The sequence below is a fragment of the Littorina saxatilis genome, linkage group LG16 (assembly GCF_037325665.1).
Source record: "Littorina saxatilis isolate snail1 linkage group LG16, US_GU_Lsax_2.0, whole genome shotgun sequence".
NCBI classification, from domain to species: domain Eukaryota; kingdom Metazoa; phylum Mollusca; class Gastropoda; order Littorinimorpha; family Littorinidae; genus Littorina; species Littorina saxatilis.
Window position 1 is genome coordinate 37,964,658 of NC_090260.1, and position 68,413 is coordinate 38,033,070.

The 68,413-nt window shown below is 41.7% G+C and overlaps 2 protein-coding genes and 1 long non-coding RNA gene across 3 annotated transcripts; all 3 read right to left on the bottom strand.

Annotated features, from left to right (window-relative positions):
• Positions 1-5,194: 5,194 nt before the first annotated feature.
• LOC138951005 (uncharacterized) lies at positions 5,195-17,000 on the bottom strand. Its single transcript, XM_070322702.1, has 6 exons — positions 16,919-17,000; positions 11,449-12,111; positions 9,607-9,770; positions 8,853-9,341; positions 8,230-8,600; positions 5,195-7,304 (listed from the first exon to the last, which is right to left on the bottom strand). The coding sequence occupies exons 2-6, from the start codon at positions 12,097-12,099 to the stop codon at positions 6,925-6,927; spliced, it is 2,055 nt and encodes a 684-aa protein (XP_070178803.1). The 5' UTR covers positions 12,100-12,111; positions 16,919-17,000; the 3' UTR covers positions 5,195-6,924.
• A 14,377-nt stretch (positions 17,001-31,377) lies between these two features.
• On the bottom strand, positions 31,378-35,370 carry LOC138951368 (uncharacterized). Its single transcript, XM_070322984.1, has 4 exons — positions 34,407-35,370; positions 33,357-34,055; positions 31,790-32,178; positions 31,378-31,414 (listed from the first exon to the last, which is right to left on the bottom strand). Exons 1-4 carry the CDS (start codon positions 34,815-34,817, stop codon positions 31,378-31,380), a joined length of 1,536 nt encoding a protein of 511 aa, XP_070179085.1. The 5' UTR covers positions 34,818-35,370.
• A 20,783-nt stretch (positions 35,371-56,153) lies between these two features.
• LOC138951006 (uncharacterized) lies at positions 56,154-59,729 on the bottom strand. Its single transcript, XR_011450926.1, has 3 exons — positions 59,388-59,729; positions 57,756-57,817; positions 56,154-56,675 (listed from the first exon to the last, which is right to left on the bottom strand). It is a non-coding gene; the product is annotated as an uncharacterized lncRNA (long non-coding RNA).
• Between the last annotated feature and the right edge of the window lie 8,684 nt (positions 59,730-68,413).

The following is a 68,413-nucleotide window of genomic DNA, read 5'->3' on the forward strand; positions in this document are numbered from 1 at the left end:
TTAAACCAGTTTGCAAGTCGTGTCCAGAAACAGTAATGGTATAGTTCTGAATGTGCTCAAACAACCACTGTTCCGATGGTAAGTCGCTTTAGGAAATAAACTCAACTGTCACTTTTCTTGTCAGAAAACATGAAGGTTTACAAAAGCTACAAAACCTACAAAAGGTCGCAGTCTCCCTTCTTGCATTAAATGATGGCACTTTGTAGACCAAAAGCCACTTTTCGTCATTTCAAGGAACGTAAAACATCAAAATCAAACACACAAACGCAATATTGTCCAGTGATAAACTCGTTGTTTTTCCTGTCAAGCCTGAAGTCTGGTAGATCAATGGAGAGCAACATGTTGTCACAAAATGAAAGTTAATTCCACAAGTCTGTCATTTGGATGTGTGTTTGACAAATCGGCTTCCACATTGCCAGAATCTAAAGCAAATACTGTTTGGAGATGACGATGTGATATCTACATGTTGGATCCATGAACCAAACAATTAGACACGAAAACCACCATCTACACAGTTGTTGTCAATGTGTCACGCCTAACGCATTGTAGATCACAGAACACCTACACTTTTCATCAAAAACCAAAAACAACTTATTCTACAGCTTAAAACCTTGCCATCGTGGTGTGTGTTTCAAGAGAGTGGCGTGATGTTTCCCAGAATCACACAGACTGTACGTGTGCCGAATGGGTACATTCACATAAGACTTTGGGTCTTCTGTCAAGTCCCTTTCGACGGCAAATTGCTAAAAGTTGCTACGAACGCACCACGTGACTCCCATTCTATGATGAGCGTATAGACAAGCCCTTAACTTTTTTCAAGTTGCACCTTGGCCTGCTCCACTCTGACAGCAGTAAGTTCTCGCCGCGCGACTGAGACGCGGTGTCATTAAACGCCGGGGGCGGGCCAGTGACATGCTGTCAAAGCGGAGTGGGTGGGACTAAAGCCAACGCGTTCACACTAATGCCCGTGGCATGTGCACTTACAATTGAGCCAACAGTCCCTTCAAACAAACAAGTCGCTAAGCCATTGATACCCGGGGTGCGTTGCCTCAGCTTCTTCTTCTTCAGCGTCCGGCGATAGCAAAACGTTTTGTAACGGACCTGTTGTTTGGGGTCAGCCAAACGTAACAACGTAATGGACGTAGAATCACATTTCTGAGTATGTCAGAAGTCATAACGTAACGCAACTGCTCGCATAGAAAGGACTATGCAATGACAGCTTGCAACAATCTGTAACATGCTAGAGAGGTGACTCGCCACTAGCCATAGCACTGACCTAGCTGCTCTTTCAGTCCCTGTCAGTCTCTCTCTCTCTCTCTCTCTCTCTCTCTCTCTCTCTCTCTCTCTCTCTCTCTCTCTCTCTCTCTCTCTCTCGCTCTGACATGTCATCAGGGTCTTGATGTATTTGTTGAATTTTATGCGTGACTATAATTTATAACTGTGCAGATACTATTGCTGTTATTTTAACCACTATTGTAAGGGGCTGTGGCCTTATACAATTAAAGATTTGTTCTTGTTCTTGTTCTTGTTCTCTCTCTCTCTCTCTCTCTCTCTCTCTCTCTCTCTCTCTCTCTCTCTCTCTCTCTCTCTCTTTCTGTCAGTCTAATCTGCCTGTCTCTCTCTCTATCTCAATTAATCAATCAAAATGTCTGTCTGGCTGGATGTCTGTCTGTCTGTCTGTCTGTTTCTCCCTCTCTCACCTTTGTGTGCGTGTATGTATCTCTCTATTCCTGACTAGACTCTATATCTCTCGTTCTTTTTCTCTGGCACAAACAGACTGACACACACACACACACACACACACACACACACACACACACACACACACACCTGCAGCATATACTACTGCTTGTTGTTTTTCTGTTGCAGCATGGTTCACGGCATCTATGTCCTGTCTGTGTGTGTGTGTGTGTGTGTGTGTGTGTGTGTGTGTGTGTGTGTGTGTGTGTGTGTGTGTGTGTGTGTGTGTGTGTGTGTAAATGTGTGTTTGTGTGTGTGTGTGTCAGCGGCATTCGTAAGAAACAACATCAAGTTTGTGGTTTTTCGCTTGTTTAAAAAAACCTCTACCTAACTGACGACGAGGAAGAGCGAAAAACTTCATATTTGTGTGATTTGTTTCTCCGTTTTGACTGAGCAAAAGTCCTTTTTCAAGTGTGGAAAACACGCACGCAAGCCTCTCAAAGACTTGGCAATGTGATGACCTCCCTTGCGTTTGACATTTTTTTTCAATTCAGTTATATTGCTGTGCTCAAGGGCATACATTATATTACCATGTCATTTCATTTTCATTTTCATTTTCATTACTTTATTGTCCCATCGTTTGAAATGAGAAAATGAGGGTATTTTATAATCATCTTTAGCGTTGAAAAGCATTGGTAAGAAGAATTGCACGTCTTTGATAGGATGATAGCGGTGGAAATGCTCTCTGTTCGTGTTCAACTAAAATCACGTGTAGCCAGTGTTGTTGTGAATATGAAATGGATATTGAGCAATTTCCTGCGAACTATGGCCTGATGGTCGACATAGGGCTGTATGAGACTGTCCAATCGCAACCCCCAAATTCCCCTACGTGTCTATTAGAATAGCAATGTAACCCTAGGACAGTTTGTTACTTTATGGATGGCAACGTTTGGTGACAACTTACACGACTTAAAAGAGAAGTCCAGGCCCCATTCAGATGGACCGTGCTTTTAATCTAATTTATTGAGCTTAATTTTGAGGTTGTTGACAGACCAGCTTTTTTGTCGGTCCGAGGGGGAGCATATCGTCTTTTGTTTCATATTGTATTGACCAAGGCCGATATGCCCCCCGAGGACCGACAAAAAAGCTGTTCTGTCAACAAACCACCAAACATCGTTTTTGTCATAATTTTGGTAGTGAGAAAATAAGTGCACAATCAACCCAGGGAGCCATGCTTTGAAACACGGGTTCCGTGCTGATAACCACACGAGTCCCGGTTTGATAACCACTGGCAATCAAAGATGGCGTGTGAAAGCAACTTTCTGTGTTTTTGAGTTCATTAAATGTTGGGATGAATATGTTAGGTTTCAGGATGCACAGTTCTGTAGGTTCATCTCGGTATTCCACCCCTCGGCTTTCTGTTGTAAATATTAAGCTGAGTGATCGAATGTGGCAGCTACGTTTTGTCAAAGGTCACAGAAGATTTGTGTCGTGCAGCGAAGGAAAGAATCGCGATCTTGTTTCCGACTCAGTACCTCTTTGTTTTTCATCAGACCTGTCATTCTGCTTGCTCGGCTTTGTTAGATGTTTGCATATCTTGTTGCTATTTTCTTTGCTTTTATTATTGTTTCTTATTTGTGCTTCGTTTATCGATACAACGTCTTGGACACGGGTCAAAATGTGTGTGTCAGGGGTCGTTTTACTTGAACTTGACGTTCGTGTTTCTCCGAACGTCTGTGTATAGAAACACAGATACACGCACTCCATGACTCTGTAAGAAGACAAAACATATCGCTAGGTTTCATTTGTTTTTGATGAATGTATGACCTTTCATGAAGTAGTTGGGTTTTTTTTTTTTACTTTTGCCAGTTTGCCAGTTCGTTTTTGGAACTTTGCAAAGCAGTGTCGTGTCGTCTGTTTAGGTCTGGGGAAACACCAATGAAAAGAGCCGAAGAATCCCCGAGCGTTTCTATTAGGTTTGCCGCTTTTGATTATCCATGTATAACCTGCTTCCTGCAACTATGGTAACCGGGGATTTATTGCCCAGGTGCTAGTGAATGAAAACTCGTGAAAATTATGACAATATTTTTTACCTAGTCCCAACTGTGGGTTGCAATTTAGATTCGAAGCTTAAAAAATATTAATTAACCTGCTAATGAATAAAGTCTGCCTCAAATCAAAATTGAAATTACAGACACAAAAGTAATTTTATTGTTTTCTTTATTATTTCCTAAATTCATACATGTAGTTATGTTATGCTCGTTCTGAATGTGCTTATAAATAAGGAACCATGTTCTGCAAATTATATTTATTGTTGTGGTGTTGGTATTTTAACCGAGACCACCCTGTCTCATTTGAAGGGTTTCCGACAACCCAGCTATGGACTTAATAGTCTCGGTGGAAACCAAAACCTCTTCAGAGTATTCAGTTTTAGTCAGGCTGACAACATGACTTAATGTGTTGATGTCAGTGCACTTCACTTTTTAAAGTTGTTGTTACAGATGTTCCCCACGCAATAAAATTGAACTTCCTTAAAGTTACTGAACTCCTCACATCCAGGGTGCACAGAGCCCTTGGGACTTTGAGCTATGCCTTAGGCATCCATCCATTTGTGAAAAAAACATTGTCCATCAGGCAAAGGCACGCAATAAAGTCAACGTTCTAGCTATTTTCATTGTATTAGATGTATAAATTGAGTAATTAAATGTACAATTAAACTTGGAGAGTACATGGAATAACCTAGTTTTTTGGGTAGTTATTGAAGTAACTTTTAAACATGAATGAATAAATTGTGAATACTAGTGGACATAGACTGCCGTTGCTATGGAAACTGGCAGAAACAGCCGCCATGTTGGATTTGTAGGAAACGGTTTTACATATTACATATGGTTGCATAACTGTAGTCTTATGACAAAAAATTCGTTTTATATTACCGTTGATATGATACATGTGTAGCCTTGTGCCAAATATTATGAATTTCTTATGTATGATGTTGCTGTAAAACCGTTTCCTACAAATCCAATATGGCGGCTGTATATGCAAGTTGAATTTTACTGCCTTACAATGCCTTAAGTGCATATAGTTTGTCCATAACTTTTTACCAGAAGTAAACATTTGACGTCATACTGTCCTCCTTTCTTTCCATGCCTTTGCGGAGATTTTGCATTCCTGACGACCAAGTATACGACGTACCGAATTATTATAATTACAGACACTCAAAACAGTCAAAACGAAACTAGTGTTCACCTCATCAGAGGGAACACATTAACCCTTGCCCTGAATAGACAAGTTTGCTTAGTGATCACACCTAACCATATTGCATTGGCACGGCATTCAGTTACAGCTTCATGTTTGTCAAAGGCCAAAGAAAGCAACTTTGGTCGAGAACCTGTAACAGTTGAACCAATAATTTGAAAACAAACAAACAAAGAGAAGAAAACACACACACACACACACACACACACACACACACACACACACACACACACACACACACACACACAGGTCACGCTCCTAGGTTACGAGTGTTTATTTCATACACTTCACATGTGGCAGGCTCTCACATAAAAGGCAAACACGATTGTTTCTATCAGTTTCTAATTGGCAGCAGGTTTAAAAACGAAGAAATAAAACTATAAAAAGCAAATTACAACATTAAATAGAATTAAAAAAACAAGCAGCAAAGTGAACATGAATACACATAGAGTCGGTACAACCTTTCTTGCAAGGTGACACAATAAGACTAACGGGACTGCTGGCAACTACCACCACAAATCAAGAGAAACGGGGTGTATGATGACTTACCACACTAGGAGAGAGAAACTGGTTACTGGCTATTAACAGCACAAAAGAAGAAAGATTACGTCTGCTGCAATGGAAATTATTACATAAAATAATTATATCCAACCAATATTTTATTAAACAAAATGGGATTACGAACATCGAATAAGTGTGAAGTTTGTAATGAATTAGACACCCTTGAACATTTCTTTTTTAGTTGCCAAGAGGTGATGAAGGGTTGGAAAATATGTACAGATTTTGTTTATAAGAAAATACATGTTGCCATCATTTTGAATGAAGAAAATGTATTTTTGGGTTATTTTAGGGAAAGTTTGAAAAATGTTTATATTTATTTTGTGAATTATTATTTAATTACCAAAATTAATGACCATTGGAACATTTATATATGGGAAAAAGTTAGATTTGGGTGTATTATTGGAAACTGAGCTGAACATTAGGAATAAATTTATGTTATGATTATTTTTATTTATTTATTTATTTAAACATATTAGTTTACTGATAAAGTTTGTTGATTTAAAAAATAAACACATTTGACTGAGAAAAGAAAAGACATATGAAGAAGGTTTGCTCCAAGCCACACACACACACACACACACACACACACACACACACACACACACACACACACACACACAAACAAAAACAAAAAAAGGCAAAAAATAATTGTAGTAGCAAACCTGCATGCAACTGAGGTTAAAAAAAATTTAACAAAAAAAAAACTTACCACACTAGACCCTGCACAAACAGGCAACACAGTAAGTCTTGTAAAATAACATTGCATACACACTGACATATTCCATTTCGCCCATCAGATGAACGAGCTATCGGGTTGTGGTGCAGGATTCTGAAAAAAACAATCACTCCCTCATGTATCAACAACCTTAGGGAGTAAGAGATTACCTGCTATTCAGACTGTGTCGTTAGACAGAGTTTTCGTTCATACGTAATGTGTGCAGTTTGCTTTTGGAGGGACAATTGCGAGTTTGACGCAATTCGTGTCATGCTCTGAAAGCGAGGTACAGTACTAGTATACAATCTTGCACACACTTGCTTTAGTAGCGGCGAAGAAAGAAAGCGTCAGACGTATACGTCTTGATTTTAACACTTGATAACTTTACTTGGCATATCTTACCATAATAGGGTAGGTTGCAGGAACTCACACACACTAAGACATACCACCAAAACAACAAATCGACGTCGTCAGACAGCTTTTCAGCAGAAGGCCAAAACTGATTATTTTGTTTATGAAATAGTGTATTTGTACCTGGTATAGATAGAACGATAAAATAATGTTAAGTCATGTATTGTACATCGTATTTTAAAGAATATTTCTCATGTTCTCAATGTTTATTCCAAATTTGGTAGCGCATTCCCCTTCATACCATGATCCTTGCTAGCATGCTGTGAGTTGTAGAAACAGTGAGTACCAGCCGCAGTTGCACGTCACGGTTTGACCCAAATGAGCAGGGACGTGCACCGTGACATCGCGCATAGACGACCCCAGTCCTCGTCGTCATACACTGGCTTGGAGGTCTGAACATAGACAACAATCTTCCTCTCCAAGCCCTGGACAAACCGGCTGCCAGCTGCAATGACGTGGTCAGGTCCTGCCATGGTAGCTACATATTTGACACCAAGAGCGTCGCCTGTTTCTAGAACTGTGACCGGTATGCCTCCATCTCTCAAACCTCGTACGAAGCCGCTGGCTGGGTTGGTCACGTTACCTGAAGCGTCATGCTCATCATCACGGAAGAAAGAGTCCCAGGAAAGTACGAAGACATCCCTGTAGCGCGGCGGTTGTGGCTTTCTTCCTTGACATCGACCTGTCATCAAAAACATACAACACATACATTCGTTATAATAGCATATTGATATGACGTCTTCTACAAACTGTTATGGAAATAATGGGAACACCACTCTGAAGGTAATACCTGGCAGAGATCACATGTACAATTTAATACAAAATGTGTTCGGTAGTTTCATGGAATTGCTGCACACACACACATGCGAAAATGGTACCTTATTTGCATAAACCAAAACTCTTTATGTAAATCTGAGCACATTTTTAGAATAAACATGACATGTCTATTAATTTGAATTAGCTAATTCTAAAGAATACAATACAATCATTGTAAAATGCCGGATATGACGCCTCCAAACAAAGTCTGGAGATATCGTCTGGAATATTTGTATGTAAAGTTTCATGAAGATCTGTCAAGTACTTTCATGGGAATCACTCAACACACACACATACATACACAGAAAAACAAACACAAACACAAACACACACACACACACACACACACACACACACTCACTCACACTCACACACCCACACACACACATACACACACACACACACGCACGCACGCACGCACACACACACACACACATGCACGCACGCACACGCACACACACACACGCACGCACGCACACACACACACACACACACACACACACACACACACACACACACACACGAATTATAAAGAATACAATACAATCATTCTAAAACGCCGGATATGACGCCTCCCAAACAAAGTCTGGGCATATCGTCTGAAAGATTTTGTATGTAAAATTTCATGAAGATCTGTCAAGCACATTAATGGGAATCACTCAACACACACACATACATACACAGACAAACAAACACAAACACACACACACACACACACACACACACACACACACACACACACACACACACACACACACACACACACACACACACACACACTGGAAGCTCACCAGTGTTTCCAACGTGCAAGGTATCAAGGATTCTTGCGACCTCGTTTCCGCATGCTTCACACTCATACGTTTCCTGTTGTGGATCATGTCCATCGCCGCGATGAGTCACTTCTCGCACAGGTGGACCATCAGCAGGCAGCGGAGTTGAGGATTCCTCATAACCCTGGACATTTTTTCTCTCTCCTAGAGCGCGGTGCTGAGCCACGTGACGAGTGACTGACGGTGGTGTCCTCAGGCCAGTTCTCAGCACAGCCTCGGTCAGCAATGGAGGTCTGAAGTTGTGGTAATTGGAGGCAGCCCAGAGGTGTAACCCTGGCCCCACACGCTGGCTGAGCTTGGTGCAAAACTCGGCAAAGTGAATTTCACTGTTACTGAAACAAAAGAAAGAGCTTTAGAAGCATAGAATAAAAATTCTGTTTGAGAATATTTGCACTGTATGTTAGTTCATCAGATACAACAATGGTTCGAATTTCTTGGCCAATGTTCATTTTTAGACAAATGAATAACTTTTGAATTTTGGCATTTGGATGAGGCATGTGTTAGCACATTGTAACGTATCAGAATAATTCCAGTGTAGACCTTGTATTTAACATGCATTCATGAAAACATATGATGTTACTCACTCGGTATAATCATCACAAGCTTCGTCCACGATGACAAAGACGTTATCTGGTACTGACTGACTGAGTTCTCTCAAAGCCTTGTTGAGCTCCATCGGCAGATCATACATGTGCAGGTGAATCAAGTGTTCATCTGCTTGTTCCGCCATCTCCCTCAGCTGATGAGCGATCATGTGTGACGCCGCCATGTTGCCCTCCCGTGTGCTCACGACATGCACAGGTTCTTTTTTGTTCTGAATCCAGTCTATTGCTTTCAGAATCAGAACGAGAGATTTTCCTGTACCGGGAGGACCGCAGACGAACACCAAAGGAGACAACTCGTTCTGCAACACGTCCAGCTGAGTAGGATGCAGTACAATGTCAGCTGGGGCGAATCTGTTCGCTGTCTCTGCGACCCCTTCCCCTGGCAGACGGAGATCAGAGCATTGGGCTTTTGCCAGGCCGGGCACTGCTGAACACGGCACAGTGACTGTGGTCGCGGGCCCTCCAAACCTGGAACGGTTGACAGATGGAACATGTCAGACAAGTGCAAGATTAAGAGTAAACCCTGCGATTAGACTGTATAGATAGCAACAGGGATTATCAAGATTTTCGGACAAGTCCTAGAAGTATCTCTCTCTTGTTTTTACCCAAAAGCATTAATTCCCTAAACATCTTCACGCATCTAATACAACATGACACAGTCGAGTTGCATCCACCCACCCATCCCCCCACCTCCGCCCTCCACACATACGCACACATACATAGACAAACGTACCGTGACACGAGGTCCACATAAGTATCATCCGTCATGGAAGGGTCTTGCCCGTCTCTTTCAGCACACTCTCGCCACCACTGGGCAGGGTTGCTCACATCATCTTGTGTAAGACACAGGGTGGTGGGGTCTGTGGTTGGACTGACCAGCAGACAGTCACGTAGATCCTGACAGAGGAGAAAACAAACACACTTATATAGCGCCATTTGTTATACAGCGCGTTTTTGCTGCAGTTGATTTTGTAACCTCCACTGAGAGAGGCACATCCAAAGTCTCCTCGTATCACTTGCTCACAATATTTGGCAAAGTACGGTTCCCCCTATACCCCCATCCCATCCCACCAGTATTGATCTGGACTGCTTTTAAAATATGTCATGGAGTCATTTCAAAGTGTGTTCACAAAAGAGAGATCATCCATGTTATAACTAGACCATATCTTCACACGTGTGTATGTCATGCAAATGACGTCAAGGGGGCAAGCTATCTGATTGTATAAATATGCGGAACTACTTTTGCAACAACGTGGCGACTTCCACGAATTGTTTAATAATATTTCCAAAACCGTGAACAGTTTCCTGAGCAAGGAACTGTACAACTACCGGTACTTCTTTGTAGAACCAGCATTTGACAAAACTTCATGACACCACAAGTGAGTCGCTGATGCAGTACGACTACTCTAATTGAAATGTGTGTTTACAAAAACCAGAACAAAAACACTCAGAAACACTTTGTATAATGTTTGTGTAAGTGCAGATACCTCTATAAGTGTTACGATTTATTTTGCTGACACATTTACCGTACAGCTCGTGGGTACTCGGACATTAGTTAGGTTGCCTGTTTCGTTGATCGCAACAGTAAGTTCCCCAACATAAATTCTGGTTCGTTGTATCAACATGAACTCTTGGGACTTCCAATTTATCTAGACTGTTACAATTGAAATGGTGCACGGTCTAAAAAAAGAAAAACAAATATTTCCTAACAAAAAAATATATTCGCAGTTTCCACTACAATTGTATTCCTTTGGGATGAGAAAATGTACGCACCTTCGAGTTCTACTTTCCCACCATCATTTTAGACGAGAGGTTTCTACATCTAACTTTACATAACGTATGCCATATCCGCATTTTTCCAACCCCACTAATACTAGATTCCCTGACCCCATATTTTGTCGATTTCTGTAACAGAGAAATAGAGTTATCTTTTCTTGTCTTGGTCCACGCTTGGTAAGGTATCTTCGTTTCTATTTTGTTAATGAACCCCGCTATGAGTGAAAAGTCGTGAAAATGATGACAAGGGTTTCAGGCGTATGTCTGAGTGGAAGAATGCTCTCATTCCTGGTTAAGCCTTGGTGGCTTGCTAATCTTTACAAGATAAACTAAACAGCAAGGACGTTGTATTTTAATTGATGGCACCTTGAATTGCTGGTTTGCTGCTCATATGCGGAGTCATCTCGGGGATCATTAAAGTCTATAATGCAAACGTCTGGTGGCTGAAAAACATGCACGCGGGGAGTAAATTAAAGGCCGCTGTAGGCTATCCTCGCGAACAGCAGTTCAATTTTGTTTGAAGAATTTCCCAAGGAGAGAACGTTTGCTCAAATGAGGAAACCAAATCTGTCCTTCGTTGGCAAAACGTTAGTGGCAGCTTAACACACATGTTAAAGACAGTCAGCACAACAATGAAATAGAACATTTCAAAACGCAGATACCGGGTTGTATCTACACCCTGCTCTACATTCAGGGAATGTTTGTTGAGAAATCGTACCTACTGGTCCTCTCTGTGGTAATAACACCATACACTATCGCACGCAAGTACACGGGACAACTGGTATTGATATTGACCAACCTGCTGCAGCTTGAGATTGGCACCTAGAGCTGTACGCAGTTGGTCCCTGGTGATGTTGGGCACCATCAGCGTTGTCCTGATCCTGGGCTTGTTCTGATCGTGTGACACAAGGTGTTGGAGCACGTCGCGTGCCTTCTGCATCTGCGTAACGGCTTCTTGCACTTTCTTTGCAATGGTTATCTGCTGATCCACCACTGACATGTTAGCCGTGGAAACGTTATCTCCAAATGCTTTGAGCTCACATGCTAAGATTCCGTACCTTCTGTGAATAATCAAAATGTCAAAATCTCCCTCGTGTTTCTTTTGTTGTTTTAAGATGGAGTCTTTCGGTTTGGGTGGTATAGGTTTGTGGGTACAAGACAGATTGTTCAGATACTCGTTGAACTGGAGCTGTGAAATGACAAACATGGCTTGCCCGCGGGACACCTGGTGTAAGCAGCTCAGCACCCGATTATTTGCAGCGTCATCACGAGCGTCACTTTCCTGGCTCAGAGGCTGTAGGACGTACACAGTGCGCCCTGCTACCTTCTCTTCATCGTGTTGTGTTCTGTTCATGTACACTGCAGGCACAAAGTAGGACTGTGTGGAGAGCTCCGGATACCACTGCTGAACGCGCTGTTTGCACATTGCCAGGTCGGGTTGCGCTGCCATGTTGACTGTTGGCTGCTGACAAATAAGAACCGTGGTTATTGTGCGTGTTTGTGTATGTGTACGTTTGTGTGTGTATGTGTGTGTGTGTGTGTGTGTGTGTGTGTGTGTGTGTGTGTGTGTGTGTGCATGGTTGTGTGTGGTTGTGCGTGTGTATGTGTGTGTAAGTGTGTGTGTGATTGTGTGGTTGTGTGTGTGTGTGTGTGTGTATGTGTGTACGTATGTGTGTGTGTGCGTGTGTGTGTGTGTGGATGTTTGTGTGTGTGTGTGTATGTGTGTACGTATGTGTGTGTGCGTGTGTGTGTGTGTGTGGATGTTTGTGTGTGTGTGTATGTGTGTCTGTGTCTGTATGTGTGCGAGTGTGTGTGTGAGAGAGAGAGAGAGAGAGAGAGAGAGAGAGAGAGAGAGAGAAAGAGAGAGTGAGAGAGAGAGATAGAGAGAGAGAGAAAGAGAGATTAAGAGACTGAGACATAGATAGGGACAGAAAAGAACAATAACAATGACAATTCTTAATTTTTGGAGGGTAACAAGAATAAGCATATTTATGCTTTTATGCATCTGGCCCTCGCCCTAAAGAGGGCCTAATCTACTTTAACTACAACTACCAAACAAACATAATTAATGGTAGAACATATAAGTTCATGTACAAGAAGCGCATTATATAGAAACATTGTAAATCATAAGGTTTGTTTGTTTGTTTGTTTGTTTGCTTAACGCCCAGCCGACCACGAAGGGCCATATCAGGGCGGTGCTGCTTTGACATATAACGTGCGCCACACACAAGACAGAAGTCGCAGCACAGGCTTCATGTCTCACCCAGTCACATTATTCTGACACCGGACCAACCAGTCCTAGCACTAACCCCATAATGCCAGACGCCAGGCGGAGCAGCCACTAGATTGCACATTTTAAAGTCTTAGGTATGACCCGGCCGGGGTTCGAACCCACGACCTCCCGATCACGGGGCGGACGCCTAATCATAAGGTAGTGTTCAAAACAGGGTGCAAAGCAATACAGAGTGATATAAACGCAAAGTAAGCATACTTTGCAACGTTAATTAGCTCAGCAAAACAATGATCGATGAGCCAAATCACAAATAAACATCAATTCAAATAATGAACAACAGCATCTGAAGGGAACATACCAATCAAGTTTGTAGTTTCATAAAGTCATTAAATAGAATATATATTTGGTTCTAAAATAATTCGTGTTGGTTGATTGCCACAGGGCGTTCGGAAGAGCGTTCTACACTACCCGTCATAAAACAGTACACAGATACATTTAGCTGTAGATCGTTGTGATGCGGCCAGTTATATAAAAACCAAGTATATTGCCAGAAAGGTCATTCATTCCCCTACCGTATGAAGTAAAGAGTTTTATTGTTCATAAACTAGTGTTTATGCCGTGTGCCAGAGACCTAGGACACCCCCCAAAATCAAATTCCCAAAAGCAAACTTGCAGACAGGTTTTAAAACCTGGCCGCATCACAAAGATCTACAGCTAAATGTATTTGTGTACTTTTGTATGACGGGTAGTGTAGAGGCTGTTACCTGAGTAAACAAGACTATACTTAAATAAGTATATCCTAGCAAGAGGAGTGTTCAATTTCACCGACGCCCAAAGTGGGCCACATGTCCGGAGCATGTGTATTGCACAGATCAGACCCACACCAATACCATTTGCGCTTTCAGTATGAGTCCTATATGGGTTGCCTAAATGGGCACATCTGAGCGTGCTGGCTGGGATATCAGGCTCAGACACACACAAAGAGTAAGCTTTCGTTTCATATAACAAACACGAAAACAACACTCATTGTCATCATTTTCACCAGTTTTCATTCACAAGCACCTTGGAAATAAATCTCATGTTCCCCATGCAATAAATCCCCGGTTACCATAGTTGCAGGAAGCAGGTTATATAGAGCTTAAACAATGACCACGGATTGATTACTGGAAAATAACCGAGTTGTCGTCATTGTTTAAGTTATTTACACAACGAACAACACGGGTCGAACATGCAGTAATGCAGACGACATTTTGTAGGCAATTTCATTTCAGCCTAATCACTCAGAGTGTCAAATGCGCGTCATTCTAATAGTCCCCTCGATTCTGACACAAACTTTACTTGTGAGGGTATTAAAAGTCGAACTCACGTTTAGCTAACGATCTACATGTATACATTTTAACATTGAAGAAATAAAGAAAACAACAAAGAATACACATAATCTGCTGGGGTGAAAAGTGCTGAGAGAAGATTATGAGTTGGCCGAAGCGGTGAGAGAGAGAGAGCGATCAAGACAGACAGTGATTCAAGGCGCACAACTCTAATACTCTTCATTGGCAACCGCTTAGATCAATCCCGACAACAAGATCCTGATTCAAAATCCTGAGCGACGAAATAAGAAGTAAACTAAAACAGTATGCTTACAGTTTTGTTCATGGTCAATGTCGCTCAGATCGGTGTTTTGAAAGTCTGGACATTGTTCATTAATAAACTTCCGAAGAAGGCGCACATCCGAATCGGTTTTTTTCATCGTGTTTTTGTTTTCGCTGTCCTTCAGCAGTTTGGTGACATCACTGTCAGATACTGCGCTGAATCGCCGTTTTTTTGGTGCCGGTGCAGCAGCCGGGTCATCAAAAATGTCCCTTGTCGATAACAGTTTAGCGTTCGTGGGATACCTACAGCTTTGCTTGGATTACCCTGTCATTTCATTCAAACTTTCTATTTTTCGTCGATTTTTAGTGGGTCCCTTCTGTTTTTTTGTCAGATCGATTTCGAAGGTATTGTTATTTGAGCAGCGGTCACGTGATCCCTGTAAATAAATCTGTAATCCAAAAGGTGATCCAGATAGTCAAGTGCACGGCCTTAACTGACATCATTATAAGGTTTGAATAAAATGAAACGGAGATTATTCCCTGAATTTGAGTGCAACATTTATCGCAAAATTTTGTGTGTGAAGTTTAGATAGTTAAATACAGTCTACACAAAGTTCAAATGGTGCTAATTGTATGTTGCAATTAACTGTACAAACTTACTCACTAAACATTTTGTTAAATATATTTCGTTTCGATTTCTTAAGGAAAAAAAAAAGTCGCGTAAGGCGAAATAACAACATTTAGTCAAGCTGTCAAACTCACAGAATGAAACTGAACGCACTGCTTTTTTCACCAAGACCACAGTCATACTCGTAGTTTCGTCAGTCCACCGCTCGTGGCAAAGGCAGTGAAATCGACAAGCCATGCAGAATAGTGCGGTAGTGGTCGCGCTGAGCAGGATAACACGCTGTTTTGTATGTCTATTCTTTTTAGCTTACTGAGTTTGTTTTTAATCCAAACATATCATATCTATATGTTTTTGGAATCAGTGACCAACAAGGAATAAGATGAAATTGTTTTTAAATCGATTTCGGAAAATTATTTTCAATCATAATTTTCATATTTTTAATTTTAAGAGCTTGTTTGTAATCCAAATATAACATATGTATATGTTTGTGGAATCAGAAAATGACGAAGAATAAGATGACATTAAATTTGGATCGTTCAATAAAACAAAACATTTTTAATTACAAGTTTCCGATTTTTAATGACCAAACTCATTCATTAGTTTTTAAGCCACCAAGCTAAAATGCATTACCAAAGTCCGTCCTTCGTCGAAGATTCTTTGGCGAAAGTTTCAACCAATTTGATTGAAAAATGAGGGTGTGACAGTGCCGCCTCAACTTTTACAAAAAGCCGGATATGACGTCATCAAAGGTATTTATCGAAAACATGAAAAAAGTTCCGGGATATCATTCCCAGGAACTCTCTTGTCAAATTTCATAAAGATCGGTCCAGTAGTTTAGTCTGAATCGCTCTACACACACACACAGACAGACAGACAGACAGACAGACAAACAGACACACAGACAGACACACACACACACACACACACACACACACACACACACACACACACACACACACACACACACACACATACACCACGACCCTCGTCTCGATTCCCCCTCTATGTTAAAACATTTAGTCAAAACTTGACTAAATGTAAAATGGATTATATATTTGCTTCCATGTAACTCTGCTTTTAAACCTCATTTTAAATCACGACTGACGAGTGGTTATAGGGAGGATCAGGCCGGTTTTGCTCGGTGTCTCTGCGATGTGTCTGTGTTCGCGCGCGCGCGCGCGTGTGTGTGTGTGTGTGTGTGTGTGTGTGTGTGTGTGTGTTTGTATGTGTGTGTGCGTGTGTGTGCGTGTGCGTGTGCGTGCGTGTGTGTGTGTGTGTGTGTGTGTGTGTGTGTGTCTCTGTGTGTGTGGTGTGTGTGTGTGTGTGTGTGTGTGTGTGTGTGTGTGTGTGTGTGCTTGTGTGAGAACTTTTTGAATCGAAAAACCTGCATCGAACCAAATGATAAAATCTATTGTTTCATTCGCGGTTGGCAGCTTGGCGTACGTGCATCTCGAATATTTGACCTCATCTCGTCTACAGGCTCGGACGATATATTCAACCCCCAAAATAACATTTTGTTGCATCTGTTATGGGTCCTACGTCCGTTAAAATCCCGTACCGACGCCGATGTGAAGTAAAGCACGGGTCTACCTTCGACACCTATTAAGCAGCAATTTCCTACGCTCTATCGCCGACATTCGGTTCTAGCTCTAAAAATAACTTACGGAAACATACCAACCGCTCTACCGACATGTTATGTAATGCCAAACAATGGTAGTTATCGCTGAAGCAGTAGTTTGCCTTTAATCCGGATGAAAACCAAAAACTTAGAAGGAAAATGGAAAAGTTTGCCTTGAATCGCGTCAAGGGTGGCGTTCACCTGTAGGTAGGATTTGAGCCGGTTATCATCCGTGTATCAGCATCGACTGACGACAATCTCACACCTGAAAACACGCACTTCACATATGGCGGTAAAACACCATAGAGGGAACACACACACACCCTTTTTATATTTAGTCAAGTTTTGACTAAATATTTTAACATCGAGGGGGAATCGAAACGAGGGTCGTGGTGTATGTGCGTGCGTGTGTGTGTGTGTGTGTGTGTGTGTGTGTGTGTGTGTAGAGCGATTCAGACTAAACTACTGGACCGATCTTTATGAAATTTGACATGAGAGTTCCTGGGTATGAAATCCCCGAACGGTTTTTTCATTTTTTTGATAAATGTCTTTGATGACGTCATATCCGGCTTTTCGTGAAAGTTGAGGCGGCACTGTCACGCCCTCATTTTTCAACCAAATTGGTTGAAATTTTGGTCAAGTAATCTTCGACGAAGCCCGGGGTTCGGTATTGCATTTCAGCTTGGTGGCTTAAAAATTAATTAATGACTTTGGTCATTAAAAATCTGAAAATTGTAAAAAAAAATAAAAATTTATAAAACGATCCAAATTTACGTTTATCTTATTTTCTATCATTTGCTGATTCCAAAAACATATAAATATGTTATATTCGGATTAAAAACAAGCTCTGAAAATTAAATATATAAAAATTATTATCAAAATTAAATTGTCCAAATCAATTTAAAAACACTTTCATCTTATTCCTTGTCAGTTCCTGATTCCAAAAACATATAGATATGATATGTTTGGATTAAAAACACGCTCAGAAAGTTAAAACAAAGAGAGGTACAGAAAAGCGTGCTATCCTTCTTAGCGCAACTACTACCCCGCTCTTCTTGTCAATTTCACTGCCTTTGCCATGAGCGGTGGCCTGACGATGCTACGAGTAAAATGGCATTGCGTTCAGTTTCATTCTGTGAGTTCGACAGCTACTTGACTAAATATTGTATTTTCGCCTTACGCGACTTGTTTTTTTTACCTCGGTCTTGCTGTGGTTTCTTTATGTCAAGTTCCTAATCTAAACACTCCGATAACAATGGTCGCACAACGAGGCAGGCTACAGCACAGCTACATGATAACAATGGTCGCAACACGAGGCAGGCTACAGCACAGCTACATGATAACAATGGTCGCAACACGAGGCAGGCTACAGCACAGCTACATGATAACAATGGTCGCAACACGAAGCAGGCTACAGCACAGCTACATGATAACAATGGTTGCAACACGAGGCAGGCTACAGCACAGCTACATGATAACAATGGTTGCAACACGAAGCAGGCTACAGCACAGCTACATGATAACAATGGTCGCAACACGAGGCAGGCTACAGCACAGCTACATGATAACAATGGTCGCAACACGAGGCAGGCTACAGCACAGCTACATGATAACAATGGTCGCAACACGAGGCAGACTACAGCACAGCTACATGATAACAATGGTCGCAACACGAGGCAGGCTACAGCACAGCTACATGATAACAATGGTCGCAACACGAGGCAGGCTACAGCACAGCTACATGATAACAATGGTCGCAACACGAGGCAGGCTACAGCACAGCTACATGATAACAATGGTCGCAACACGAGGCAGGCTACAGCACAGCTACATGATAACAATGGTCGCAACACGAGGCAGGCTACAGCACAGCTACATGATAACAATGGTCGCAACACAAGGCAGGCTACAGCACAGCTACATGATAACAATGGTCACAACACGAGGCAGGCTACAGCACAGCTACATGATAACAATGGTCACAACACGAGGCAGGCTACAGCACAGCTACATGATAACAATGGTCGCACAACGAGGCAGGCTACAGCACAGCTACATGATAACAATGGTCGCAACACGAGGCAGGCTACAGCACAGCTACATGATAACAATGGTCGCAACACGAGGCAGGCTACAGCACAGCTACATGATAACAATGGTCGTAACACGAGGCAGGCTACAGCACAGCTACATAATAACAATGGTCGTAACACGAGGCAGGCTACAGCACAGCTACATGATAACAATGGTCGCAACACGAGGCAGGCTACAGCACAGCTACATGATAACAATGGTCGCAACACGAGGCAGGCTACAGCACAGCTACATGATAACAATGGTCGCAACACAAGGCAGGCTACAGCACAGCTACATGATACGCACAACCCCGTTCTTTTGTCGTCTCGAATTAATAGACATCCGGGTTACGCTCCACTCACGCTGAGGTGTTGCGTAGTTGCGGGTGGGGGGGGGGGGGGTAAAGGGTGTTGTTTTGTAAAGCTACTCTTACACTGTGCTGAATTGCCCTTGTGAATAGCATTTTTCAATAATTCGCAATGATCGGGACATGGTCGCAAGACATTCGTAAATGTTCTCAACCGTTCGCTACCATTCGTCTCTTGTTTCGAACATAGCAACATGTTCCTAATATTCACAAGGAAGTCATATTTTTAACTTTTTCCCAACGTACTCGTAAGTATTCGCAAGACATTTGTAATCATCGCAATGTATTCGTCACGCTCGCAAAGCATTCGCAACCATTCGTTATGCCTGTCTTACGCTGTGCCGAATATTATTGCAAACATTCATAAACATCGCAATGTATTCATAACGCTCGCAAGGCATTCGCAAACATTCGTTATGCCTGTCTTACACTGTGCCGAATATCCTTGCGAATATGGATTCGTACGCATTCGCAATGATCGGTAGACATTCGCAAGCACTCGCAACCATTCGTAAGACATTCGCAAGGATTCGTAAGGCTTCGAATGGCCAATATTGTTCCTGTCCATTCGTCTCTTTTTTGGGGCCAAATAAAACCTTTTCATATATACACATTTCTTGCGAATGTCTTACGAATGGTTGCGAGTGCTTGCGAATGTGTACCGATCATTGCGAATGCCTTGCGAGCGCTACGAATACCTTTACGATGATTAGGAATGGCTTACGAATATGCCTTCCTTGCGAATATAAGAAGCATGTTGCTAATATTCGCAACAAGAGACGAATGAGGGCGAATGGTTAGGAACATTTACGAATGTCTTGCGATTATGTCCCGATCATTACGAATTATTGGCGAATTCTATTCGCAAGGGAAATTCGGCACAGTGTAAGAGCAGTATTACGAACAATGCGAATTGCATAGTCGCTTTATTCGTAAAATGTTTGCAAGCACTCGCAACACTCGCATGGCCACTCGCAACGTTCGTAATACGCCCGCAAGGCATTCGTATGGATTTGTATGCATTCGCAATGATCGGTAAGGCTTCGAATTTTCAATATTTGTTCCTGTCCATTCGTCTCTTTTTTTGCCGAATACAACATGTTCATATTCGCAAGGATATTCGGCACAGTGTAAGACATGCTTAAGGCCAGCGACTAACTACAGCCGAACCAAGCCGAACCAGGTACGCTGAACGTTGCACTACGTCATCAAATCGGGGGATTACCCTATTTTGGGGTTCAAGGTTCGCCGATTCACTCCTGCAAACCTTGCAACGCGTCACTGTAACCTTAGACGAACTGACTTTTAATTATTTAAATATGTGTGTACCTTGATCCTTGAAGAGTGACACTAAAGGCGACTATAACGCTGTCAACCGATCACGAGTCTTCTCACGTTATATTTCTTGATCATGTGACCGGTGTCACCGAAACATTCGCCGCTAGTTAGTACACCGAACAATGCATCAAACGTTCGCCAAACCTAGTTCGGCTTGGTTCGGCTTGGTTCGGCTGTAGTTAGTAGCGGGCTTAATGGAGTCCGGTGTAGCACCCCGTTCAGATCGCAGCCTGGAAATAGCCCTCGGGGAACAATTTGGTATCACCTATCTGTCCCCAAGGAGACACTTTGAAACACCAAGGTGTCCCACAGGGGGGCAACCAGCGATTGCCCAAACATACTGTATTTTGGCCCCCACCGCACTGTCAAATCGTCCCCCATCCCAAAAAGGCCACAATCTGCTTGTCACCCTTCCGACAGACCCACCCCACACAAGTGTACTCATCTGGGAGATTATCATCTGTTTTACACCTTTGCGGAACACCCACCCACCCCCTCATCCTGCACGGTGAAGTGTATGTGTGTGTGTATTTGCGTGTGTGCATGCGTACGTTCGTGTGTGTGTGTCTGTGTGTGTGTGTGTGCGTGCGTGTGTATGTGCGCGTGTGTGTGTGTGTATGTGTGTGTGTGTGTGCGTGCGTGTGTATGTGCGCGTGTGTGTGTGTATGTGTGTGTGTGTGTGTGCGCGCGCGTGCGTGTGCGTGTGTGTATGTGTGTGTGTGTGTATGCGTGTGTGTGTGTGTGTGTGTGTGTGTGTGTGTGTGTGTGTGTGTGTGTGTGTGAGGAACAGACGCACACGAAAAGTATGTAGAGAGAGAGAGAGAGAGAGAGAGAGAGAGAGAGAGAGAGAGAGAGAGAGAGAGAGAGTCAGAGGAAGGGAGAAACTTACAATATGCGAGAAAGAGAGATGAGGAGTATGAACACGACATAGAGACAGAAACAGAGGTATAGAGAGAGAGACAGACACTCTCTCTCTCACTTTATCTAACCTAATAGAAGAAATGTTCGCTTTATTATTTGCAGATGATTTAGCCCTTGTTTCACACACGGTGTTGGCCTGCAGAACCAGTTAAATGTGCTTGCAAGGGCCTCCGGTAGACTGGGACTGTCAGTCAACCTTAGTAAGACTAAAGTGATGGTATTCCGCAAAGGAGGCTACCTAGCAGCGCGTGAGAAATGGTATTTAAACGGTGATCTACTAGAAGTGGTTAACTCTTACACTTACTTAGGCTTTACACTGACAACTAAACTTTCAATATGTACAGCAATGGAGCAAATCGCTGCACGAGCAAAGAAAAAAGTGATGGATATTTTACGGGCATTATGGAGAATAGAATGTAATGATATAAAAGTATTTTTGCGTTTGTTCGACCTCCAAGTTCAGCCCGCTCTTTTGTATGCGTCCGAAATATGGGGTGTAAAAGAAATTGCGGAAATTGAACGGGTCCAAATGTATGCATGCAAGAAACTCTTATCAGTGAGTCAGAAAACGCCTAATACCATGATATATGGTGAATTGGGCAGACACCCACTTTTTATTAATTCCCTTATGAAAGCAATTAAATACTGGCTAAAACTATTAGAAATGCCTTCCCATAGAATTCCAAGAGCAATTTACGATCATCTTAAACGTTTAGAGGAAAGAGGGATTAAGACTTGGGCTAGTGACATTAAAAACCATGTGTTTCGCCTGGGTTTTGGCTATTCTTGGATTGAGCAGCAGGTCGGTAATAAAACTGGTTTTTTGAAGATGCTTAAGCAGCGTTTGCTCGATTGCTTTCAACAAGACTGGCATGCAAAGTTATTTGATAGTGAACGATTTGTGACCTATCGAAGCTTCAAAACTATTTTACAGTATGAACATTACTTATCAAGTTTGCATATTAGACGTTATAGAGACGTTCTGGTCCGATTTAGAGTTGGCATAAACGACTTATATTGCAACAGACACAGATACAATGTAAATAGACGATTGGAATTATGTCCCTTGTGTGGTCTGGCGGAGGAGGATGAAATTCACTTCATCTTCGCCTGCCAAGCCTATTCAAATATAAGACAACAGTTTTCTTTAAACATTCTATTCAATAATTGTTTGAGAGCTAGAAATGTTGTCAACTTAATGAATATTGAAAATCAGGAAATGCTGGCATCATTTATTTTTGATTGTTTAAAACTTAGACAAGAGCTGATTGCAAATCCTGAACAATAGCAGAAAAGGCGACAACTTAACTACACTATTTAACCGGCTATGGCCGTCATTGTAATGTACATATTATATAATATCACAATTACTTTTTCTGATGGACTAGATAGTCCACCAGTATTACATTTATGTTTGTCCTTGATGTTGTTTTTGCCACGTTTTCTCCCCCAATTGCAAGGGGCATGTTGCCTAAATGCATTAAAATTCGTTAATCGTTAATCGTTAATCGTTAATCGTTAATCTCTCTCTCTCTCTCACACACTCTCTCTCTCTCTCTCTCTCTCTCTCTCTCTCTCTCTCTCTCTCTCTCTCTCTCACACTCAGACTCTCTTCTCCAACATACATTATCACGAACAGGCTCAAACCCACACACACTCACACCCACACACACACACACACACACACACACACACACACTCACACTCACTACCGCGCGCCCGCCGCAGACTCTTATAACAATCAAATCAACACAGCGCTCTGGCTAAAAATAACCTCAGCACAGGCCAAGGACTGGAAATCTCTCCGGCGATTGTATGCAGTAATAAAGACGATCATCGATACTTTTTGTTTTGCGTTCCCATCTTCAGCAAATGTAAACTAGCACTCAGATCTACCTGGAATATTGGCACCAATTGCCTCAACCATTTGTTGCTTAGAATGTAAAGTCACGATTTGTTGTCCTTGAACCCTGAAGTAATAAGAATATTTGTTTAGATCTTTCGGAAAAGTTACGCAATACGACACGCTTGACATACACGTTTACAAAAATCCACACAATTCTGGTCATCTTATTGGTCATAACTTCTGAAATTGTCAAAGCAATTCATTTGGAACTTGAGCAGATATGGCTCTCTCAGTGGAGGACCCCCTCACAAATGGCCGCTAAACGTGCCTTTTTTTGTGCCTCTGAAACGGTTGACACCTACCGCCTTTGACAAAAGGCTACACAAATACTAAAGACGTAAGGTGCATGAAACAAAGTGTTCTGAACAGGATATTGAATGGCCTTTCCAATGGTAGTCAGAAGTGTTTGGTAAGGGCACATTTGTTGCAGATTTTAAAATACCGGGCATTGGTTTTTGTCAGGTCGATTTTAGGGGTGACCTTGTTTGACAGGCTGCCACGGGATGCCTATACAAAGTACCACCGATCGAACAAATGATATGAACAGTAGACATGATTACCTTTTTTAGCATATACAGTTCATTTAACATAGATTGTGGTTTAACGCTTTACTGAGCGTGCGAAAGTTGTTGCAATAATTTTTTGGCCAAGTTTATTTGCTGTCCCCCCCCCTCCCCCTCAACATCGTAATCGTATCGGCTCTGTCCCCTTTTGCCCTCCACCTGTCCCCGCCCCCCCACCCCCCCACCCCCCCCCCACCCCCCTCCTCTCATCTCCTTCCTTTTCAGTAAATAGCAGTTGTCGCCACGCATCCGACTATTTTTTTAAGTATCTCCTTTGCAAAGCTGATCTGATAATAACCGTCGCGATATAACCTTGAACGGTTGAAAACGACGTTAAACACCAAATAAAGAAAGAAAGATCTGATAATAAAATATCGTATTTTTGTAAGCAAACAACCAAATAGCCTCAAACCATATTATTGGCAGTGCATAGAGAATAGGTAGCAAAAAGCAGGCATGGGAGTTGGCGGCAATTGCTCTCGGTTCCGCTAATTTGACATGTTAAGAAATGAACCTTCAAAGGATAAATTTGCATTTTCAGAGGAAAAAATTCAAAACTTAAACATGTGCAAGTGCGTTTTACATGTTCAATCGCTCAAGCGTCTTTGAACAGAATAGTTCTGAATGAGAAAATGAGTATTGACTGAAGCTTGTGAGCCAAGTACATGTAGTTGATTGTAATATTGACTTTCGACCAATTTCCACAAGATTTCATCTGCACTACTCGTCATAAAAAACTACACACACACACACACACACACACACACACACACACACACACACACACACACACACACACACACACACACACACACACACACACACCCACACACACACACACATTTAGCTGTAGATCTTTGTGATGAGGCGAGTTGTATTAAAAAAAAATGTACATTGACAGAAAGGTAATTCATTCCCCTACCGTTTTAAAAAACGTTTTATTTGTCATGAATTAGTGTTTATGCAGTGTACTGGAGACCTATCAAAAATATCAAAATAATTAAAAGTGACCCTGGTTTATTTGTGTTTAATCTTTGTATCTCAAATAGAAGAACAGTTCATTTTCTACCATATTATGTGACCCTCCACCACGGAATGAGTCGCATGTCACCTTTGCATGATTTTCATATGTTTACATTTTCCTAAAGAGTTTTTTTTATGCTCTATCCAGTGATGAACACCGTTTTAGAAAAGAGCAAAAACTTGAGTTATAAGCCTGTGACTAAGGTGACCCTCACACTGTTACCAGACACTCCCCGGACTTATATTAAGCCAAGCGCAGAACCGCGCGAGGTGACATGCCACTCATTTCGTGGTGGAGGGTCACATATACATTGATTTGGTTCAAGTGTTGTGTCTAGCGGTGTTGTTTTGCCATTTTGAAGCAAACTGGTGTCAGCCTCGCCAAAAGTCGTAAAAGGCTTGCTTTTGCATCATTTTGTGTGGGCTATGTGTGTAAAAAAAATCAAAACTTGACTAAATGTAAAAAAACAACGTAGTTTTATAATGGCATAATGTAATTCTTTTCGATTTGTCTTGAATTCTGTAACTACCATTGCAAAAGAGTGTGTAAAATATCATGGCGTTTTGATTGAGTTATATGGACTTACTGCAATTTTTCAGAAAAGTTTAATAAAACTGTAATAACTCTTTTCAGCATAGTTGCACAATTTCAGCATTTTGCAAACTTTAACACAATTGAATATTACAATTGGGGATTCCTTTGGGTATAAAAGAACCAACGCGCTAGGGTGGTAGGGAAATATGAACGCGAAACACAATTACAAAAAAACAGTTATTCCAATATCAAAATCCAGTCCAGCGAAGCAAACTGAACTGGCACGCTTATCATCGCTGTGAGTGACGTGCCAGTTTATAATATCTCGCAGCATCACAAAGATCTACAGCTAAATGTGTGTGTGTTCTTTTTTATGACGAGTAGTGTAGAATGCGCAGATTGTTATCATGACCCCCCTCTCCCCCCCCCCCCCCCCCCCCCCGATTTCAGAGGCTTTTCCTTTCGGCTATACCCATGCTTTTCACAGTACCAAATCACCTTCGGGGAAGGGGGTGGGGTTCACATACAAAATATTCTTACTCTCAAAAAAACAAAACAAAACAGGGTTGTTATTGTAAAATAAATATCAGTTTAAATCACTGCCCAAACCGATTTTTACTGAAAATAAACACGCTTTTAAGGAAATGCATATCTTTAAGTTACATAACGTCGACACAATCTAAAAATCAATCACGTTACTCCATCGTGGCGTGATTTATTGACATGAAATTAGCGCTACATATTTTCTCCGCCTCTAGATTTAAAGTTAAATTCAGGTATGAGCTCTGACGCGATGACGTCACACAGTCGTGTTCAGAGTTGTCCGGCCTTGCCTCAGGCATTCCGGCGGAACTCGCGAGGAGGCAACACGCGAAATCTGCACTCTGAATCTCCCGCATTTATCGACATGGTCTCTGGTTGTAGTGTTAAAAATTGCCATAATAGACAAGATAGAGATAGGGACAGAAGATTCTTTTCTGTTCCATTTGTTGTCAACGGAAAGGGCAAAGAGACAAGGGATTTGACTGCACGACGCCGGCGAGAATGGTTGGCACAGCTTCAGCTGAAAACATTAATATCAACTTTGAATCAACAGCTAGGAGATACGTGTGCTCTGATCATTTTGTCAATGGTACGTACTCATGCTTTCGTTCACCTGCCTTGGTTAGTCTGTGTTTTATGCAAGCTGTGTTGTGATGGTAGTGTGCGGACAGTCGGTCAGTCCTGCACTGACTCGAGTGCAGTCTATGACTGAGTGAGTCAGTCTTACACTTATTCTCTCTAACAACTTATCATGGTTGCCCAAAACCATGACTTTGTGAGAATGCCATATGTGTGAAATACTTGGATTTGATATTCAGAATTTATGTGAACAATAAATGGTCATTGTTGATACAATTTCATAGTTCAGTTTTAAAGGGTAGATCTGTGTCTAGATTTACTCATTTATTTTGATTGGATGACTTATTTTTAAAATAACTCCCAATCCATAATTTAAAATACATTTGCCTTTGATTTTTTCTGCAGGGCAACCATCAATCCTGTGAGAAGTAAACAGTCCGAGCTGGACGCCTACTTTGAAACTTGGGTATGGTGCAGGGACACAGCCTGACAGCCAACAAGGACAGTACCAGAGACTCAAGGAGAAGAAGAAGCTTGTGGGGAGTGAGTCAACTCCTTCTCACCCTACTTTAGCAGAGGATGCTGGTAATGGCGACGGTGAAGGTACTTCGGATACAGCAAAACTGGCTGCTCCTCTTCCCGAGAGAGGTGACTGTGGTGGTACTTACTGCCAGACTGAAACCTATGACAATTTTGCCTGGATTTCTTTAGATGAAGAAAAGCTGCTACGGGATGAACTAAACAGGCCGATGCTAGAAACTCGGGAACTTAAAGAGGCTCTTGCCAAGAAAAAAACAAGTCGCGAAAGGCGAAATTACTACATTTAGTCAAGCTGTGGAACTCACAGAATGAAACTGAACGCACTGCATTTTTTCACAATGACCGTAGTCCTCTGCTCGTGCAAAACGCAGTGAAACTGACGAGACTGTTTAGCGCGGTAGTGGTTTCGCTGTGCTGCATAGCACGCTTTTCTGTACTTCTCTTCGTTTGAACTTTCTGAGCGTATTTTTAATCCAAAAATATCATATCTATATGTTTTTGGAATCAGAAACCGACAAGGAATAAGATGGAATTGTTTTTAAATCGATTTCGAAAATTTAATTTTTATCATAATTTTTATATTTTTAATTTTCAGAGCTTGTTTTTAATCCGAATATAACATATTTATATGTTTTTGGAATCAGGAAATGATGAAGAATAAGATGAACGTAAATTTAAATCGTTTTATAAAAAAAAATTTCGTTTACAATTTTCAGATTTTTAATGACCAAAGTCATCAAATAATTTTTAAACCACCAAGCTGAAATGCAATACTGAAGTCCGGCCTGTGTCGAAGATTGTTTGACCAAAATTTCAATCAATTTGATTAAAAATTGAGGGTGTGACAGTGCCGCCTGAACTTTTACAAAAAGCCGGATATGACGTCATCAAAGATATTTATCGAACAAATGAAAATAACGTCCGGGGATATCATTCCCAGGAACTCTCATGAAAAGTTTCATCAAGATCGGTCCAGTAGTTTAGTCTGAATCGCTCTACACACACACACACACAGACAGACAGACAGACAGACACACACACACACACACACACACACGCACGCACACACACACACACACACACACACACACACACACACACACACACACACACACACACACCACGACCCTCGTCTCGATTCCCCCTCTGTAATGACACTTGATTATTTGAGGGACAGTGACGATACTGTGCGATATTTTACTGGGATTTATACTTTCTTCACACTTGTTACATTATTTGATTTTCTTGCTCCTCATTTGCCTACACACTCACGCAGAGCACTGACACAGTTTCAAGCTCTCATGCTCTCATTCATGTCTATACGCCTTAACACACCCCTGCAACACCTGGCATACATCTTTTCTGTGTCAAGAACAACTGCCAGCAAAGTTTTCATTTTCATTTCATTTTTTCATTTTCATTACTTTAGTGTCCCATCGCTGGGAAATTCGGGTCGCTTCCTCCCAGTGGAAAGCTAGCAGCAACGGAGTCGCGCTACCCAGGTGTCTGCGTGTTTAAGTGTATTCAACCACCTGCACTTATGGCAGAATGATCAAGGTCTTTTACGTGCCATTGTGATGACACGGGGGTGGGACATGGCTTCCGTCTCTGGGTCTGCACATAAAGTTGACCCGTGTCCGTCCCGGCCCGAGTCTCGTTTTTTCACGAGACTGTGCATATCATGTACCACAGACTGCAGCCACTTGTTTTCTGGCCAGACAGGCGAAGTATGAAGACAAGTCTACCGCCACAGTTCCTTCCCTATCCATGGAACAGAGTAGTGTCCATTCTTGACTGTTTTGAAATATTCATTGAGAGACCCTCCAGTGTTGATGCTAGTGCACTCACCTGGTCAAGCTATAAGCACAACAATACTTCTTTTCTTCTTGTCGTTCGCTGTTAGATCGTCAGTCCGGACTGCAGGGCGAAGCGTGCTGTCCTCTCAGCACAACAATACAATTAAATACCTAATATCAATTACACCTCAAGGCCATATTTATTTTATTTCTAAAGGGTGGGGTGGGCGAACAAGTGACAAGCACATCACTGCAAATAGTGGGTATCTAGACAATATTGTACAAAATGATGTGATTTTTGCTGACAGGGGATTTTACATTAATGAACTACCGTAAAGTACCGAGTATAAGCCCATAACATTGTAAACGCCCATCCCCCACCTTGGAGCAAAATCCGTGCAAAAGGTGAAGTATCAATTAAACGCCCACCCCCCACTTTTGCATGGCTAAAAAAAAAAAAAAAAAAAATATCGAGAACAGGGAGAGAAAAAAGGAATGCCGAAGAATGTCGTGTCAGAGTTTCTTCCCCTTGCTTTTGGCGCTTCTTTCCAAAAAATGCCGAAGCGAAAATCTTACTCGGTAGAATTCAAGAGTTTGGTGTGGACAGAAAACAAATTAGGATGTGGCGAGCTAACAGAGATGTCCTTCTGCAGCATGAAACTGGCAGAGAAAATCGAAAGTTGAAACTGCACCCTTGTCGGACTGTGAATTCGGAGGAGTTGGAGATGATACTTTTTGAGTTTCTACAAGAAGAAAGAAGCGAAGGGCGAGTTGTTAGAAAAAAAGACTTGCAGAGAAAAGCGCGACAGTTAGGGGCGGGTCTGAAACTTCAAGACTTTGATGCGTCAAACATGTGGCTACAAAGGTGGAAAAAACGGCACCATGTATCCATTCGCCTCTGTACGTCCAGTAACCAGAAGGTGCCGGCAGATTTTGAGGATTTCAGGTTTTTCAAGTTGTTTTTAAATAAAAGCCGTTTTTGTCGAATAGACATGCTTTCAATGTGTTCATTTACGAGTGATGGTGTGTAAGCCTTACGTATGTCTGTCTGCGAGTTTAACAATTTTATAATACACAAAATATCATCATGTTGTTTCACATTTGCTTTAGTTTGAACAAACATAACACTTTACATACCAGATGGTATCATTATATGAATCATGTCTCCATTGCAATGAAGAATATGTTCATGCATAGGGTCAAGTACCGAGTATAAGCCAACCCCCCACTTTTGTCCGAAATTTGTGCAGAGGGGGAGTGGGCTTATACTCGGTACTTTACGGTAATGGCTATGAGAGGTGCACAAGTGAACATCCCTGCCTTTACAAGAGGGAAGAGTCAGCTTACAGCTTATGAGATAGAGTCAACACGCAAACTATCTAATCTGAAAATTCATGTTGAGCGAATTATCGATATTCTTTGTGGAAAGAAAAAAAAATGTGAACTCTGACTGATCTTTTGTTTGCAAGGGAAGGGGAAGAAGTGGTAACACTGGACAAAATAGTCACTGTATTATCTGGGCTTGTCAATGTTTGCACTGGTATCATGTGATTCTTGCTGTGACGCTTTATAAACACAGCCTAGTGAACTCAATACATTGTTTAGATAATATGTTAATTAAACTGTGGTGTATTGTATCTGATTCTGATTCAGGTGTCTCACATGAGCAGTAGCAATAGTCTTTCTGTTATTATGTTTTCACTGGATGGAATCTTGAATTTAAAGATGAAGGAATTGTTTTGAGAATGTGTTAATTAAACTGTAGTGTATTGTATCTGATTCTGATTCAGGTGTCTCACATGAGCAGTAGCAATAGTTTTCTGTTATTATGTTTTCACTGGATGGAATCTTGAATTTGAATATGTGTATATGATCTGACCTGCTGCCATTTCCTTCAAATTCAAGAGCAGATTTCACTCTTTCTATCACACACACACACACACACACACATACACACACACACACACACACACGCACACACACACACACCACATTAACATACACTTTGAAATAATTTTGCATACATTTGACATGTATTGACACAACTGACAAAGGTTGCATTATGCTGATTATCCTCAAAATAGCTCTACACAGGGAAACAATATAAGGAGCATTGAACAATTAAATGGCATACACATGAAATGCGAGCACACATTTAAACTACCAATAACAATAGCATGCAACTGCAAGCAACACTGAACATACCACTACCAGTATTGCAGGTATGAAGCCAAAGTGAAGAGAAGAACACTTTCACTAAATGTTCAAAATTGAAATAACATATACTGTGGGCATGTGAGTCATAAACTATTAATTATGATAAATAGACCTGTGCGCTTTTTTGCAGAAATAAATTTTGTTGTCATCAAAACAGAACTAGTTGATAACAGAAACTAACTTTCAGTTCCACTGCCAATTGAAACACTGTATTACTTGACTGTACTGATGCAGAACTACGCCCGACCACACACTCTTATTTGTTCCCTAAATCAAGCAGCCAATCCGTGTCACTGGAAACATTGAACAAGGAGAATGAACAATGTACCTGGCTGAATATGTTGATAATCAAACTGCTCATAATTCTTTGTTATTCACAGCAGTGGATGTAAAACAATCACAAAATAAGGTCCTGTATGCATAATAATTTATACTTGTAGCACTTGATTTTGTATTGTGGTCGGTGATCTGAAATCAAAATGTATGCCAACATCTGTGCATGATTTTACTTTAAGAATACGATGAAACAAGAATGGAACAATTAATGACTTCTCTGTGAGTGTGAACTGTGATTTAAAACCTTACATGCTCTCTTTTCTCTCCCTCTCTACAACTTTACTACTGCCACTTTCTGTGTGTACAATATATATGTTTGTTTTCCCACACACATGAGCAAGCGAGTCTGGCATTGCCACTGTTTCTTGCTGCGTTTCACGGCTGGTGTTTGCTGCTGCTCCTGGTTCACATCCACTGCTTGTAGAGGCTCAGCTTCTCTGTCCAGCCAGTTTCCAACTAGCTCTGGAAGAACTGCGAGTCTGAACACTTTCAAAGCTTTCTCCACACACATTGCCCCAAAATCACAGTCAGGCAATACTCGGACAATAACTTTATCCACAGTAGTCCACACCATGAAACCGCAGTAGGAGGAACTGGTCATAACAATCTGGCACTGTACTTGACTAAAGTATGGGTGGTCTTTGCGCAGACAAAGCACCCCCTCACTGTTAGATTCCAAACAGAAATGGCGGTCTGCCACAGCACACTCAACAGCTGACTCCTTGAAGGTTAAGGGATAATTCACCTCCACACAGCCTAACACATGACAGTGACAGTAGACCATGGCATCTGGAGATGTTCCCATAAAAGCATAGTCTGTGTGTACAATTAATCCTGGACGCTTCAAAGAGAAGCTGGTGTGAACTGTTTTTTTGTTTTTCAAAGTAATGCTGCGGAGCGGTGCCCTCGTTTTGTTTCCCCCAGTTGGTTGCAGCAGAAGTAACAAGTCGCGTAAGGCGAAAATACAATATTTAGTCAAGTAGCTGTCGAACTCACAGAATGAAACTGAACGCAATGCCATTTTTCAGCAAGACCGTATACTCGTAGCATCGTCAGTCCACCGCTCATGGCAAAGGCAGTGAAATTGACAAGAAGAGCGGGGTAGTAGTTGCGCTAAGAAGGATAGCACGCTTTTCTGTACCTCTCTTTGTTTTAACTTTCTGAGCGTGTTTTTAATCGAAACATATCATATCTATATGTTTTTGGAATCAGGAACCGACAAGGAATAAGATGAAAGTGTTTTTAAATTGATTTGGACAATTTAATTTTGATAATAATTTTTATATATTTAATTTTCAGACCTTGTTTTTAATCCGAATATAACATATTTATATGTTTTTGGAATCAGCAAATGATGGAGAATAAGATAAATGTAAATTTGGATCGTTTTATAAATTTTTATTTTTTTTTACAATTTTCAGATTTTTAATGACCAAAGTCATTAATTAATTTTTAAGCCACCAAGCTGAAATGCAATACCGAAGTCCGGGCTTTGTCGAAGATTACTTGTCCAAAATTTCAACCAATTTGGTTGAAAAATGAGGGCGTGACAGTGCCGCCTCAACTTTCACGAAAAGCCGGATATGACGTCATCAAAGACATTTATCAAAAAAATGAAAAAACCGTTCGGGGATTTCATACCCAGGAACTCTCATGTCAAATTTCATAAAGATCGGTCTAGTAGTTTAGTCTGAATCGCTCTACACACACACACACACACACACACACACACACACACAGACACAGACACACGCACATACACCACGACCCTCGTTTCGATTCCCCCTCGATGTTAAAATATTTAGTCAAAACTTGACTAAATATAAAAACATGCTGCTCTGGGTAGCAGATCTTTCTAATGAGGCTCTGAGACGGTTTTGTTGGGTTTGTGTGGCAAACTGCGTGCAGGTTAGACGCAGTGATCCGGCCTGCTCTAGCAGAAAACCATGCCGAACTTCTGTCTTGCAGCCTAGTTGCTTGTTCCAGGGCTGCACTTTCACTGTCCGTGATGTCTATCGGAATCGACTGACAATGCTGCTGCAACTCCTCCATACTCAAGTTCTTGCATACTTGATCACGTAGTGTCCGAAGGCTTGTGGGGGTACCGATGGAAGGATCAGCAGGCACACATGCTGCAAATATGTCACAATAATCTGGCAGAACTGTTAGAACATTGGCAGTGCCCTGTGTATTTAATGTGGCAAATAACGCTCTTACTTCATGCACAGTAGGTGCATCAACTTGGTGCAGTGACTTATGGAGATGGCTTTCTGGCGCAACTGTATTCTCGTCATGAACTAGTTTGGAAAGGCTTGTTTGTTTCGCTTTAGAAGACGAAAAGTTGATCAAGTAGGCAGGGAGAGGTGTGACTCCGCGAACACCTTGAGGCACCTTCCAATAAGCCTTGACACCAGTGCAGGTAGCTCGCTCCTTAGTCTGTGTGTATGTGTCCACAGCAAATGCCAATGCTCCGACGTGTGTGCAGGTTTCTCCAACTCCGGCCATGCAGGTACAGTGTGCTGACAGTATGTTGCCATCAGAAGTGGCGATGATCCAAGGAGAAAGTGCTGGTTCATTAAGGCGTTGTGAATGAAGAACCTGAAACATAAATTGAAGGTCACACAAATCAGCATTCAGCTAGGTCAATCGAATGAATATAACTCTAAGAAGCACATAATGTGCTTTACAATAACATTAACAATGAAAAGTAAACAACAGAGTTTTAACTGAATATGAACATGAAACTCATTACAAATTAATATTTTGCAAGCTATTTGAAAATATAAATTTAGATATTCAAGACTATCTGCAGCTTTTGTCGTAGTCCAGAATACAAACTGAAGCGAAGAATATCTCAAAGACAAAGCCTGAACTGCAACCTGTGAAATCTGCAACACAAGACAGAGAACACTCACGTTCATTCATTATAAACTGAAAGCACATTCGTACCTTTGCAGAAATGACAGAGTTCTGACAGCCATCAGGTCTGTAGCACTTGACATCCCTCACCCAGCCAGCGACAAAAAGTCGGTAGAAATCCACACTTTTGTAAGCTTTCAGCTGCTTACATGTGTATGCACTCTTGCCAAGCACAAAATAATTTACGATGTTGATGCAACTCAACTCTGGTAAATCGTCCGGATTTGCTGACCAGCACCTGGTTGGAATGTCAAACGGATAATTCCCGACAATCTCCAAAATCTCCTGGTGGTATCGCCCGCCGCCTCTCCTCTGGTAACAATCGCTCAGAATATTTTCGCTTCTCGCCCGGTCGCTGTTTCTCCATCTTGCTTTCGACAATGTTTTGCCTAAGGCAAGGAAAGTCACTCCAGATTCTTTTCGGAACGCGTCAGAGCTCATAAGAAAGGAGCAGCCAACACTTCCATTGGACAGCCTCGACTAATGTCAGCCGAATTTGCAAGACATAATTTGCCATGATTCTGCTATTGTTTGGTCAAGACATTTTCTAAATCTGTCGCAGTCAACAACAAAAAAAAAAACAACAAAAAAAGGCGTTTTTTATTTTGTTTAACCACCCTGTAAACTCGAACAAATCGTAAGAATTTATATTTTTCAACCAAGTCAAGACGACTGTAGAGAAAATGTATATCTGCGTTTGAGGGCAGATCTTTCTGATGAGGCCGTGGATCGTAAACCCATTTATATGACTGGAAAGGCCGTTATTTCCCCTAACTTATTCAGTGAACAGATTTAGTTTACATGACGTAGTGTCGATACAGTGGAACCTACAACACAGATGCCCCCCAAAATCAAATTCGCAAAATCAAGGTTCCCCCGATAAAATCGACAACAAATAAGAACAACTCAATCGAACCATGTTAAGCATGTCATTATACAGAACAATCACATATGCACCCAAAACAGTCATTTTTGTTCATGTATCTTGTTTACTATAGACGCTAAGGCATACTGAGCGGTGTAGGTGTCAGAAGGCATAAAAGGCAGTTTTTGATGCCGTTTTAGCGGGTAATCAGACACAACATTATTTGAGAAACTCGCCAACGCATTGCCTCCACACTTTCGGAGATTTATGCTAACGCGTGTCGTAAACTACACACGAAATCTTAAGTCATTTGAGATATTAGTTCTGATGTAATGGAAGAATCTTTTGTAATGTATGTTTGATGGTGTATGCTTTTAATTAAGCGTTGCTGACTATGAATGTAGATGTAAATGCTTGTATAACTGTGTTTTAATTTTAAATGTGTCAAGCGCAAAGAGCATAATTGTAAAGTTATGATGTTGCGCTATATAAATGCTCATTTATTATTATTATTATTATTATTATTATTATTATTATTATTATTATTATTATTATTATTATTATTATTATTATTATTATTATTATTATTATTATACCAGAAAAAATGTACCCTGTCCGATTGAATAAAAAAAATGAAATAAAATTAGCATACATTTAGAAAATGAAAGCTTTAATTTATTCTTAAATCTAATACTGTTTCATTAATGGCTGTTCTCAGCGCACGTGTTTAAACGCACACATACATTCTTGGAAAATGCTTTTTCAAAAGCCACTGGTCAGTTATGCGTGTCGGCAGTGAGCTTTGCTAGGTCTAGGACGACATTTGCGCTCAGCGCTCTGAATGAGTCAACTTCTTAAAAACTACGTTCGCATTGAAATTTTCATACTACCCACCATGTCTGATAGAAAATGTACGTGAAATTTGAGTATGTAGCGCATCTGTCAGTGTTCTTGAAGATTTCAACAAATTATTTTTTTTCGATGAGTCAGCAAAAACCTACCGTCAATTTAAGAACTTTTTCTGACATGACAAATAACTAAAGACCTAATGTCTCAAATGACTTGAAATTCCGTATCAAATTTACGAAACGTGTTAGCACAAATCTCCAAAAGTGTGAAGGCAATGCGTTGGCGAGTTACTCAAATGTATCATTTTTTTCTCATTTCCCGCTAAACCGGCTTCAAAAACTGCCTTTTATGCCTTCTGAGAGGATTGACATCTACACCGCGTCCTTGGTAGACAAGTAATGTGAACTAAGCTGACTGATTTGGATGCAGATTTGATTGTTCTGTCTAAGGACATGCTAAATATGTTTCGTTTCAGCAGTTCTGTTGTTTTGTCAATTATAACGCTGGAACCTTGATTTTGCGAATTTGATTTTTGGGTGTGTCTGTATTTTAGGTTTCACTGTATCGACACTACGTCATGTAAATTCAATATTTTTACTGAATAAGTTAGGAGAATAAACGGCCTTTCCAGTCATATGGATGGTTTGACGATCGACGGCCTCATCAGAAAGATCTGCCTTCAAACGCATGTGTAAAGTTTTGTTATGACGAGTAGTGTAATTCATGTATGTACATGTAGTAGACTGTACACACACCTTGCAGTTCGCAACACCTTGTTTACTTATGTGATTGTTTAACACGTTGATAGATCATAAAGAGGGATGAAATTCGTCAACGAATATCTTTACCTCAATGACAAAAATGCATTTGTACGATTGTTGTAGCTTGTTTGCCTGCGACCAAGTCACTTCATCCTTACCCCGTGGTACACACTTTATGAGGAAGTGAAAATAAGACAGCCAACTACACACTATTTACTTATTGAACAGCCATTAAGTGTCCTCCACAAATCTGCTTTTGTTTGTGACATGCTTTATCTGGTTCATATTTTGCAGCAGTTTCAAAACGACGTAAAATCGCTTGTGACAGCAGGCACTAAATACAGAGCTGCTCTGCAAATGTGTAAAATATGTGTATAATCTGAAAATGGATATTACAATGGATATCAAATCTGTGTAAAACAGGGCTCGTTGTCCACACCTATATTGCAGCAATATGAGGACAGCTTTTTGCGGACATCCGTCACTATATTGCAGCAATTTGCGGACCAAAGACCGCCTATTTGAGGACGTCCGATGTCCGCAAATTGCTGCGATATAGCATTTGGTCCGCATATTGCGGTAAATCCACAAACACACACACACACGCACATATCAATACACACATTCGCACACAAACACACCCGCACACACACAAAAACACGCCCACTCACACGGACACACACAGAGAGACAGACAGACACACACACAGACACACACACACACACACACACACACACACACGCGCGCGCGCATGTATACATACATATGATGCGCGCGCGCGTGCATCCATCACCACATTGTCTTAATTAAAGAGAGGAAAGGAAACAGGCAGACAGAATGAAAGAACAAACAATCTTTTTTCGAACTAAAAGTTCAAGTCACAGCGACACCCACACAATGACAGCAGCAGTTTCAACACTGCATGGGTATTGTTGCGGACTTCAGCTCACTGTCCACGATTATTTTAAAGCACGAAATGCATGATGTTCGAAAGGAGTTTTGCCCTACTTTGATACGTGACTAACTAACTACCTGACTAACAGTTTTGAAAACATTCCTTTGCGTGACTTATCTCGATAGGTATATGTGAGGCCGGGGTAGGTGACGCATATTATCTAAACCTCCCCAATATGTGCAGAGAGCAAACCCATTTCGATACGTCATATTGTCCACAGTATGAACTAAAATGACATTATCGGCTTTGGTAAAGCTTTGGTGGGGCATCAATCCAGGACTGCACCCATACAGTTTAAAATGGAAGCCTACACATCTGTAATTGTTATTTCTTATACTTATAGTCAAGAAAAAAACTTCCTTTGAAGAATGTTCTAAACGATCTATAAACACGCTGTAAATTCAATGTTTCCGTAAGAGCAAATCGATGCGGTCAATGCCATGAAGTTGTCACGGTCGATGACCGGCTGAAAAAGTAACTCGGCGCAGTACTAACCGGTCAATCCATGGGTACGTGTACGAATAGCAAACATGTGCACAACCGAGGACACTGACAGCCCAAAGACGTACTGCAAAGTTACAAGATTATTCCTTAAATCCCCTTTATCCAATTACAATCATTGTTCAAGCTCACATCTTTGCTTAATCACGTTGAGAAGCCACAACTCTGCTGGCTGCACACTTCAAGCGAAATAAAAACACTGTCCATCACCATAAACCGTGTTACATGAAGCAAACTCTTCGTTCGTGACTTAAAGGCCAGTCTGTCTCAAATGATTTACAGAACGATTTAAATATTTTCACAAAAAAGCAGTTCTTACCTTATGGAGCACACTTGCAATGGCATTTAACAGCATTAAATGACACATTTCGTGTTAATGGCTATTAAGCTTGCGTAAACCACACACCAGATTTCGTGATTTATTTTACCCCTGAGCCATCGTGGACCCGTGTCACACACTTTCCTTTCTTCACAGTGTCGTCGTCAGTTTGTGATTTCAATGCGACTCGCTGTATCTGCAATAGCACGTAATTGTGTGCCTCTGAAACTAAAATGTAACAAACGACTGCGATTCACACGAACTTATCGGCGGCGGTTAGGCTTCAAAGAAGCAATCGATATGCAGAAAATTCGTCTGCTTGGCAAAACACGACCTTGCGTGACCTGTCACCTGCTTCCGGGTGTGTGTGTGTGTGTGTGTGTGTGTGTGTGTGTGTGTGTGCGTGAGTGTGTGTGTGTGTGTATGTGTGTGTGTATGTGTGTGTGTGTGTGTGTGTGTGTGTGTGTGTGTGTGTGTGTGTGTGTGTGTGTGTGTGTGTGTGTGTGTGATAGAGAGAGAGTGAGAGAGAGAGAAAAGTGTTGTGCAATAACGCATCCTTTGAACACTGCTATGCCAAGTGACCAAAACATCGTTATTCTAGCAAAGGAACCGCTTCTGCAAAGTGTATAGTACCTTGTAAACGTCCACACCCCACTTATGGGGAAAAGTGGTAGGCGTTTACAAGGTAGTTTACGGGTAGTTATAATATAACATTTTTGGACCAATTCAATTCAGATGGTTTCGTTCTCTCTCTCTCTCTCGTTAATTCTCTCTCTCTCTCTCTCTCTCTCTCTCTCTCTCTCTCTCTCTCTCTCTCTCTCTCTCTCTCTCTCTCTCTCTCTCTCTCTCTTTCTTTGTCTCTCTCTCTTTCAGACCTTGACTGAGCCATGCCGTGTGAAACAGAGGAGGGTGGATGGTGGTAGAGGGACACCAAGGTGAACAGGATAGGTTGACAAAACGGGTAAGGCCGGGGGTTGGCGGGGGATGGGGGGAGGGGGAGCGAGGGTGGCTTTCGGTACTTGAGCTGCTCAAGTTTCAGATTTTCCTGTGAAATGGCTGCCGGGCTGGGTTAGCTTGTCCCATTGTCCTCGTGAAGGGAAGATCAGGAAAGTCACCCCACAGTACGAAAAACACAGTGCAAAGTCACGGCCTAGTTGGGGAGGGGGGGGGGGGGGGGGGGGGAGCGAGGGTGGCTTTCGGTACTTGAGCTGCTCAAGTTTCAGATTTTCTGGGCTGGGTTAGCTTGTCCCATTGTCCTCGTGAAGAGAAGAGCAGGAAAGTCACACCACAGTACGAAAAACACAGTGCAAAGTCACGGCCTAGTTTGAATCTGTTTAACGCATTGGTTCAGACATTCACTGCAGCACCAACCCTAGCTATACTCTTCGCTTTTAATTGTTTAGTTTTAACGGTCTTTGTTTTGTTTTTTTCAACTTTCTTTTATTTGTTGGTTTGTTGGTTTATTTGTTTATTTGTTAAACTTGTTTTCCGTTAATTGGCTTGTTTGTTTGTTTGTTTGTTGGACTGTTGTGCTTGGGGATTTCTGATTCTGTCTGTCCGACCGTCCGTTTCTTCATCCCTTTGTCCGTCCGTGTCTCTGTCCGTCTGTCTCTCTTTCCGTCCGTCTGTCTGCCCGGTCATCTGTCTGTCTGTTCGTTTGTCTTTCTGTATGAGTGTCTGCCTGTCCCTTCTTCTGTCCGTCTGTCTCTCTGTCTGACGTCTGTCAGTTCGCCTTCTGTACTTCCGCAACGTACTCTTCTCCTGACAACACCACAACGATAACCAGTGTAGTTAGTGTGAAAATCGGAACATGCCCAATAACGACCCTAAACAGTGTAGTTAGTGTGAACATCGGAACATGCCAAATAACGAACATAATTAGTGTAGTTCGTGTGAACATCGGAACATGCCCAATAACAATCATTGTCAGTAAGTACTGGTGTCACATGACTGATGTGAACCAGTTGATTGGCTAATGGTGATGCGCTAAAACTGTTAGCGCACTCTTGGAGTGCGCTAACTTTTCCACAGAGCGTATTCTTACGCCCTTTACCTAAGCAAGACTGTGCTCTCATCCTCAGAATTAATTACTGACATGTAGCTTATATTTTCCACAATACCAAATGACCATAAATTCCCTGCTTCTCAATTAAAGCAGAAGTGGTTTTTTTCTGACAGATTGCGCGGCTGCCACTGATCTAAAAATACAAGCCGCTGTGTTTCATCTAATTCTCGCCGACTTGCATAGATTCTTCTCATCGTGTTAGTGGCATGTAGCTTATCATCCACATTACCAAATGATGAGTTAATATAAAATTCCCACCCGCTAGCAGAAAACACAAGTGTTATTCCGATAACGTACCAGCTAGACCAGTTTGGAAGACTGACTCGATCGACTCTGTCATACGTAGCCGCACTGACTACACTGAAATACGACTGCATCAGTTCAGTAAATGAATGGTTTCCGAATTATTATTTCAAGGCAAGAACAATCGTAATCGAAAACGTGTAGGGTTCAGAACGTTCTTACCATTATAAGACTTATTACCAGCGTGCCTCGTGCGTGCAGACTCAGTCAGTGCAGACTGCATGCAGTGGTTTGATTGCCCTAGCAGACGACATAAACCCCGCTCAGCAAATTAACATGTTGGGCAAATGTGAACGAAAAAACGATGGGGATATAATACGTGTAGGGTTCAGAGCATTCTTACCGTTCATATTTAGTATCAGACTCCCCGATGAGTGAAGATACAACACGAGAAATATGCCACATTTGTTTTGAAAATGTGCGAACCGTCGAGTCCCGCGGCTTCGAGTCAATTCAAGGGGAGTCACTCCGCACAGTCAATCCGTCGAAGTTCGACTGGAGGTTTCGAATCGCAAATAATGAAGAGCACAGCCCTTTCTCCGAGTTCAAATGAGGTCTCTCTGAAAGATCATCACTGTTCAGATTAACGCTACACTGGAATTTACCAACAGAAATTAAAATGCGTGTGACGAAAGCACGACACACTTGAGACACCCCACACAAAAGTAGATCTTTACTGTACACGACCTGACCACACAGTTATGCCTATTCAAATGCGCGTTGCAAAATGTGCGCTTGGAATCTTCTTTTTTCTATGGCGGTACTGACAATATCGTTATTGAAACAATCCCAGTGCACTAAGGGATTTATAGAGCAAATCTCGAAAATAATTATTGAACTCAGCGCTATGCGCTTCGTTCAATAATGAATTTTCTCGATTTGCTCTATAAATCCCTTAGTGCACTGGGATGTCTCAATAACTTAAATAACCAGTGTAATTAGTGTGAACATCGGAACATGCCCAATAACGATCATAACCAGTGTAATTAGTGTGAATATCGGAACATGCCCAATAACGACCATAACCAGTGTAATTAGTGTGAATATCGGAACATGCCCAATAACGACCATAACCAGTGTAATTAGTGTGAATATCGGAACATGCCCAATAACGACCATAACCAGTGAAATTAGTGTAAACATCGGAACATGCCCAATAACAATCATAACCAGTGTAATTAGTGTGAACATCGGAACATGCCCAATAACGACCATAACCAGTGTAATTAGTGTGAATATCGGAACATGCCCAATAACGACCATAACCAGTGTAATTAGTGTGAATATCGCAACATGCCCAATAACGACCATAACCAGTGTAATTAGTGTGAATATCGGAACATGCCCAATAACGACCATAACCAGTGTAATTAGTGTGAACATCGGAACATGCCCAATGACGATCATAACCAGTGTAATTAGTGTGAATATCGCAACATGCCCAATAACAATCATAACCAGTGTAGTTAGTGTGAATATCGCAACATGCCCAATAACGACCATATCCAGTGTAATTAGTGTGAAAATTGGAACACGCCCAATAACGACCATAACCAGTGTAATTAGTGTGAATATCGCAACATGCCCAATATCGACCATAACCAGTGTAATTAGTGTGAATAACGACCATAACCAGGGTAATTAGTGTTAAAATAGGAACATGCCCAATAACGATCATAACCAGTGTAATTAGTGTGAAAATCGGAACATACCCAGTTAAAAGGGTTACCGATCTGAACTGAAATCACAGTTATCACCCGACAGTCCCTGACTGCTGAACGAATTTTGTCAAATGAACCAAGTACAATGGGTTACAATTTTTACGAATGTTCGTTGCTACCATTGTAATCAATGACCAAAGCATCGTGCAGCGAACTCTACGAAGAAGACACCGCGAAGTCGATTGGTCTAATTAATGACAGCCTTAAGGTCACATTCGTCAAAAAACGGATCTAAAAGATTCGTTACTGATACTCTCATTTAAAGGTGCCCTCCTTTCAACTAAGAACTTGACAAATGGAACATCACAAACAGATGTGATCAGGCTTTCCAATGAGATGATAGCATATTTCCACTGAGACACACACAACACATCTACATAATGCTTTATACAGAAAGAATGTGTCAGGTAAAATCTCTTTCAGTTAAAAAAACTACCCTACAATATACAATACTCCACGACACACGACACTCAGTCTAAGCGATACAATACTCTACGAGATACAATACTCTATGACAATTAACACTCTAAAAGATACACTACTCTACGAGATACAATACTCTACAAGATACAATACTCTACGACGATCAACACTCTAAATGATTTAATACTCTACGAGATACAATACTCTACGAGATACAATACTCTACGACGATCAACACTCTAAATGATCAAACACTCTAAGACATGCAATACTTTACGAAAAACAAGAGGCGAAGCCATCAAGGCTCACGTAAGAAATCGACAAACAGTAACACAAACTCAATCACTCCGTCACACATACACACACACACACACACACACACACACACACACACACACACACACACACACACATACACACACACACACACACACACACACACACACACACAGAAAGAGCATAGGTGAAACTGTGCAAGAAAGCGAGACACTAGATCTAGATCTGTCTGTCTGCATGTAGCCTACTTACATGACACGACTGCGAACTAGTCTCGGCGCGCTCAAAATAATAATGACCGAGACTTTCAGTACTTCCTTCGCGTGACGTCTAACCCTCTTACGTCATAATGTGACGTCAATGTAATGTGACGTCTTCAAATGTTAGAGTTTCTACCACAGACATACACACACACGCACGCACAAACACACACACACACACGCACAAACGCACAGACAGACAAAGTTATGATCGCATAGGCTACACTTACGTGAGCCAACAAGGCTCTAAAAAAGTCAATACTCTACGACACTCAACACTCTAAAAGATACAACACTCTGCGAGATACAATAATCTACGACACTCAACACTCTAAAAGATACAACACTCTACGAGATACAATACTCTACGACAATCAACACTCTAAAAGATACAATACTCTACGAGATACAATACTCTACGACAATCAACACTCTAAAAGATACAATACTCTACGAGATACAATACTCTACGAGATACAATACTCTACGAGATACAATACTCTACGAGATACAATACTCTACGAGATACAATATACAATGCTCCACGAGATACAATACTCTACGAGATACAATACTCTACGAGATACAATACTCTACGACAATCAACACTCTAAAGATACAATACTCTACGAGATACAATACTCTACGAGATACAATACTCTACCACAATCAACACTCTAAAAGATACAACACTTTACGTTATACAATACTCTACGAGATACAATATACAATGCTCCAGGAGATACACTACTCTACGAGATACAATACTCTACAAGATGCAACACTCTACGAGATACAACACTCTACGAGATACAATACTCTACGAGATACAATACTCTACGAGATACAATACTCTACGACAATCAACACTCTAAAAGATACAATACTCTACGAGATACAATACTCTACGACAATCAACACTCTAAAAGATACAATACTCTACGAGATACAATACTCAACGAGATACCATACTCTACGAGATACAACACTCTACGAGATACAACACTCTACGAGATACAATACTCTACGACAAGCAACACACTGAAAGATACAATACTCTGCGAGATATAATACTCTATGACATGCAATATTCTGCGATATCTAGAACAGTTGTAGGGACTTTGAAACAACAATACCCACCGCGACATTTGAGATACTTATCGTCGCAGCCCACGGAAAAAACCCAGTGTTTCACTGCACAAAAGTCAGTTTCGGTTTGAATGACTCTCAGTCCTTGTCGGAACAAACACTTGAGCGGAGTGTCGTACCACCATGGTTTCTGTTACACTGTCATTTCCAGTCGCTTCTTGTCAGTTGTTAAAAGGATAATGCCCAAAGAAAAAGGATCTCAAACCGCTTCCAAAGTTTTACCATAAGATTCTGCGTTATTAATAATACTAACAGACAAGAAAACTGCCTTATCTTCATGAAAGGAAGGTGTTTGTTTAACTTTATATAATAATACTAACAGACAAGACAACTGCCTTATCGTCATGAAAGGAAGGTGTTTGTTTAACTTGATATAATAATACTAACAGACAAGACAACTGCCTTATCGTCATGAAAGGAAGGTGTTTGTTTAACTTTATATAATGATACTAACAGACAAGACAACTGCCTTATCGTCATGAAAGGAAGGTGTTTGTTTAACTTGATATAATAATACTAACAGACAAGACAACTGCCTTATCGTCATGAAAGGAAGGTGTTTGTTTAACTTTATATAATGATACTAACAGACAAGACAACTGCCTTACCGTCATGAAAGGAAGGTGTTTGTTTAACTTTATATAATAATACTAACAGACAAGAAAACTGCCTTATCGTCATGAAAGGAAGGTGTTTGTTTAACTTGATATAATAATACTAACAGACAAGATAACTGCCTTATCGTCATGAAAGGAAGGTGTTTGTTTAACTTTATATAATAATACTAACAGACAAGAAAACTGCCTTATCGTCATGAAAGGAAGGTGTTTGTTTAACTGTATATAATAATACTAACAGACAAGAAAACTGCCTTATCGTCATGAAAGGAAGGTGTTTGTTTAACTTTATATAATAATACTAACAGACAAGACAACTGCCTTATCGTCATGAAAGGAAGGTGTTTGTTTAACTTGATATAATAATACTAACAGACAAGACAACTGCCTTATCGTCATGAAAGGAAGGTGTTTGTTTAACTTGATATAATAATACTAACAGACAAGAAAACTGCCTTATCGTCATGAAAGGAAGGTGTTTGTTTAACTTTATATAATAATACTAACAGACAAGACAACTGCCTTATCGTCATGAAAGGAAGGTGTTTGTTTAACTTAATATAATAATACTAACAGACAAGACAACTGCCTTATCGTCATGAAAGGAAGGTGTTTGTTTAACTTTATATAATAATACTAACAGACAAGACAACTGCCTTATCTTCATGAAAGGAAGGTGTTTGTTTAACTTTATATAATGATACTAACAGACAAGACAACTGCCTTATCGTCATGAAAGGAAGGTGTTTGTTTAACTTGATATAATAATACTAACAGACAAGACAACTGCCTTATCTTCATGAAAGGAAGGTGTTTTTTTAACTGTATATAATAATACTAACAGACAAGACAACTGCCTTATCGTCATGAAAGGAAGGTGTTTGTTTAACTTTATATAATGATACTAACAGACAAGACAACTGCCTTATCGTCATGAAAGGAAGGTGTTTGTTTAACTTGATATAATAATACTAACAGACAAGACAACTGCCTTATCGTCATGAAAGGAAGGTGTTTGTTTAACTTTATATAATGATACTAACAGACAAGACAACTGCCTTATCTTCATGAAAGGAAGGTGTTTGTTTAACTTGATATAATGATACTAACAGACAAGACAACTGCCTTATCGTCATGAAAGGAAGGTGTTTGTTTAACTTTATATAATGATACTAACAGACAAGACAACTGCCTTATCTTCATGAAAGGAAGGTGTTTGTTTAACTTGATATAATGATACTAACAGACAAGACAACTGCCTTATCTTCATGAAAGGAAGGTGTTTGTTTAACTTGATATAATGATACTAACAGACAAGACAACTGCCTTATCTTCATGAAAGGAAGGTGTTTGTTTAACTTGATATAATGATACTAACAGACAAGACAACTGCCTTATCGTCATGAAAGGAAGGTGTTTGTTTAACTTTATATAATGATACTAACAGACAAGACAACTGCCTTATCTTCATGAAAGGAAGGTGTTTGTTTAACTTGATATAATGATACTAACAGACACGACAACTGCCTTATCTTCATGAAAGGAAGGTGTTTGTTTAACTTGATATAATGATACTAACAGACAAGACAACTGCCTTATCTTCATGAAAGGAAGGTGTTTGTTTAACTTGATATAATGATACTAACAGACAAGACAACTGCCTTATCGTCATGAAAGGAAGGTGTTTGTTTAACTTTATATAATAATACTAACAGACAAGACAACTGCCTTATCTTCATGAAAGGAAGGTGTTTGTTTAACTTTATATAATAATACTAACAGACAAGACAACTGCCTTATCTTCATGAAAGGAAGGTGTTTGTTTAACTTTATATAATAATACTAACAGACAAGACAACTGCCTTATCTTCATGAAAGGAAGGTGTTTGTTTAACTTTATATAATGTCGCAGAACAGGCACAGAACGAACATTCTTCGTGACGGTTGGGTTTGGTTTCTTCCACTGAGTTGCTCCAATTGTTTGTGTACGTGATGCGTGTTACTAGGTGGACGCGTCATAGACGGCGGTAGTCGTCCTTCTCGACTACTTTTCATGTCCAATACTAGAGAGAAACAGCGCTCTGAAGCGCATTCACTCACTCTGATTTAATTGATTACTTTACTGTTGGTGCGTTTTGGAGCAAATCGTGCCTTTTCCGTCTAGATTAAGATACAGTGGATTCTCCAAATTCTTCAGATTCTTCAAATTCGCCAGTAACTCCCAGCCCCCTCCCCTCCCCCCCCCCCCAAAAAAAAAAAAAAATCCGGTCATATCAACAGTATCCCTTTAATAGGTCTGCTGAAGGACACATAAATAACTTGTTGATATCAAATGACCCCAGAGTGCTGATCTCTAGGACGTTGTATCTGTCTTGTTGTCTTTGAATCTGTTTCACGGCGTTCTTGTTCCACAGACCGACAGGAAAAGAGACAGACAGAGACAGACAGAGACAGACAGAGACAGACAGAGACAGAGACAGACAGAGAAAGTGTGGGGGGCAGGTTTCACAGTATTTACCTTTGACTATGTCTGTGACTTTGACATTCAATAAAATGCCTCCTTTTATTTTATCGTGAAATTTCTCCAATGCATGTTGAAATACACATATGAAGATAAAATTTGATCGAATTCAAGTCAAATTTGTCTTTACTATGTGCGAAAGAAAAATGTCCTGTCGTGAGAAATGCGGCAGAGACGATTTCCCCATTTAAACACGTTGCAACAGGCAAAGGCGCAAAAAAACAAACCACAATTTAAAATAATCCAGTAATATTTAAATCATCAACCACACACACAACAGAGAAAGATTAACACCCTGAATTATAAAAAATAAAAATAAAAATTGATTTGTGGATACATTTGAATATGAAAATGACGGCATTTTCAGTACGAGTTTCTGTCTCATTTCTTTTATCTACTAATTAGTTCAGTTTGCGTGGCTTAAAACAACTGTAATAAGTAACAACTGTCATCAAAACACGACATAAAATGGTTTTGAAAGTCTCTCTGCATCTTATTTCGCTAGCACGTGGCGATGTTGTCACCCGGGCACGGTTTCTGGTCTCATTTTTTCTCACGACCGGAACCGGACAATTCGTCTCCTATATCCAGCATACATGTACAAAGCGAATTTTACATGACGCAACCATCTTTCTTGTCTGTTGCCAGGCAGCTGATCAACTGGCTGCATGAGGGATTTCTTGGTATTTATTGCTTTAAAACATGTTTTATGTTTACTGTCTGTCTCTAAACAACCTGGATTCTTACGACGGGAACCCATTCAACTTCCCTGCTCTGTGCAGCCGACTAATGAATAAAAGGATGTCATTTTGAGCGTGGAGCAATATTTGTGAAGAGATCGGCATAGAATTCCTTTGAAGTGTATCCATTGTTTTGATAGAGTACTGTAACTTGTCATCCAATATCTCAACATGTAAGTGTCTGCATACACGTTCTTTTAGTGTTTCCATCCACGGGAATGTCAGGCTTTTACAAAAACATAATTTCAAAGGTCTGTATCGATACTGATTTTGTGAGAGAAAAAAAGGAATTATTGATAAACAGTATCACAGTGACTGTCCTGTAGCGTTCATCAGGTGTGTGTCTTTAACTGTATCACAGTGACTGTCCTGTAGCGTTCATCAGGTGTGTGTCTTTAACTGTATCACAGTGACTGTCCTGTAGCGTTCATCAGGAGTGTCTTTAACTGTATCACAGTGACTGTCCTGTAGCGTTCATCAGGTGTGTGTCTTTAACTGTATCACAGTGACTGTCCTGTAGCGTTCATCAGGAGTGTGTCTTTAACTGTATCACAGTGACTGTCCTGTAGCGTTCATCAGGAGTGTGTCTTTAACTGTATCACAGTGACTGTCCTGTAGCGTTCATCAGGTGTGTGTCTTTAACTGTATCACAGTGACTGTCCTGTAGCGTTCATCAGGAGTGTCTTTAACTGTATCGCAGTGACTGTCCTGTAGCGTTCATCAGGTGTGTGTCTTTAACTGTATCACAGTGACTGTCCTGTAGTATTCATCAAGAGTGTGCCTTTAACTGTATCACAGTGACTGTCCTGTAGCGTTCATCAGGAGTGTCTTTAACTGTATCACAGTGACTGTCCTGTAGCGTTCATCAGGTGTGTGTCTTTAACTGTATCACAGTGACTGTCATGTAGCGTTCATCAGGAGTGTGTCTTTAACTGTATCACAGTGACTGTCCTGTAGCGTTCATCAGGTGTGTGTCTTTAACTGTATCACAGTGACTGTCCTGTAGCGTTCATCAGGAGTGTGTCTTTAACTGTATCACAGTGACTGTCCTGTGGCGTTCATCAGGAGTGTGTCTTTAACTGTATCACAGTGACTGTCCTGTAGCGTTCATCAGGTGTGTGTCTTTAACTGTATCACAGTGACTGTCCTGTAGCGTTCATCAGGAGTGTGTCTTTAACTGTATCACAGTGACTGTCCTGTAGCGTTCATCAGGTGTGTGTCTTTAACTGTATCACAGTGACTGTCCTGTAGCGTTCATCAGGTGTGTGTCTTTAACTGTATCACAGTGACTGTCCTGTAGCGTTCATCAGGTGTGTGTCTTTAACTGTATCACAGTGACTGTCCTGTAGCGTTCATCAGGTGTGTGTTTTTAACTGTATCACAGTGACTGTCCTGTAGCGTTCATCAGGTGTGTGTCTTTAACTGTATCACAGTGACTGTCCTGTAGCGTTCATCAGGTGTGTGTCTTTAACTGTATCACAGTGACTGTCCTGTAGCGTTCATCAGGAGTGTGTCTTTAACTGTATCACAGTGACTGTCCTGTAGCGTTCATCAGGTGTGTGTCTTTAACTGTATCACAGTGACTGTCCTGTAGCGTTCATCAGGTGTGTGTCTTTAACTGTATCACAGTGACTGTCCTGTAGCGTTCATCAGGTGTGTGTCTTTAACTGTATCACAGTGACTGTCCTGTAGCGTTCAGCAGGAGTGTGTCTTTAACTGTATCACAGTGACTGTCCTGTAGCGTTCATCAGGTGTGTGTCTTTAACTGTATCACAGTGACTGTCCTGTAGCGTTCATCAGGTGTGTGTCTTTAACTGTGTCACAGTGACTGTCCTGTAGCGTTCATCAGGTGTGTGCCTTTAACTGTATCACAGTGACTGTCCTGTGGCGTTCATCAGGTGTGTGTCTTTAACTGTATCACAGTGACTGTCCTGTAGCGTTCAGCAGGAGTGTGTCTTTAACTGTATCACAGTGACTGTCCTGTAGCGTTCATCAGGTGTGTGTCTTTAACTGTATCACAGTGACTGTCCTGTAGCGATCATCAGGTGTGTGTCTTTAAAGTGTAACTAAACAGACATTTTGAAGTGTCAGCTTTGCTGAATTGCTTTATGTTTTGTCCAAGTATAGACCTGTAGAAGCGATACTGGACGATTTTTCCAACGTTTACTGTGTTTTCTGATTTACTACGATTTTTTAAAAGTGCTGAACCCATTTCAGATTTACCTGCTTATCTGTTCTTGATTTGATACTTCCAAAGAACAAGTGGTACTTTGAGTTCCGGTTTTATGTTTTAACCAATCAGAATTTGGTTCCTAAATAAAATCGTCTGCTGCCTGTCCCAGCAGAGTCGGCAACAAGCACTGCTTGCCACATGTGTGATGTTACCAACAGAAATAGCCATAAATTGGGCAAGGTAGCAATGTAAATGAATTGGATCTAACTAATGTGCTTGTACTGCATCTCTGGCCTTTGAATTCACTCCAAATGCACTGGCTCAGCGTGAGAGGCAACATCCTGTCGAAGTCGTAAGCACGAGGCTGACTGGGAGATTATTATTCGAAGAGCATGCTGAAAAGTTGTAAGTACAATATTTTACATGTTCTCGACATTTCTGTTGATCTTTCCTTAACTTTAATTGTTTCCTTGATTTAAAACCCTAGGGCTTGTATTTTCATTTGTGATACTAAGCACGTATCTTTACCACAGTATCTGATCACTTCACACTTGAATTTTAGAATGATGAAGTGGAATTATTTCTGGATCTAATTTATTCCTTGTTCCCCCCCTCTCGATTCCTTTTTTCGCCACACATGTATTGTCGTGTAAGGGGGTAGATGCGTGTACTGGCTGATGTTTTGATTTTTTTACTTCGGTCAGATACAGATGATTGAAAAAAAACTTGTCAAGGATTTCAGAATTTAATAGATCTGTTCGAAGTTTTTACGGGATGGGTCCTGTTACAATATAGACTGAATGTGCGCAAGATGAACTTTTGATTAAACATACACACACAAATGAATCTCTTGATTTTGTTATACGGCGAATGTCCAGTTCCCACCACCACGTCTGTGGTATGTTTTTATACTGTTTGATTGAATAGACTGACGTGCATTCTCTCGCAAATGTGCGCGCGTGTGTGTTTGTCTGTGCCTCAGACTTATTAATCAAAAATGATGTTGCACATTGCAGATCTATGCGACAGGAGCAAGTGGACAAGACAGCTACATTTGTCTGAGCGAAGATCCAACGGTAAGCTCTTTTAGCCGAAGACAGCGAGCCTGGGTGCATGCATGCAAGCTTCTATCATGTTCGTGTGAGTGCTGCCGGGCTATTAGACGCCTTTTCATTATTCTTGATTTGGAGATCCATGCAGGGTATTAGAAAGTGCAGAATATACACGTTTGAACAAATACGATGTGTGTTTGCTCTGAAAAAAAGAAAAAACGCAACAAACAAACATTGTATTTGTTTAAAGTATCACAAATATTTATTACCTGTATCTGCATGTTTTGATAATGATGAAGGGTAAATTACTTTGACGTGTGCTTTTTTTTTAACCACACTGATAACGAATGATAGAAACACAGACACACTTAATAACATATCCACAAAAATTGTAACAATAAATGTAAGCTGAACAATGCCTGCAACACATTTCAGGCCTCAGAAGTAAGTAATTATGAGATTCAGACAGAGAGAGAAAGCCCAACACGAAACCAGTTGTGACATTTTTTATTTCATTATGTAATATTAAAAACACGACAACAACGTATTTCCTGTACTTAGTTTCGTGCAATTATGGATTGCAAAGTATGTCTAATTGAGTGGCATAAAGAGGCACAGTTGCATGAAAAACCAACTCGGATCTTGACTAGGATCAGGATTTTACATGGACACAACCTAGAATTTAACATCCTGGGGGGAGGGGGTACTGCGCCTTTCACATCAAGATGTAAAAATCTATTTTATTACGAGACAACAACCATGCAACACAAAACCACCCTTGGCATCACAAATGACATTCTATCCCAATCACTATCCTACCACTGATCCTCCAGTTGTGGTCTCACACATAACCTTTTTTCAACTGGGCGATCGCAGTTAGGATACCAATCCAAATAACCGTTACAGTTATGCTGGGCCAATTATATTTAAACAAGAAGAGCAAACGCTCGATCGAGTCACTTTCGCAGTTCTGAATATTATATGAGGCATCAGATGGACAGGAAGAAATTGCTATTCACAACACAATGCATACCTGAAGAATTCAAGACATACCTGTGACCTTGAAAAAGGTCAAAGGTCACCAAAGCAGACGTCAAAGTGTAGAGGTCACTGGGAGTCACGTTCACATAAAATTTGAGCCCGGTCACTTTTATAGTTTCCGAGAAAAGCCCAACGTTAAGTTGTGTGTTGCCGAACAGAAAAGGCTAGTTATCTCCCTTGTTTTTCTGATAACGTTCGTAAAAGGCTACAGATGTAAATACTTTGATGTAAAGAATAATCCTACAAAGTTTCAATCACATCCGATGAACTTTGTCAAAGATATAAAATGTCTAATTTTTCCTTTGACGCTGACCTGTGACCTTGAAAAAGGTCAAAGGTCAACGAAACCATCGTTAAAGTGTAGAGGTCATTGGAGGTCACGACTAAACAAAATATGAGCCCGATCGCTTTGATAGTTTCCGAGAAAAGTCCAACGTTAAGGTGGTGTCTACGGACGGCCGGACGGCCGGCCGGCCGGACGGCCGGCCGGCCGGCCGGACAGACTAACACTGACCGATTACATAGAGTCACTTTTTCTCAAGTGACTCAATAATACTTATTAGAAGGGAACAAAATCAAACAAACTACAACAATCGTTCTGAGGGGAGAGAATTACCTCTTCCGAAGAAATTACCTCCCTTGCTTTTCTTGTCGTGACTTATGTGGAGTAAAGTGAATAGGAAGTGAATCAGTCAGTAACAAAAAAAACCACAACATTTCTTAAGATCAATGAGGAGTCTTGAAGTATTTGTCAATGTTAATCTTGTATGCATAACAAACAATATATTACGGATTGATAATTAAAGAAAATCGTCTCTTCTACAAATGACATCACCAGCGCCATCCCTCGCCATGTCTCCAACACGCTTCACGCAGACGATCTAGCCATCTGGAGCAGCGCTGAACACACCACCTCAGCCGCTCACCGAATCCAGGACGGTGTGAAGCGCATCCACCAGTGGACCGAAGACTGGGGACTACAGCTCAACAGAGTCAAGTCCGTTGCGACCGTCTTCTCCCTGTCCACATCCAAAGAAAAGGTCAACCTCAAGTTGGGAGAGTCGGCTCTACCACAGGTCGAAACGCCTACCTTTCTCGGCGTCAAGCTGGACTCCCGCCTCACCTGGAAACCACACCTTGAGGAGATCGAGGCGAGAGGCATACGACGACTCGCAATCATGAGAAAGCTCTCAGGAACAACATGGGGCGCCAACTCCCAAATCCTGAAGACAGTGTACACTGGGGCGGTGAGGCCTGTGTTGGAGTATGCATCAAGCTCCTGGAACACAGCAGCCAGGACCAACAAGGCACGACTGGACCGAGTCCAAAACCTCGGCTTGAGGACTGTCCTTGGAGCGATGAAAACCACTCCCATCTCTGAGATGCAGAAGGTGGCCAACATCGAACCGTTGGAAGACAGACGACAGGCAAAGCTTCTGAAACAAGGAGAGAAGCACAAGAGACTCGAGAGCCATCCGCTCCACAACAAGTTCCAAGCTCTCACCAAGAACCGCTTGAAGCGCCAGAGCCCCAACCATCAGCTGAAAGCACAGCAGAGGGAGAATGCTGACATCCTTCAACCCAGCCCTGACCAGTGCGAGAGGCTCAATCCAAAGCCGTGGTCTCCCCAGAGTCAGAGATTCCATGTAAGGATGTCCATTCCTGGCATCTCTGGAAAACAGCAACAGAGTGATGCAGCCCTCCGCTCCCTTGCCCTGGAAGAAATACACAGGAGGTACCCAGCCAGCAAGTGGACCCACGCTTATACAGATGGTTCGGCAGAGTGCGCAACCAAGAACGGAGGAAGTGGCGTCTTCATTCAAATTCCAGGAAGACCCCCAGAGACACTGACCACACCATGCGGTGTTCTCTGCTCCAACTTCAAAGCAGAAGTTGTTGCCCTCCATACAGCTGCAGACTTCCTCACCTCTCTTGAGGAAACCCCACCCAAGGTTGTCTTCCTCTCTGACTGCCTGTCCGCACTACAAGTCCTCACAGCCCCTGCAGAACACCTCGTGGAAGAGCTGAAGAAGTCCCTGAACGACTTGTCCCAGAAAGCCTCCGTAGTTCTGCAGTGGATTCCAGCGCACTGCGGCATCGCTGGAAATGAGAAGGCGGATGGTCTGGCCAAAGATGCAGGAAGACAGGAACAACCAGAAACCAGCCTGTCCTTCCGAGAGACCAAAACCCTCATCAAGCATCGCTGGAAGACAGCATTCAAAGAAAGAAACGGAGGCTACAAGCCAGACCAAGACCCCATCCACCGCCTCAGCCGTGCAGAGCAGACTGCCATCTTCCGGCTGCGTACAGGGCACTGCGGCTTTAAAGCGCACCTGAAAAGGATCGGCGTAGCAGAGTCGGCATTGTGCGATTGTGGGGCGGCCGACCAGACAGTAGAACATGTATTGAATACATGCACAAACTTCACTCTGCTGCGGAACCAGATCTGGCCAGAAGGAGCTACACTGGAGACCAAGCTCTGGGGAACGTCAGAAGACCTGAAAGCGACGTTCCAGTTCACGACAGCAGCGGAACTACGACCCTAGACACAACCGTCGAACGCAGAAGAAGAAGAAGAAGTCTCTTCTACAGGGTTGACCCCCCTAAAAAGGACACCCACAACCATGCAAATTACTTCTGCATCTGTTGAACCAATTATTTTATATATGGTATTCATTATCTTCAGTTTATGTTCTGCCTTTCCAGTAAGTGGCAATTTTGTAAATTGAATGGTCTGACTTTTGTGCAATTTTAATTTTTTTCTCCAAATTCGGGGGTCGACTAAACAGAACGAGTTTTGACATTGAGCGGTAGCCATTTTTACCTAATTTAAACCCTTCAGGCTTTTACCTTTTTGATTATTTTGAATGTCTGAGTATGTAAAAACATCCCCTTCAACCCCCAGGCTATCGATGACCTGAAGAAAGCATGCAGTTACAGCTAGGTTCAGGGCAATCCTCAGACACGATAGCGTTGGTGTCATTGGTGATGCAAAAGTTAGATAATTTAACCTAAAAATTTGCCACTTTGTGAACTGCACATGTATAAAATCAAGTTTAAGTATGCTGAATATGAAGTTATCCAGTCAATTGGTGTAGAAGTTATAGCATTTCTGTCAGTTAACAGTATTTAAAATCTCTAAAGTAAAATCTGACATATTCGAAAGTTTTGCATAAACACCCAGAGAATTTTTACGATATTTTCCTAAGCTTCTCCACTTCTCAGCCCTGTCTTGGAAATGAATTCGAATAAGGCAGTCAAAATAACTTAGTTTGGAGCACCCATCAATCAGAATAAGCATTAACTTTTGACACAGGAAATATCTTCTACCGAAAGCTCTCCTGGTTTTATTCTACATTTTTCCTGCATAATGGTAACAAATTTAATGATAAATCTAAACAACGAAGTGACTGTGGTAAGATGAACAAAGTTAAAAAACAAAGGATTACTGTAAATGGTTTACGAATCGAAATCTAAACAAGTTTTAATGATAAGTAAAATGATAAAAAAAAATAAAATAAAAAAAAGCTAACGTCCTCGCATTTGTCCAGAATTATTCCATGTTTAACATGGGAACAGAGGTATAATTGGTCTAAAGAATTTATCTGTATGCAATGCCCGCTATAGGTGAAAGACTTTTGTGGAAGCCATGGAAGAATGCATCGCTGTTGTGCTGGTTCAGCTTGAGGTCCTGTCCTAGCGAATATCCTGCACACACAAAAACACGACTTTTTAAGCCACTTATGTTGCATTCCGTGACATAGCTTTGTTAAAACCGTGTGCCTGATAATAATGACAGATTTTTTTTTTAAGACACCCCATATAATATTGTTTGACAATCTCTTTCAACATAGTTTACGAATCACCAATGTGTATACAAACGCAAATAACCCACAGGTCAATAAATTACTTTCCAGAGAGAGAGAGAGAGAGAGAGAGAGAGAGAGAGAGAGAGAGAGAGAGAGAGAGAGAGAGAGGGAGAGAGGGAGAGAGAGATTGACTGAGAGAGAGAGAGAGAAGAGAGGAGAGAGAGAGAGAGAGAGAGAGAGAGAGAGAGAGAGAGAGAGAGAGATCAAAACTAGAAAATGTGTGCTATATAAAACAAGGATAATCACTGTCAAATCTTTGCTTGTACCTGCATGGTGTTTACTGCGCTATATACACAACCTGTTTTATTTCATTTATTTTTAATTTTGTTTTTTTTGTTTTTGGGGGGGGGGGGGGATGTTTTGTGATGAGGGTTTTTTCAAAGCCTTTACTGCTTTAGTCATTGAATCCACCCGACTTCGATTTATTGTTCAGTGATGGGTAATTGTGTGACCAACTATGTAAGTTAGTGATTGTTCTGGCTTCATACAATGACATTGCATTAATTTTATAAGTGTATGTGTGTGTGTTTCAGGCAAAAGCTGATATTACAGTCCTAGTTGTATGCAGTACCTCTGCTTCTTCGTTCAGGAATCAAAGTATACAATCTAAACCGATTATTTTGTTCAATAATGTTCAGCTTACCATCCCGAAGAAGGCAGTAACGTGCCGAGATATTGATTATAGATATTAACGTACCTAACCTGGTTACTGGTGTGTTTTCTTTTTATTTCAATAATGTAAATGTGTGACACCTTGCAGGGTACTTGATGTTCAGAGCAATTTTTCTGGCAAAAGACCTTTTATGGATCAAAGAAAACTTTTGTCGTGGTGCACAAGTCAATCAATTTGGTTGATAAATAATTTGTGCTGCATTTTCCCTGGTTCCAAAACGTAGTATGTATTACCACATGTCCTTACCTGTCATTGGCATCACATGATTCTCTGCAAGCAGTCTTTTGTGGAAATACCAGGCATGAAAACTGAAAGAAAAAAAAAATACTGAAAACAATTCGAAGGCGCGTAGCGCCAAGTTACGCGCCAAGTTTCGCAGGCGCGAAGCGCCAAGACTTCTTGGGGGGTCCCCCGGAATGTTTTTTTTTCAAGGGTGCAATTTGGTGCAATCTGGGGCTATCTGAGCCTTAAAATTGGATTCAAACATGGCCCCAAAACTATTTTACTATAACTATGACTAGGGAAAAAAAATAATAAAAAATAAAAAATTTTAAAAAAAATTAAAAATTAAAAAAATTAAAAAAAATTAAAAAAAAAATTTTTAAAAAGGAAAAATACGGGGGGAAAAAAAATACGGTTTATTCTTTTCAGAAATACGGAAAATACGGAGAATTTTCATGCCTGAATACGTCATTTAACACTTGCACTTATAGTAGGGCTGATGGGGTCTATGTCGACCAAAAGAGTGGTATTCTCTGTAGGTCGAGTTCCTGTAGGTGGATTCCCTGTATACCTAAGACTTTAAAATTGGCAATCTAGTATACAGGGAATCCCACAGGGTGCAGTTTTTCAATAAAACTTGCAAACCATACTCGAATTTCTAAGAAATATAAAAAAAAGATCGAAAAACATCAAATTCTAACGATGTCGCTAAGCATCACGTGACTTTCATTGATATTAGCAAAACGCTACAGGAACTACACCCTGTGGTATTCCCTGTATACAAGATTGCCAATTTTAAAGTCTTAGGTATACAGAGAATCCACCTACAGGAACTCGACCTACAATGAATCCCATTCTTTTGGTCGACATAGACCCCATCAGCTATAGTAGGTGGCTGTGGAACGGTAGACATGCAACGACAACGAACAACAAAAGACAAAGTGTGGAGAACACTCATTTTTCTTAACATACGCTAAGTTTCTTTGAGAATGCTCCAAGTGAAAATCAGGGGTTCCTAGGCCTGATATCACAATTAAGAATGTGTTTGTCGTTGTGTCCGTCATCTATCCTAGTCGTTTGATTTAGAAGAAAGCAAACTTATCACAATGACGATTTTCTTCGGTTCTTGATGAAGGATTGGCATCTTTTCCTATTTTCCAACTCTGCCACCATACACTGGCCGTTCAGGTCTGCATGTCGACCACATGGTGTGTGATCAGATTTTTCGGACATGTTCACAATGCTTACATGACCACCAAATGGAAAATCAGTTTGTATTTGTTATGTTTTTGTGTAAGCACAATCTTCATACAAGTAAACAGAAACAGTTTTGTTGCAAACAGAGCCTTCATAAGAAAAAATGCTTCTAAGTCAAAATACATACCCCCTTGTTCGTATTGCGTAAAATATACCCATAAATTCTGGACATCATATTTTTATTTTTTTTCACAACAATGAAACCAAACTTTGGCATATGTTTTAGCAATATATTCACAATAAAACCTATGAGTTTGAAGGCTGCATCTTGTTTTGTTTATTTTTGAGAATTTTTTTGCAAACCCATGCAAATGGCCAGTTTCTGGGGAGAGACTGGGGAGATAATGGCCAGTATAGAAAGAGTTAATAAGTAAACTAATGTCAGAAGTAGGTATTTACCTTGTTTGCCTTCGCGTTCTTGATAGCCCACTGCAGCATTTGTATCACTTCCCTTGACATTCAAAACGCCAATGTATTTCTGAAAGGAAAATAAAGATATTGACCGAAACATCACACAAGTGGTATATCATGCTAGGTTTTGTTTACAGTGCCTGTTCTACGACCACATCTGATTGTAATTTAAATAAAGGAAAACTGTATCCATTTATTACTTCTCTATTTGTGTGTGTTTGTGTGTGTGCAGGGGCGGATCACATCATTTTTAAGGGGGAGATTCCAAATTTCTTTTAGGGACAATTTGACGACGCGAAGCGTTTAGTTGAAGACGCGAAGCGTTCAACCTCCTTGGGGGAGGGGGGGGGGGGGGGGGTGGGGTGGGGGGGGGTGGGGGGGGGGGTGGGGGGTCCGACAAATGTTGATAAAAACAAGGAAAATGGATCAATCCGAGCCAAGAAACATCCCCTAATACACCTTCCAAAAAAGTAAATATATTAAGAAGAAAAATTTGAATCACAACAAGGACAACTGATAGATCTGGCGCAACCTGAGCAAACTAATTAGCCAACTTCTTTCCAAAATCGCCACTTAGAATACAAAGGCCGGATCCGCCCAGTGTGTGTGTGTGTGTGTGTGTGACCGATGACCTTCTCTAAATTCTAATCGTTGCGTTTGCATGGTAATAAAGTTTTAATACTGGATATGCCCATGAAAAAATATCATTTCTTGTTCATGTCATTGTGTGTGTGTGGCCAGGACCGTGACTTCTGCTTGCCTCGACGTCTTCAGAAAAGACACAAAATGCCAGCAGGCGTATGTTCTTGGAGCACTCAGTATGCCGTCATCTGCAAACAAATAACTACATATTATTCAATTGTGTAAATAAAGAACAATCATTTTAATATTACAACAAAAAATTCATATAACTGTAGTCTTCACCAGAGACATCCACTACACTATCTTTAAATAAAACTGCCGTAAAAAATTGAAATACTATAAAACTTACCCCCACTCAGATCTATTTGGAATTATTCAAGTTTCAACCATGAAACGATGCCGGTTTGGACAGATCTGCTAGTTTGCCGCTGAAACTGAAATCAAAGGCGATCTTCAGAACTATTTCTAATCTTGTATTTGTGATTAATATAAAATACTGATCTTCCCAATAGAAGCTGATGTGTATACACATGACCAGGACAAGGTATTTTGTTACAGGGCATTTACGCAGACGTCGCCGTTCAAAATATCGTTTTAGATCTGATTTTGTACAGCAGCCTGTGTGATTCAGAATCGTCTGCCCTTTTTCGGTTTAACATTTTATGGACGATTCCTATGAGACTGCTCAATCATAACTGATGACAAATTCAGAAACAGATGATGGTTTCAAGTAGGCTACAGTAATGATTCGTTAAAAATGTCAAGCCACTCGTCGATCATTCACACTCAAAGAACCCAAGCCAAATCTGCTCTGGTTCCGAGCAGCTTTATCCAACTGAGACCCTAATTGTTACGCATCTGCCGCGAAAAGATAGACCACAAACAAGCGGCACTGTACCATGCTTTCGTTTATGTTGCTAAACAGATTAAATGTGCATTGTAAATGTGCTTACAGCAAAGAAATGCATCCTTACTTACCACAAAAATACTGGTACCACATTCATCGCACGTGTGTCTTCTTACCAAAACCAATCGATATGTTTGTTTACGATGTATTGGTAATTACTAACCGTTAACTATTTTTCAAAAATCTGAAATGACTTTTAAGAATCAAAGAAAGATTCGCTAAAACGGTTGACTTCAGAAAATAAGCAATATTTTTCTGAACCATGAAATAAAAATCGAAAACTCCGTTTGATCTTTTATTTTGGTAGATTGATGACAACAGCCGGAACTGAAAGTACCAGAACCAAAAATTAAGGGCATTAATCAGGTAAACTAAGAAGATTGTCGTTCCTGGCGCGCACTTCACATGTCCGTCAAACAGTGTCAGAGTGAGAGAATTTTTTTTCTTTTTTCGCAGTTCGACAGTATATGAGGCCCTTCTTCATATCAAAGTGTAAAGGTTGCTGAACGATGTTTTTCCTTTTTGCTTGTTTAGTTACACTTTAACTGTATCACAGTGACTGTCCTGTAGCGATCATCAGGTGTGTGTCTTTAACTGTATCACAGTGACTGTCCTGTAGCGTTCATCAGGTGTGTGTCTTTAACTGTATCACAGTGACTGTCCTGTAGCGTTCATCAGGTGTGTGTCTTTAACTGTATCACAGTGACTGTCCTGTAGCGTTCACCAGGAGTGTGTCTTTAACTGTATCACAGTGACTGCATAGTTTTCATTAGGGAAGATTCAGCAGAATAACGTGGTGGAAAATGAATCCTCCAGTATAACATGCAAAATTCTTTTTACACGTGAACTTCGTGCATCGTTGTCAAGATTTGAGGTGGAGAGATCATCGCTGTTTTGACAATGTAGACCTGCCACTGCTAGAGTGGGCTTCCCAACAGAGGGGTTGTGGTAGTGGTGGTTGGTGATGGTGGTGGTGATGGTGGTGGTGGTTGGTGATGGTAGTGGTGGTTGGTTAAGGTGGTGGGGGGAAGGGGGGTCAGAAAGAGAGAGGGAGAGGGCACTGTTTTACTGTTCAGGGAGAAGGCATCGATGAATAAGCTGGGACAATGTTGGCATCATCTCACAGGTGTCAATACCAACATGCATACAGACAGGCAAAGAGACGGGGAAGGGCGGACGAGCAAACAGGGATTCTGCGTATTACTTGAAGGAAATTATGCACATATATTAAAAATAATCTGACCTGGGACACACCAGTAAGTCCTCAAGAGGTTCAGGGGCCCGGTAGAGGGAACACATGTTAGTTATGTTAGCAGCACATCATAAAGACAGCAAATTGAGAGATGAAACAAACTGAAATTAAACCAAGATATATATTTTTGAGGAACGTGTTTTCTTTTCACTCACATATAAAAGTGTGTAAAGCTTGTGGGATATCTCCGGTCAGGCAAACCACAAACGGGCATCACTCTTGTCTGTCTCTAAATGACTGTCTGTCTGTTTGTCTGTCTGTCTGTCTGTCTGTCTGTCTGTCTGTCTGTCTGTCTGTCTGTCTCTAAATGACTGTCTATCTGTCTGTCTGTCTGTCTCTAAATGTCGGTCTGTCTGTCTGTCTGTCTGTCTGTCAATGACTGTCTGTCTATCTGTCTGTCTGTCTGTCTGTCTGTCTCTCTATCTCTAAATGACTGTCTGTCTTTAAATGACTGTCTGTTTCTAAATGATTGTCTGTCTCTAAATGACTGTCTGTCTGTCTGTTTGTCTGTCTGTCTGTATGTCTGTCTGTCTCTAAATGACTGTATATCTGTCTCTAAATGACTGTATGTCTGTCTGTATATCTGTCTGTCTGTCTCTAGATGTCTGTCTGTCTGCCTGTCTGTATGTCTGTCTGTCTGTCTGTCTGTCTGTCTGTAAATGACTGTATATATGTCTGTCTCTTAATGACTGTCCGTATGTCTGTCTATAAACGACTGTCTGTCTGTCTATCTGTCTGTCTCTATATGACTGTATGTCTGTCTATAAACGACTGTCTGTCTGTCTATCTGTATGTCTCTGTAAATGACTGTCTATCTGTCTGTCTCTTAATGACTGGCTGTCTGTCTGTCTCTAAACGACTGTCTGTCTGTCTGTCTGTCTGTCTGTCTGTAGGTCTCGAGATTGAGTATTTACTATATATGCCAGCGCGATTTGAATGTTAAAAAGCTTCTATTTGAGTTCTGCTACGATGTGCAGTTGTATGTATTGAATGCTGAATAAATCCTCGAACTCATTTTGACGAGTTGTTTTCTGTTGCTGCGAAGACGGGCGACGTAGAATAAAAGAACACAACTATACGACGTTTGAGAACTTGTGGCAATCTCAAGTGTCGTGTAACAATTGGGGGCCAAGCCAAAGAGATAACCAGCAGCAAATGCTACACAGGGCACCGAAACTTCCAGCATTCGCTGACGGGAAGGACCAGATCGACTGCTACCTTGCAAGATTCGAGAGGTTCGCTGAGAGTGCTAGATGGCAGCGCGACGACTGGGCGATTCAACTCAGCGCACATTTAACTGGGGCAGCACTTGAGGTCTACACTAGACTCTCAAACGATGACGCCAGAGACTATGATGTACTGAAGGAAGCTCTGTTGCGTTGCTACAACTTCACTGAAAGGGGCTACCGTCAACGCTTCCGCGAATGTCAGCCATTGTCTGGAGAGACACCGAGCCAGTTTGTGGAGCGCCTGTCGTCATACCTGCAGAAGTGGGTGGAGTTATCAGGTGAAGAGCAGTCATACGAGAGTCTGCGGGACTTGATCGTGAAGGAGCAGTTCCTTAATGCCTGCCCGAAGGACCTGGCGACCCGTTTGGAAGAGCAAAAACTGCGGGGTTTGAAGGACATCACTGATGCTGCTGAGCGTTATCTCATTGCTCATGGAAGGACCCTGGGAACGTCAAAGTCATCGAAACCTTTCCAGAAGAGCGGGAACCAGGGAAACCAACCTGCCAAGGGACAAACTGAGTCCGCACCATCATCCAATGAAGGGCAGAACATAACGTGTTTCCATTGCAATGCCAAGGGCCACCGAGTCGCCAACTGTCCCCAAAAGAAAAATAACGGACATGTCAATGACAAAGCGCAAGAACATCGACGGAGATATTACGACAACAAGAGGCAAACGAGTGGCTCGAACCAACAAGTATGTGCGAGCAGCGTCATACTCCCAAGGGCTGCCGAGCAAGTGGATACACCATCGGACGTGGAAGAATGTCTATCTGATGGCCAGCTTCTACTCGCCAATGGCAAGTCAATCTCTGTCGTCGCCAGCGCAGCTGTGTCAGTGTCGAACATGCCCGTGTCGAAGGGATTTGTTGAGAAGCAGGAAGTGACTGTTCTCAGAGATTCGGGCTGCAATGGAGTCATTGTCAAAGAGGATCTGGTGCCAACAGAGAAGTTCACTGGTGACTTCAAGTGGACGCTCATGGCTGACAGCAAATGCGTGAAGGCACCAGTGGTAAAAATCCAGATCGATACTCCATACTTCACCGGAGAAGTTGAGGCCGTCTGCCTGAAGAAGCCCTTGTACGATCTACTAATTGGGAACATTGGGGGTGCGAGACGTCCTGATGACCCTGATTTCGAATGGAGAATGGGCTCAGCTCAGCCTGCTGCTGAGGAGGAAGACCCACTGCCATTCGCGAATGAAGATATCAGCGAACTGTTACGAGATGACAGAGCAACTGTGCATCGCCGCGACCAGCCGCAGGTTGTAAGCGCTGTGACGACCAGAGCCCAGGCGAAGAAGGACAAAACAACTACGCCACTCAGGGTCACCAACAGTTCTGCAACTGCTGTCGTGGACAGGGATCGGCTGATTCAGCTACAGGAAGCTGATTTGACCTTGACAAAGTACAGGAGTTGTCCTGTCAAGGAGATGACTAAGGGCGAAGGCACTGTGCACTTTGAAGTGAAGGCCAAGATTCTGTACAGAGTGTTCCAGCACGCGAGAGTCAACGGTGGGAAGCCATTACGTCAAGTTCTGGTGCCTCAACCACTTAGGCGCCAGGTGATGGAGGTGGCCCACGACTCTATAATGGGAGGTCATCTGGGGGTCAAGAAGACATCGGACAGAATCCAGGCTGCGTTTTACTGGCCAGGACTGCATGCAGATGTGACTCGATTCTGCCGATCGTGCGATATTTGCCAGAAAACCATACCTCGAGGAAGGGTCCCGAAAGTACCGTTGCAGAAGATGCCTTTGATCGACCGACCTTTCAAGAGGGTGGCCATTGACCTCATCGGCGAGATCAAACCGCCAAGTGAAGCGGGTCATCGTTGGGTACTGACCCTGGTAGACTATGCAACCAGGTACCCAGAAGCCGTGCCTCTGAAGAAAATTGACACCGAGACTGTTGCCGAGGCACTTGTGGACATTTTCAGCAGAATTGGGGTTCCTGAAGAGATCCTCACAGACCTGGGGACACAGTTTGTCTCTGAATGCATGGAAGAGGTCAACAGGCTGCTGAGCATTCGTCACTTGACTACGACACCCTATCACCCGATGTGCAATGGGCTGGTAGAAAAATTCAATGCGACGCTGAAGTCCACGCTGAAGAAACTATGCAGTGAGCAGCCAAGGCAGTGGCATCGCTACATCAATGCCTTGCTGTTTGCATACAGGGAGGTGCCACAAGAGTCCACTGGATGCAGATATTAAAGGAATTGTGGACGAAAGATGTGGACACACCTGAAGTGAAGAACAGTTACCAGTACGTGTTCGAGTTGCGAGAGAAACTGGAGGAGACTCTCGAGATTGCGAGAGAAAACTTGAGAAAGTCTCAGGATAGCGGAAAGCACTACTACGACCGCAAAGCCGTAAACAGGAAGTTTACACCAGGTAACAAAGTGCTGATACTGCTTCCCACTGATCACAACAAACTACTGATGCAGTGGAAAGGCCCATACGAGGTTGAGGCCGTGGTAGGGATCAACGACTACAAGGTGAATGTCGGCAAGAAGTCCAAGATCTACCACGCTAACCTCCTGAAACTGTATGTGGAGAGACCTCCGGAAGCAGTACAGGTCGCAGCAAGTGTGGAAGAACCAGCCGAACTAGACGAGTTCGACGGTGAGGAACTACTGGAGTTGGGAGACCTCCACAAGAAAGAGGGAGTGGATGACGTCAAGTTAGGACCTGACCTGACAGAAGATCAGCAGAAGGAGCTGCATGATTTTATGGGCGACTTCACCCATAGGTTCTCTGATGTTCCAGGCTCTACGTCCTTGGTCGAACATGAAGTCCACCTCACATCTGACGTTCCTGTTCGCTCAAAACCATACCCTATCCCGTTTCAGGCTCGGGAATCCTTGAAGAAGGACATCGACAGCATGTTGAAGATGGGGGTCATCCGTGAGTCATCATCCCCTTACTCATCTCCCGTTGTTGTTGTCAAGAAGAAAGACGGTACAAACAGGGTATGCATTGACTTCAGGAAAGTCAATAAGATCACCGTGTTTGACCCTGAACCAATGCCGACGGCAACTGATCTATTCCGACAGTTAACCGGCAGTAAGATCTTCTCAAAGATCGATCTCAGCAAGGGATATTGGCAGATTCCTGTGCGCGAAGAGGACATACCAAAGACCGCCTTTGCAACTCCAGACGGAACGTATGAGTGCCTGCGGATGCCTTTTGGCATGGTGAACAGTGGTGCTACCCTGAAGAGGGGAATGCGAAAAATGCTCAAAGGAATGAAGAATGTTGTGTACTACTGGGATGATCTGCTAGTCCACACGGAGACCTTTGCGGAGCATCTGGAGACTTTGAGGGAACTGTTTTCCCGCCTGACAAAAGCCAATCTGACCGTGAGACCCAGCAAGTGCATTTTGGGGACCGACAACGTTGACTTCATAGGTCATTCACTGAAGGAAGGTCAAAAGGGGCTTTTGTTGGAAAACGTCACCAAGATCCTCAATGCGCCACGTCCTGAAACCAAGAAGCAGGTGCGATCCTTCCTTGGATTGGCTGGGTACTACAGAGAGTTCATTCCAAACTTCGCCGCCATAACGGCGCCTTTGTCGGACATGACCCGAAAAGGATGCCCCAACCGAATACTCTGGGGACCAGCTCAGGAGAAGGCATACCAGACCGTGCGCGACCTGATGTCACGAGACCCGGTGCTACGCCTTCCTGATACTGCCAAAGAGTTCATCTTGCGTACAGACGCATCGGACGAAGGGATCGGCGCCATGTTGATGCAAGAACATGGAGGTAAACCGTTTCCGGTCAGCTATGCCAGCAAGAAGCTGTCAGGAGCCGAGAAGAACTACTCGACCATGGAGAAAGAGTGTTTAGCCATCGTGTGGGGAATCAACAAATTTGAACTCTACCTCCAAGGGGTGAAATTCGTGATTCAGACTGATCACAAACCCCTCACCTACCTGAACTCTGCGAAGTTTGTGAATAATCGTATCATGAGGTGGGTGATGTACTTGCAGAACTTTGATATGCGAGTGGAATCGATTAAGGGTTCAGACAATGTTGGAGCAGATTTTCTCAGCCGAGTATGTGAGTAAAACTGTGTTCATTCTCCAACAGACTAATGTACATACCTGGATTTTAATCTGTTATGTATACATAATATGTGTACAGGTAGCGTTTCAATGATTGAAAGAAATTAGGTAAATTTCTTCTGGTGTTGGGGGTAATGTTAGGAAACGCTGCCGTTGCTGAGCTTTGGTTCAGTTTTGTGTGTTGCATGTAGTTGACTTATTTGTACTTTGTGGGAAAGTACCGATATTATATTTTGTAAACACAATATTTATGCTTGGACGAGAATGCAGGTGAACTTTCTAGTCCTGTCAAAACAAGTTGTTTATCGCGCTGTTTGTAGTGTGAGTTCGTGGCGTTCGTTCGGATTAAGTGCGTCGGCGCTTTTGATGTGCGTCACAGAGAGCGTCACTGTTCTAGTCCATAGACGGCTCGTATAATGTAGTTGTATCATGTTCGGTCTGGAATATTCTCGAGATTGAGTATTTACTATATATGCCAGCGCGATTTGAATGTTAAAAAGCTTCTATTTGAGTTCTGCTACGATGTGCAGTTGTATGTATTGAATGCTGAATAAATCCTCGAACTCAATTTGACGAGTTGTTTTCTGCTGCTGCGAAGACGGGCGACGTAGAATAAAAGAACACAACTATACGACGTTTGAGAACTTGTGGCAATCTCAAGTGTCGTGTAACACAAAGAGACGGGGAAGGGCGGACGGGCAAAGAGACGGGGAAGGGCGGACGGGCAAAGAGATTGGGAAGGGCGGACGGGCAAACAGGGATTCTGCGTATTACTTGAAGGAAATTATGCACATATATTAAAAAGAATCTGACCTGGGACACACCAGTAAGTCCTCAAGAGGTTCAGGGGCCCGGTAGAGGGAACACATGTTAGTTATGTTAGCAGCACATCATAAAGACAGCAAATTGAGAG

Bases quoted from the DNA above. Each gene is read 5' to 3' on its own strand.
- LOC138951368 (XM_070322984.1), bottom strand. From the start codon at position 34,817: ATGAGCTCTGACGCGTTCCGAAAAGAATCTGGAGTGACTTTCCTTGCC. The intron at 34,056-34,406 runs GTACGAATGTGC...TTTATGTTTCAG, and splicing joins ACTCTGTCATTTCTGCAAAG to GTTCTTCATTCACAACGCCT. The intron at 31,415-31,789 runs GTGTGTGGGAAA...CAATGTTTCCAG, and splicing joins TGCCAGACTCGCTTGCTCAT to TGACACGGATTGGCTGCTTG.
- LOC138951005 (XM_070322702.1), bottom strand. From the start codon at position 12,099: ATGGCAGCGCAACCCGACCTGGCAATGTGCAAACAGCGCGTTCAGCAG. The intron at 8,601-8,852 runs GTGAGTAACATC...CTTTTGTTTCAG, and splicing joins GCTTGTGATGATTATACCGA to TAACAGTGAAATTCACTTTG. The intron at 7,305-8,229 runs GTGAGCTTCCAG...TTTTGATGACAG, and splicing joins CTTGCACGTTGGAAACACTG to GTCGATGTCAAGGAAGAAAG.